The sequence below is a fragment of the Nelumbo nucifera genome, chromosome 3, assembly GCF_055504915.1.
Source record: "Nelumbo nucifera cultivar China Antique chromosome 3, China Antique-T2T, whole genome shotgun sequence".
Lineage (NCBI taxonomy): Eukaryota > Viridiplantae > Streptophyta > Magnoliopsida > Proteales > Nelumbonaceae > Nelumbo > Nelumbo nucifera.
The window spans coordinates 85,148,243-85,220,331 of NC_142651.1; the positions used below are offsets into that span (position 1 = coordinate 85,148,243).

Consider the following 72,089-nt stretch of genomic DNA (forward strand, 5'->3'; position numbering starts at 1 on the left):
CGAGCCTGCCTAGAGACCAGGAGGCCAGCCGGTCAAACACATCAACCGTGCCACAGTTCACCCAGGCTACACCCTTAGTGGCCGAGATCCTTGTTGAGCCCCGACCTAGGAACTTTAAGGCCCCAAATCTAGAGACCTATGATGGAATGATGGACCTAGTTGATCACATCGACAACTTCCTTGCCATCATGCAACTACACGGAGCGAACAAGGTGAGCTTGTGCCTCACCTCCCCAAATACCTTCTGCCAAGTGATTTAAATGTCGTATTTTGGCCGAGCCCGAGCTTCATCAAAACCTAGGACCAACTCGTTAACTTATTCACCACTAGAAGATGCCACCCGAAGACTACTGATCACCTTATGACAATCTACTAGAAATCCGGCAAGGACCTTAGAGAGTACGTGTGAAGGTTTAATCTGGAATCCCTACAAATCCAAAACCTTGACCCTATTGTATAGATGACGATAGCAATCCATGGCATTCGAGACCCTTTCTTAAGGAGGTCACTTATGAAGAACCCCCAAAGAACATGGGGGTGTTCCTCAAGTGAGATCAAAAGTACATGAAGGCTAAGGAGATGTTTCGTGCACAAGAGGAGCTCACCAGAGAGTCGACAAAAGGAAGGAACAGGACGATGACCAGGGTGAGAGTAGCAGTAAGCGCAACAGAAGAAACAATAGGTTACCAGATCATCACCTTGCCACTCTAGGTTGTCTCCCCATCGCTCTAAGTCGCTGGCCCGACACTCCATGACTCCCCTGTAAAGTACAAGAACTAAACTCTGTTGAACACAAGGAGGGGTGAAATCCTGATGGAGATCAAGTCAACTGACTACCTCAAGTGGCCACCTCGTATGAAGGGAAATCTGGCCAATATAAACCAAGACCAACATTGCCACTTCCACAAAGAGAAGGGGCATGACATTGAGAATTGTTGGAACTTGAAAGATTTGATCGAGGAGCTTATTTGGCGAGGATATCTCAAGAAGCTTGTCAAGGAGGATCGAATAGTTGAGAGACCCACTAAGCAACCAGCCCCAACCAAACGAACGACCACTTCGTGGGGTGATTAACATGATTACTGGTGGGTCAATAGTAGCGGGCTATCACTTGTTCGTAGGAAAAGCATCGATGTGTGACCTGAGCGTCAAGTAGGAGAACCCCCCCCCCCCCCTCCCAAAGAGACCAAGGATAGAAGAGGCGATTTCTTTCACTGAAGATGATATGAGAGGGATCCAATATCTCCATGATGACTCCCTCGTAGTTAAGTTGATCATCCACAACTACGAGGTAAAGTGCATCCTGGTCAACAACAACAGCAGCTCGTCGGACATTCTATTTACGGAAGCCTTTGACAGGATGTAGTTGTAGATAGGGGTGGCCACGAGCCGAGCTCTTCACGAGCTATTCGAGCTCGGCTCGGCTTGGTTTCAATCGGGCTTCGAGCCGAGCTCGAATCACTACATATAATAATAATAATAATAATAATAATAATAATAATAATAATAATAATAATAATAATAATAATAATAATAATAATAATAATAATAATAATAATAATAATAATAATAATAATAATAATAATATTAATATTAATATTAATATTAATAGTAATATTAATAACAAAATTATACAAAATAATAGATATAATAAAAATATTATATATATAATATTTTTATTTTTATATATAATAATAACTAATTATTATAATTTTTAATTTTTTTTAAATATCAAATAAAATATTTTTTATATATAATTTTTTTATTTTTATAAAACATTTTTCTCAATTCAAGTTTGAGCCAAGCCGAGCTCGAGCTTACAAGATTTTGACTTGAGCCGAGCATGAGCTCAAGGTTCTAGCTCGAAATGAGCTCTAACCTCATACTACGTTGCCAAGCTAAGGCCAAATAGCTAGCTATACGGCTCGGCTCAACTTTAATCCACCCCTAGTTGTAGAGGTCGGACCTCATCACTACTGACGTACCACTAGTCGATTTCAATGGAGAGGTTGTCCAACCTCTGGGAAGGATTAACTTATCGGTTACAGTGAGGTCTACATCATACAGGATCATGTTTAACCATAGTTTTCTAGTCATTGATACATCATCACCTTACAATGCCATTCTTGGTCGCCCCATTTTGCATACACTCTGAGCTATGGTATCCACATAACTCTTGGCCATGAAATTCCCCCACCAAGAACAGAGTTGGAGTAATGCGTGGGGACCGGTCAGAGTTGTGGAAGTGTTATGTGGCGGCCTTGAAAGGCAAGGCAAAGCAATCGCTAACGGTCAACCTAGAGCTGCTCCCAGTGTCCAGCGAGGATAGAGCTCGCCCTATAGAAGATGTCATCCTAGTGTTGGTTATAGATACTGAGCTCAAGAAGACAGTCTAGATCAGATCCTAGCTTGAGGAACCTCTACGCTTCGAATTGACCAATAAGGTAGAGAAAAAGGAACTTCAGCCCGGAGCAGTGGAGGACCATTGATGAAGAGGTCGAGAAGCTCCTCAATGCTGACTTCATCAAAGAAGTGAGTACCCAAGTTGGATAGAAAAAGTGGTGCTCGTAAAAAGAAGGCAAATAGGAAGTGGCGTATGTGCATCGACTATATCAACCTCAATCGAGCTTGCCCAAAGGATAGCTTCCTACTCCCCATAATAGATAGATTGGTAGGCACCACCTCGGGGTTTGAGCTGCTAAGCTTCATGGGCGCCTATTCTGATTACAACCAGATCCAGATGGATCCAACAAACCAAGAGAAAACAACTTTTGTAACTGAAACTGATTTATATTATTATAAGGTCATGCCTTTTGGGCCGAAGAATGTCGGGGTGACTTACCAGCATCTTGTGAACAAAATCTTTTCAAATTTGATTGAAAATAAAGTACAATTTTACATAGATGATGTGACTGCAAAAAGTAAAAACTCTAGTTCTCTTATCGCCGATTTAACCAATGTGTTAGTCATATTAGGAAAATACAATCTAAAGCTCAACCCGAACAAGTATGTCTTCAGAGCCACGTCAGGTAAGTTCATTAGCTATATAGTCACCCAACGTAACATTGAAGCAAGCCTCAAGAAAATTAAGGCAATAATAGACATGCAACATTCGAGGTCCATAAAAGAAGTCCAAAGGATAATAGGTTAGATAGCTGCCCTTAGCCGTTTCATGTCAAGGTCGGCAAGGCAGTGTCTTCCATTCTTTTAAGTCATAAAAATGGTAAAGGATTTTGAATGGACCGAGGAGTTCTAGCTCGCTTTCGATGAGCTTAAGTGGTACCTCAACTCGCCACTATTATTGATAAGGCTAGAGCTTGGAGACAAACTCTAATTATACTTCTTTGCTAGTGACAAGGTAGTTAGCTCGAGATTGGTTTCGAACGTTGATAAAGTGCAATGACCTGTTTACTATGTAAGCAAGGTCTTACATGTAGTCGAGACCAGATACCTGGAAATCAAGAAACTCGCCTTCGCGGTAATCATATAAGCTCATAAACTACTAGTGACAAGGTAGTTAGCTCGAGATTGGTTTCGAACGTTGATAAAGTGCAATGACCTGTTTACTATGTAATCAAGGTCTTACATGTAGTCGAGACCAGATACCTGGAAATCACGAAACTCGCCTTCGCAGTAATCATATAAGCTCATAAACTACGTCTTTACTTCCAAGCCCATACCATCATCATCTTCACCAATAGACCCCTTCGCTAGGGCTGTTCAAAAGAAGGTCCAACCCAACCAATCCGACCAACTCGGACTGACCCAACCCGAGTCGGTCGGGTTTTCATCAGCACTAGTCAGTTTCGGGGTGGGAAAATTCATAAACCGACCCGAACCGAACATAACCAATTAGTCTTCTAGTTCGGTAGTTCCTACTTAACTGGTCTTCTAGTTCCTACTTAACTAAATTGTATCTATCCTAGTTTCTAAAGTCTTTTACACCAAATAGGCAACCCATTAGGCAATTACAATTAGAATTAGGTGTCATTTTTTACCTAGATTAGAATTTAGAAAGTTTCTTGAAATATAAATATTTCAGCCTTCTTTCTATAAAACAATATGACTTTCTATTTTATTGTTAACTTTTATTGATAACTTTTGTCTTCTATTAGAATTAGGTGTCTTTTTTTACATACATTAGAATTTAGAAAGTTTCTTGAAATATAAATATTTCAGCCTTCTTGCTATAAAACAGTTTGACTTTCTATTTTATTGATAACTTTTGTCTTCTCTTCTAATCTCTAACTTGGTCCGCCCCCCTCAAGTCTTCAACTCAAGACATCATTTGATTTTTGAACTTGGCTCTCCCAACTCTCCCATCTTCTCAAATAAACTCCCTTCTAGTTCTAGCCTTCTCTGTCCTTTTTGTACAGGAGCAAAATCGAAACTGACCCAAACCGACTCAAACTGACTAGGTCGGTTTTGCCTATCAGTGGGTCGGTTTCGGTTTCCACCTCAAGTAACTTGACCAGGTCGGGTCGGTTGGGAAAACCCCAGTAAACTGATCCAACCCGACTCGTGAACAGCCCTACCCTTCGCCAAGTGTTGTAAAAGCCATAGGTCTCAGGAAGACTGACGAAGTAAGCCATTGATCTCAGCAAATATGACATCCAATTCAAGCCATTCCCAGCAATCAAGGCACAGGTCCTAGTAGACTTTGGGGCCAAATGTACCTTCAGCCTGCCAACCTTGGTACTGGATGAGCCCGCATCCATCACATAGGCATCCACTAGTGCAAAAGCATCCCTCAAGTATGATGAAGAACCTTGGATCCTCCATGTGGACATCTCATTGAACCGAAGAGGCATCAGAACTAGTCTGATTTTGCTAGGACTCGATGAGGTGAAGCTGGAGTATGCCTTGCGGTTTAGATTCCAGGCATCCAATAACAAGGCCCTCATTGCAGGCCTATCTCTTGTAAAGGAGGTTGGTGCAATGAACATGGAGGCATGCAGTGATTCCTAGTTTGTGGTGAACTAGGTGAACAGACACTAGGGAGCCCGTTAGTTGACAATGTTGAAGTACTTAGCAAAGGTGCATAAGCTAATCAGATAGTTCAATTCCTTCAGCATTCATCAGATATCGAGGTCTGAGAACGCTTAGGCCGATGCGCTTCCAATGTTGGCCAGCTCCACAGACAATACCAAGAGGGTGGTTTACGTAGAAGACCTGTCACACCCTAGAATAGAGAAAAAGGCAAATGAGGAGGCTACTCCTATGCAGGTTGTAGAGCCGAGCTGGATAAATCCGCTTCTCGAATACCTGCACCACAAAGCGTTGGCCTCAAATCGGATTGCAACTTGAAATTGAATGCAAGGCAGCTAATTACGTTATAATTGGCAAACAGTTGTACAAGAAGTTGTTTACCCTTCTTGCGATTTCTCAAACCTAGCGAAACCGAGTACATGCTCTGCGAGATCCATGAGACTTTGTGGTGAACACTTGGGGGGAAGGGTGCTTGTTCAGGAGGCCCTTTGATAGGGCTACTACTGGCTGATAATGAAGGTAGATGTAATCCAGTTTGTGCAGCATTATGATCGATGCCAGTGACACACCAACATACCTCGACAACCGGCAGCTGACTTGTAGTACCATACTAGCCAGTGGCATTTTGTCCAGTGGGGGATAGATGTCCTTGGTCCCTTCCCACTAGCAACAGGGTAGAGGAGGTACTTGGTCATGGCTATGGATTACTTTACCAAGTGGGTTGAGGCCGAGCTGCTAAAGGCCATCATGGCCTAGAACATCTAGAACTTCTAGATGGGAAGTAATTCAAGGACATCATGTTTTAAGATTAGTGTACCGAGTTGGGGATCAGACGGAATTTCACCTTGGTCGCCCACCCCCAGGCGAATGAGCAAGCTGATGTCACAAATAGGGTCATCTTGTGAGGCCTGAAAGCTCGGTTTGCCTGAGCTAAGGGCCTGTGGGTTGATGAGCTCCCCAACATCTTATGGGCATATCTGACGATGAGCAAAACAATAACTAGTGAAATTCCGTTCAACATCAAAGTCAAAAGGTGTTGCTTCCAAGAAGGCAGCCTCATGCTTAGGAAGGTCATGGTGCCCAATTCGGGTGCGGGAAAGCTCAATCCTAATTGGGAAACTCCCTACAAGGTGACTACAGTATTGGAACTGGGGACTTGCAAGCTCAAAACCCTCGAGTGGAGACAAGTCCCATGTATGTGGAATGCTGACAACCTAAAGAGGTATTACATTTGAAGTTCCGAGCTCTTAAGTCGAAACTAGGGAAAATTTAACTAAGTGTTGAAGGCAATAGCTCGGTGATTCCAAGCTACGACCTATGCGACCATCCGCTCATGCAACATGGTTCGACCGACCCACTCTTAGCATCTTGGTTCATTCAAAGCGGATCTCAACCTACTATAAGCACATCGATTCGCAAAATCTAAAGCCAACCTCTACTAAGCACATCGACATCTGTTAGTGTAGGGTATTTTTGCCCTTATGCTGAGGTTGCTAATCTGTAATATTATATTAGAACTAGTGTCCCTCACTTAAATAAGGGCACTTGTGTCTTTTCCATTATATTAGTAATATAAAACATGTCTGGCCGAATGGGAGAAGTAATTTTTTCCCTAATTCAAACCAGACTTTTCTTCTCTCATTTTCTCTTCCTTTCTCTCTCTCTTTCTTTCTTCTTTCTTCTTCTCTCTTCTTGGTTGTTATCAAACTAACAGAACTCAAAGGTAGGCCGAATTATAATATGGTATCAGAGCTCAACTAAGCAACTCGGATCTACCTAGATTTTTGTTTTCTGTGCACTCCATCTAGGGTTTTCTCTTGATTTCTCTACCATTGATTGGAGATAAGGGAAAGGGCTAAAAGGGAGTGGTCACCCTCTTCCCTTGGAGGTTTCTATGCCTTCAGTTGTATTGTTCATGGTCGGTTATTGTGGTCTCTAAGAAGCCCTCCCCTAATCGATGAAGTGAAGAGGGCTGATTCGTGCGGTGCAGTGGGTGTCTTGTGTGGACTGATTTTCTTCTTGTGTGGTTTGTTTTTCAGGTGATGAGGTAAGAGTTTTCTATGCATATTTTTGTTATGAATCAAATAGGAAGAATGTTTCAGATCTTATGATGGGATTTCAAACTATGTGTGCTAGGGTTTATGCTATTTTTTTTTTTGTGATTCGAAGGGGGAGTGATTCTCATATAGTGGTGAGATTTCAAGTAGTCGTAGGGTAGGGTTTGTGGTGTAAGGAGTACAACCTTCAACAATAACAAGTGCTGAAAAAAGTGTGATTAGTGTGATCAAGTAGTGTGTAGTGTGCTGAATTCAATAATAATAGAATTCAACAATGGGAGATAACAGTGATTGAAAATCTAATGTGATAATACCTGCTGACTACCTAAATGTTCAAATGACCTCCATTAAACCGAATGGAGAGAATTATGTACCTTGGGCTAAATCTGTAGAAGTTTTTCTGAAGGTAAAGAAGGTGAAACACATAAGGGAGGAGAAACCCTCCACTGATTCTCATGAGTATGAAGACTAGGAACAAGAGGATGCACAAATTATCACGTGGTTATGGAACAGTATGGAACCCAAGATTAGTGTAAATTTCATGTTTCTTGACACTACCAAAGATGTGTGGGACCATGCTAAGAAGTTGTATTCTGGTCAAGACAATACAACCAAAGTATATCAGCTGTATCAGGAATACTTTAATCTGCAAAAGGGCAATCAGAGTCTTGAGGAGTACTATGCTAGTATGAGAAACATTCGTAATGAGTTGGATGTTTATCACCCCCTCACTTCTGATGTCAAAATTCAGCAACAACAGAGAAAACAACTTGATGTGACTCGATTTTTGGTGGGGTGAAATCTGAGTATGAACCAGTGCGGGCTCAAATACTAGAAGGGTCAGCTCTCCCTTCCTTAGAAGAGGTGTTTGCTCAACTTCATATGACTTCCATTGGATCTACTGAGAACTCTAATGTCTCAGATAGATCAGCCTTTGTAGTGTCAAGGGGCCGTGGTGTTAGAGGTGGTAGCAGTGGTCCGGTATATGGCCAGAGTGGTGGTGGTGGACCTACATATAACCGTGGTGGTGGTCGTATTGGAGGTAGCGATTTAGGGGGAGCCCGTGGCAAAGGATGAGGCTCGGGTCCAAGGAGATGTACTCATTGTGGTATGGATGGACATACCATTAATTATTGCTATGACTTGCATGGTCCACCCTCAACTTGGGCCAATCATGCCATGACTAGTGACACTAGTTTCAGACAGGAGAATCATTCAGCTGATCAGATGCCTCCTACATCCACAAATGTTCTCGGGAAGGAGATGGTGAGTGTTCCCCATGATGAGTATGAGAGGTTTGTCCAATTCATATCTCAGCAGAACACGACTACTTTCGCTCATTCAGGTATGGCTTGTTTGGCATCCACGCCCAATCCCTGGATTATTGACTCTAGAGCCTCCGATCACATGACTAGAACTCCATGTGTGTTTTCTTCCCACTCATTGAAAGGATGAGAGATCCATCTTATGGATGGCTGAACCCTGCAAGAAGGTATGACAAAATTTCAAAAATTTCTCTCCCACCTGGGAATCACATTCCCTATTTTAGAAAATCTGCATTTTCAATGATCAATCTTGAACCAAGAACCGAACCAGATCTGAAACCAAAAGTTAGAGAGGGATATACCTGATACGAAGAAACAGTATCCTCCAATGAAGGTGTTCATGCCCAAAGAAGTCTCCAAAGACTGCTCCCACTAAAGATGATATAGTGTAGGGTGGAGCAGAATCAGTAGTGTTCTTCCCAAGAACCGAATCCTTCAGCAAGAATTTGATGGAGGCTGTGAGCACGACTTCAGATCAGCCTTTCTCCAAAGACTGATATCAAGAACTATTCTTGATCGCTCCTACAAAACTAGAGATTGAACTGGTAATAGGCGGCAACTGGAGGAGAACGCAGGGAGAAGATGGCGTAGTCACACTGTTGTTGTCTTTTCTCTGTGTGATCTGAAATCTTATCTCTGGGATTTGGGGGTGATCTGAATGGTTTGCCCCCTCCTTCTTTTATAGACTTAAAGAGATCAACTCCTAATCCCATTAGGAGTTTCCTGATTCAAATCCTTATTTGAATCTGGACTCTCTTTAAGTGATAAGGATAAGTTCTTATCTTATTTTCAAATTAGATTAGCTCTCTCCTAATCTCATTAGAAGGTTTCCATATCCAAATCTCTATTTGGATCTAGACTCTCTGAGTGGATAGGGTAAGACCCTATCCTATCTGCTGATCCAAATTCCATATCCGCCCCTCTTTAATTAGTTTAACTAACCAGTTCGAAATGGGCTTTAGGCCCAATAAGTCTTATGTGCTCAGTGGCTTTCCAAACTACTGTCCAGTTGGGCTTCTTTGTATGACGTGGGACCCAAACATTGATCTACACATCAACCACATGGGTATAACCTAGCCTCTGTTACAAGGCCTGACCAAATTCACTGTTATGGGCAGTGAACCCCTAAGTCCATTACATGGGCTCTTAATCGGCCCAACATTTACACTAAGTGGTCCCTGGGCCAAGCCACCTTATAAAAACCCAAGGACTGTGGGCAGATGCAAGATTAGCCCATCAGGTATTACCCTCAATGGTCTTACACTTAACATCTCAGCCCATAATGATCAAACACTACCCGACAAGAGATGATCTCTCCCTCAGCTGCAAGGAACAGTGTTGCACTCTCTACTCACATGGATCCTGGGAATTAAAACATTTTGCAAACAATTTGAATCCGTAATATATATGTATATCTTTATATAAATATATTTTGCAAAAACAATTTCCAACGATTGAAATCGCCTGCCGACAGTCTTGGTTTCCATCAGAGAGAGTGCATCCCCGATCATTACCTTTGTCCGACAAAGGGGTTAATCCTGTCACTATGATCACCCACTTAGATGAATTCTCAGACTGTCCCAACATACCTAGGTTTTGACCCCTTCTAATGATCTCACTGATTGGCATATCAAAGACAGCTCAATCCGACACCTAGTGCAGTATCATAATCGAGTCTATGGGCCAGGTGTAACTTTCCAGTTTTTCCCATCAATCTCCAAGGTTTAGGAAAATACTGGAAATCTGGTCTGATTCAAGGTTTCAAGTAAACCTACACTGTATGTACCTCGGGTCTCACCCTGGCAGTTGAGACAGGCCACCCCAACACTTGGCGGCACATCAGTGTTAGCCTTAGCAGGATAAATCTCCCCAGACTTATCCAACGGCTGTGAACATTCTAAACTAATACAAGTCTCATAAGTGTCCAGTTTAAGGGTATTACATAGAAACACACCACAATAACACGAATCAAATATGTACTTTATCCATTTACAATAAATGTCATAATGTACATCAATCTGATTGAGCTAAGGGCATACACTGTCTAACAGCTCCCACTTGCACTTAGGTCCAATCTAGTATAAGCCGGAGTCTCATGCTTTCCACGTGTTTCTCAAGTACTTTTTGTGTGAGTGGCTTATTCAACGGGTTTACTACATTCTCCGTTGACGCTACCTTCTGAATCAGGACGTCCCCTCTACCAACAATCTCCCGCAGTACATGGTACTTCCTCTCGATGTGCTTCAACTTCGAGTGTGCTCGTGGCTCCTTAGCTTGAGCTATAGCTCCATTGTTGTCACACAACAACGGGATGGGTGATGTGCTGGACAAAGCTACTCCCAATTCATGAATGGACTTTTTCATTCACACGACTTCTTTTCCATCTTCACTTGCGACAATGTATTCATCTTCGGTTGTAGAATCTGCCGTGACCCCTGTTTGCTATTTTTCCAGCAAACAGCACACGATCCTATCGTGAAAACATACCTAGATGTAGAATTTCTATCATCTGGATCCAACTGGAAATCGGCATCAGTATACCCCTAGATCTGTAGTGAGCTACCATCGAATACCACACAAAACTCTTTTGTCCTTCAAAGGTACTTAAGTATATTTTTTATAGCAGTCCAATGCTCCTGCCCTGGGTTAGCCTGAAATCTGCTTACCACACTCACTGCCTGAGCAATGTCAGGACGAGTGCACAACATGGCATACATGATGCTCCCTACGGTTGAGGCATAGGGAATGTCCTTCATGCCCTCAATCTCCTCAAAAGTCTTGGGAGACATCTTCTTGGAGAGAGTGACTCCATGCCTAAAAGGAACATTTCCCTTCTTGGAGTTCTCCATGCTGTATCTCTTGACTATTTTGTCAATGTAAGCAGATTGGGATAATCCTATTATCCGCTTCGATCTATTTCTATAGAGTCGAAGACCCAGTATATAGGGGGTTTCTCCAAGATATTTCATAGAGAATTGCTGTGAAAGCCATACTTTCACTGTAGTCAACATTCCTACATCATTCCCAATGAGCAGGATGTCGTCCACATACAGAACCAAGAACGTAACCTTGTCCCCACTGGACTTCCTGTAAACACAGGGCTTATCCGGATTATGCTCAAAGTCAAACTTTTTAACAGTAGAGTCAAACTGGATGTTTCAACTCCTAAAAACTTGCTTAAGTCCATATATGGATCTATTTAATTTACGTACCATGTGTTCTTGACCCGCAGCTATGAAACCTTGCGGTTGCTACATATAGATGTCTTCAGTAAGATCTCCATTCAAGAACGCAGTTTTGACATCCATTTGCCAAATCTCATAGTCATGGTATGCTGCTACATCTAACAGGATGCTAATGGATTTAAGCATGGCACCGGCGAAAAGGTTTCTCATAATCGATGCCCTCTTTCTGAGTATACCCTTTTGCCACCAGACGAGCCTTGTAGGTCTCAACCTTACCATCGGGGCCCTTCTTCCTCCTATAGATCCATTTGCGACCAATTGCTTTTACCCTAGGGGGTGGATCTATTAGAGTTCAAACTCCATTAGTCTCTATTGAGTCCATCTCATCTCTCATGGCATCTACCCACTTCAAGGAATCTATGTCCAACATAGCTCTTGTATAAGTCACGGGATCCTCCTCACAAGTCATAGTTTATACCAGGTAACTATCCTGGTCATAGCCAAAACGAACTAGAGGCCTGGATACCCGGGTAGATCTTCTAAGTTGGTCACTACCTAGAACTTGTGGGACACCTCCCACTACTCCTGAGCTCTCCTCATCAAGAACAACTTCCTAATGATGATTGTTCAGGATGTAATCATCCTTCAAGAAATGAGCATTCCGACTACATAACACATTCTGTTCTCCTAGGTCTTAGAATAGGTAACCCATAGAGCCCTTAGGGTAGCCTACGAATAGGCAACGCCTAGTTTTGGATTCCAATTTGTCCGCACTCATTCTTTTAATGTGCGCAGGACAACTCCAAACCTTCAAGTGTCTAACACTTGGTTTCTTTCCGATCTAAAGTTCATATGGAGTATTCGGAACTTATTTGGTTGGAACCCGATTCAACATGTATATCGCAGTCTCCAATACGAAACCCCAAAAGGATGTGGGCAACTCTGAGTGTACGAGAAGTGACCAGACCATATCCAATAAGGTCCTATTCCTCCTCTCTGAAACACCGTTAAGTTGTGGTATAGCAGGAGGAGCTAACTGTGATACTATCTCGTTGACCTTCAAGTAGTCATTGAATTCGTCAAAAAGATATTCACCACCTCAATCCGATCGAAGGGTCTTAATTTCTCTCCCTAACTGTTTATCAACCTCTTGTCTGAACTCCTTGAACTTTTCAAAGGATTCGAACTTGTGTCTCATTAGGTACACGTAACCATATCGAGAGAAATTATCGGTAAATGTAATGAAATACACGTGCTGGTTACGAGTCCTAACACTCAGGGGACTACATACATCAGTATGTATTAGGTCAAGCGTGCCTGTTCATCTTTCAGGCTTACCGTTAAATGGTCGTTTCGTCATCTTACCCTGAAGGCAAGGCTCACAAGTGGGAAGATCTTCTATAGTTAGAAAATCCAAAGGACCATCCTTTACCAACCTTGTGATACGATCAATACTGATATGGCCAAGTCGTTAATACCATAGGCACGTGGGATTAAATGTATCACATATTATTTTCTTGGGGATATCAATCGACGTAGTTTCGGCTATGTTAGTTTCTAGAGAAGGATGTAGAACATAGAGACCAATCTCAAGTTCTCCGTATGCAATGAATCTGTTATTTCTTTTAATAGTAATCATATTACTAAAGAAGACAGAATATCCATTCATACACAGTTTTGAAACAGAAATCAAATTTCTTCTCAAATTTTGTACATAAAGACAATCTTTCAGTACAATTGAACCTTCTCTAAAAATTAATTCTACGGTTCCTATGGCCGCAGCTGCAGCACTTGCAGAAGTCCCCAAGTAAAGAGTCACCTCTCCTTCACTTAGCCTACTGCTTACCTTGAACCCTTGCAGTGAATTACACGCATGATTTGAAGCCCCGGAGTCAATACACCAAAATGCAGAAGTTACTAACAAATTGATTTCTATGACACAGGATTCGAAATTACCTTTCTTGGATTCTAGGTATTGAGGACAGTTCCTCCCAGTGGCCGGTCTGCTTACAAAAATGACAAGCATCAGATGCCTTTTCTTTCCTCTGCTTCTTGGGTTTGGTGGCCTTCTTCTAGGGCTTTCTCTTTGCCCTCCTTTTCTTGTCCTTCTTGCCAGTTTCGACGAGCATGGCTAGGGGCTCATCCTTCTTGGTCAGTTCTTCAGCCCTCTGCAACATATTGTTGAGTTCCTGAATGCTGACATTCAGCTTATTCATGTTATAGTTCATGATGAACGAATTTAAGGATGGAGGAAAAGAGTTGAGAATGGCGTCTATCTGGGTCACATGATCCAGCCCGGATACAAGAGCCTCAAGATCATTGATGTAGCCCATCATCCAAAGACAATGGTCATGAACTTGCTGGCCCTTGGACATCTGTGCGATCATGAACTATTTCAAGACCTTTTGCCGAGTAGAATGATTTTGCTCTTCGTACATTGTCTTTAAACTATCCAATATGTCCTTGGCAAGTTCGATCTGATTAAATTGCCTCTGTATCGGATTGTCTAGGGAGGCAATGATGTAGCACCAGACGAGAGAGTTTTTCTCCTCCCATTCTTGATAGTCCCTTCTCTGGGCCTCTGAAGCCCTATCTCCCGGATGTTTCGGGGTAGGATTCTTAGCCACCTTATCCAATTTCTTAGAGGTCAAGACTAGCATTAGGTTATGGTACCAATCGGAATAGTTTGGGCCCTTAAGCTTATTGTCGTCCAAAAGCTTCGCAAATTGCCCGTTTGCCATTTTCTGATAAAAGAGCAAACATTAGGCCACAACCTAATTTGATTTATGTTATCTACATAAATATGACTTTTAATCTATGTTCCATTCTCATTTATTCATCTCTGAGATTTCCCTCCTATCTTAGTGATGGAGACTGCGAATTGTCTCTGGAAATGTGGGAAATTACATAGGGTGCATGAAGCCAACTGTTTCAGTTGCATAACCCCACCACCTTTCTGTGAATGATCATATCCACTCATCGTATGAGCTTTCCCTTTGGCCTCTATCAGACAAGGTTCATTGCTATTTTAGGTTAAACCTTTCTGTCCAGTGAATGCTCACCCATCATATTCGTGAATGCCAAGGTACCGTGAGAGAGTCTTCCATTTTCTGGTAAGCCCCTCCAACATCGGTCTATGACACCCTATCATCTTATGAAACACTCTGACAGATCCAACAGCAAATGGATAGCCCAATTTTATGGTGTGTTTCCTCATTACTGAAGGACCCATCTTCATGCTAATGATGGAAGGCCTTTAGCGAGTTCATCATATGAATCTCCCTATCACATGCACTCATATTTTAGGAGGGAACAAAAGTTATGCCCTATTTTAATTTAGGTCAAACCAAAGTGGCTCCCATTGGCTTTAATAAAGCCAGATTTAGGTGGGCCCTAAACGGTTAGGGTTCTGCACGGTTCCTCTTAGGGGAGGTGTGGGGCCCACCACGAAGGGAGATCATCCAATGATCTTTAAGGACACCATGGCAATGATGTGCATTCAGCCATGTTGTGCGCAAGAGCCACTATCGTATCTGCATGAGCCAAGTACTTATGGCCCATGTACGTAGCACATCACACATCCATACATCACATGCAGGGATAAAATTGATCCAATCAATTAATATCTATAAAGCCCATTATTAAAGCCCATTTTCATCCATAATATTATTGATTAATATTATCTAGGTATATGGGCTGAATAGCAGTTAGCAGTTCGGCCCATATAGCTTTTCTGCAATTGGTGGACTTTAGCAGTTTTAACTCCTTAAAACTGGGCCTTACAGGTGTGGGCTGAATTAAGTCTCACAATTAAACATCAATCCCTTCACCCAAAAGTGGGAAATTAGGGCTGAGAATAGCCCCCATTGAACCATAGATTCAGTCCAACCAGTTTGGTCTAATCTGGTTCGAATGGGTCTAGGGTTTGATTTTTAATTCAAGAAAATAATATGAAATTAAATTTACTGATTAAAGAATAAACAAGAATCAGTAACAGGGTTGTTCTCACATCTCAAACCTGCAAAACAATCGTTAGATCACAGTTTGCAGTTTCATAAACTGCAAATCGTAGATAGCGATTTCCCCATCTACGAATTCTCCTTCTCCAGTGCATGCAGCTTCGATCTTGAATAAAATAAAATACAAAAACCATAATTTTCTACTAATATTACATTAGATCGAATACCTATACATTCAGTCCAAAAAAATAAAAAAATAATTAATTACAGACCAGAATGTAAAAATCTGCAAATTACAGATATCCTACGCCAATAAAGATTTCGATCTCCTTTGTACGAACAACCCATAAATCAAGAAAATCATAAAGAACAATTCTAAATATATTCCAGATTTATAAAAATTAATTTCAGATCATTCGCCCTTTAACTGGGAACCGATTTCCCAGAAAAACCCTAAGCTGCGCAAATCGGGTAGAACGCCTTCTGCCCATTTGCGCAGGTTCAGATCTAGTCTATTTCGGTTCAAGATTTGAACCATGGCTCTGATATCACTGAAGGGATGAGAGATCCATCTTATGGATGGCCGAACCATGCAGGAAGGTAGGGCGAAATTTCAAAAATTTCTCTCTTTCACCTAGGAATCACATTCCCTGTTTTAGAAAATTTGCATTTTCAATGATCAATCTTGAACCAAGAACCGAACCAGATCTGAAACCAAAAGGTAGGAGAGGGATATACCTGATACGAAGAAACAGTATCCTCCAATGAAGGTGTTCACGCCCAAAAAAGTCTCCAAAGACTACTCTCACTGAAGATGATACAGTGTAGGGTGGAGCAGAATCAGCAATGTTCTTCCCATGAACCGAATCCTTCAACAAGAATTCGATGGAGGCTGTGAGCACGACTTCAGATCAGCCTTTCTCCAATGACTGATATCAAGAACTATTCTTGATCGCTCCTACAAAACTGGAGATCAAACTGGCAGTGGGCGGCAACTGGAGGAGAACGCAAGGAGAAGATGGCGCAGTCACACTGTCAATGTCTTCTCTCTATGTGATCTGAGATCTTATCTCTAGGATTTGGGGGTGATCTTAATGGCTCGCCCCCTCCTCCTTTTATAGACTTGAAGAGATCAACTCCTAATCCCATTAGGAGTTTCCTGATTCAAATCCTTATTTGAATTTGGACTCTCTTTAAGTGATAAGGATAAGTCCTTATCTTATCTGCAGATTAGATCAGCTCTCTCCTAATCTCATTAGAAGGTTTCCAGATCCAAATCTCTATTTGGATCTAGACTCTCTGAGTGGATAGGGTAAGACCCTATCCTATCTACTGATCCAAATCCCAGATCCACCCCTCTTTAATTAGTCTAACTAAACTAGTTCGAAATGGGCTTTAGGCCCAATAAGTCTTATGTGCTCAGTGGCTTTCCAAATTGCTGCCCAGTTGGGCTCCTTTGTATGGCATGGGTCCCAAACACTGATCTACACATCAGCCACATGGGTTCAACCTAGCCTCTGTTACAAGGCCTGGCCGAATTCACTATTATGGGCAGTGAACCCCTGAGTTCATCACATGGGCTCTTAATGGACCCCACATTTATACTAAGTGGTCCCTAGGCCAAGCCACCTTATAAAACACAGGGACTGTGGGCAGATGCAAGATTAGCTCATTAGGTATTACCCTCAGTGGTCTTACACTTAACCTCTCAGCCCATAATGATCAAATACTACCTGACAAGAGAGGACCTCTCCCTCGGCTGCAAGGAACAGTGTTAGACTCTCTACTCACATGGATCCCGGGAATTAAAACCTTTTGCAAACAATTTGAAACCGTAATATATATGTGTATCTTTATATAAATATATTTTGCAAAAACAAATTTCAACGATTGAATTCGCCTGTAGGCAGTCTTGGTTTCCATCAGAGAGAGTGCATCCCTGATCATTACCTTTGCCCGACAAAGGGGCTGATCTTGTCAATATGATCACCCACTCAGATGAATTTCTCAGACTGTCCCAACATACCCAGGTTTTGACCCCTCTAAGGATCTCACTGAATGGCATATCAAAGACAACCCAATCTGACACCTAGTGCGGTATCATAATCGTGTCTAGGGGTCAGGTGTAACTTTTCAGTTTTGCCCATCAATCTTCAAGGTCCAGGGCAATACTGGAAATCTAGTCCAGTTCAGGGTTTCAAGTAAACCTACACTGCATGTACCTCGGGTCTCACCCTGTCAACTGAGACAGGCCACCCCAACACTTGGCGGCACATCAGTGTCTGCCTTAGTAGGATAAATCTCCCCAGACTTATCCAATGGCTGTGAACATTCTAAACTAACACAAGTCTCATAAGTGTCCCGTTTAAGGGTGTTACATAGAAACACACCACAATAACACGAATCAAATATGTACTTTATCCATTTACAATAAATGTCATAATGTACATCAATCTGATTGGAGCTAAGGGCATACACTGTCTAACACTCAATTCTCAACATCACAATCTATTAATCTTGCTAATGGTTCCACATCCTCGATTTGTGGTGTTGGCAATGTTCACTTGACCCATTTATCTTTATCCTCAGTTTTGTATGTCCCTAAATTTTCATTTAACCTTATGTTTGTTAGTAAGCTGACCAAGTCACTTAATTGCTTTATTACTTTTTACCCTACTATGTGTATTTTTCACGATCTCAAGACGGAGATGAAGATTGGTGGAGGGCATGAAGCTGGTGGATTGTATTGTCTTGATGGTGGTGGAAGAACATCAACAACTCTCCAGTCATCTCTCTCTCCTCTCAAGTGGCACTGTCGATTTGGTAATCCTTCGCCGAAAGTTTTGAAATCTTTGGTTTCTTCATTGAGTCAATTTTCTATTTTAGATTGTGAGTCATGTCAGTTGGGGAAACATCATCATGTTCCCTTTAGTTCTATGGTTGATAACCATGTGTTGAGTTCTCTTTTTTTGGTTCATTTAGATGTTTGGGGTCCTTATAAAGTGATGTGATACAATGGATATAGATATTTTGTCATTTTTGTTGATTTTTCAATGATGACGTGACTATTTAATGAAAGAAATAAGTGAATTGTTTACCATATTCCAAAATTTTTATGCTGAGATTCGCAATCAATTTGGTGTTCACATTAAAATTTTTCATTCTAATAATGGCCGTGAATATTTATCTTCATCATTTCAAGAATATTTGGACCAACATGGCATTATACATCAGACCTCATGTACCTATACCCCACAACAAAATGGGGTGGCTGAGAGAAAGAATCGTCATCTTTTGAAAGCAGCACGATCCCTCATGCATCACATGAATGTTCCCAAACCCTTTTGGAGTGATGCAGTGCTTACTTCTTGCTTCTTGATTAATCGGATGCCCACGTCTATCCTTGATGGTCATTCCCCATTCACTACCTTGTTTCCTACATTGTCTCTGTTTCCTCTTTCTCATCAGGTTTTTAGGTGTGTCTGCTTCGTCCATAATCTGGGCCCCAGGACGGACAAGTTAGATGCATAATCCATTAAGTGCATCTTTCTTGGCTATTCTTGGACCCAGAAAGGGTACAAGTGTTACTATCCTAGTTCTCGACGTCCCTTTGTGTGTGCTGATGTTACCTTATTCGAGTCTACTCCGTTTTTCTTGGGGTCCGGTGATGCTTCTTCCTCCTCATCACCTCCCCCTCTTCCACTTCCAATTGCCGATTCTGTTCCCCTTGTTCCAGTCGTGACCAAGTCCTTGCCTCCAGTGCCACCACCTGTTGAACACCCACCTATCCATCAAGTGTATACACATCGCCTACATGTACCGGCTGCTACTCCTCCGGCTCCATCACCGTCAACAGATCCAACATTTGTCTCCACACCAGCCCCAGACCCAGTATTTGATCTTGATCTTCCCATTGCCTTGCGGAAAGGTAAACGCACTTGTACCCTTCATCCTATTTCTAATTATGTTTCACTCACTCACCTTTCTACTTCCCATTGCCAATTTATCTCTTTGTTATCCTCAGTTGTTGTCCCTAATGGTAGTGTTGAGCATTTGAAAGCTCGTTTGGTTGGAAAAGGGTACTCCCAAACCTATGGTATTGACTACACAGAAACTTTCTCCCCAGTTGCTAAGATAGGTTCGGTTCGTATTGTGATCTCTCTTGCAGCTATATATGATTGGCCCCTCTATCAGCTTGATATCAAGAATGCTTTTTTGCATGGTGATTTGCTCGAGGAGGTCTACATGGAGCAACCACCGGGGTTTGTTGCTCAGGGGGAGGATGGTAAGGTATGCAGACTAAAGAAGGCTATATATGGGCTTAAACAGTCTCCTCGAGCATGGTTTGGTAGGTTTAGTGAGGTGGTAAAGAAGTTTGGTATGAAATAGTGCCAAGTTGATCATTCCATCTTCAGTCATGACTCTCAGGCAGGAAAAATCCTATTGGTGGTGTATGTAGATGATATTGTTATTATAGGGAATGATAAAATGGGCATTGACAGGTTGAAGACTTTTCTACAAGAACATTTTCAAACAAAGGAGCTTGGTAAATTGAAATATTTCTTTGGGATAGAAGTAGCAAGATCTAAGCATGGTATTAATTTGTGTCAGAGGAAATATGTGTTTGATTTGCTGAAGGAAATAAGTTTGTTAGGTGCTAAACCAACTGAAACACCTATGGAAACAAAAACTAGGCTGAGCAGTGATATAGGTGAAGTGTTTGAAAACCCTGGCAGATACCGGCGACTTGTAGGTAAACTAAACTACCTAACCATTACTCGGCCAGATATTTCATTTTCGGTTAGTGTGGTAAGTCAGTTCATGCAGAAACCTCTGGTTCCTCATTGGGATGTGGTTCTAAGAATTGTGAGGTATTTAAAAGGGGCCCCTGATCGTGGTTTGATATACAAAAGTGGTGGAAAACTTGAAATAGAAGGGTATACTGATGCTGACTGGGCTGGTTCTATGTCTGATAGGAGGTCTACCACAGGCTATTGCACTTTTCTTGGGGGTAATCTGGTGACATGGAAAAGTTAGAAGCAGACAGTGTAGAGGCAGAGCTATGGCACATACTGCTTGTGAATTAGTGTGGCTAAGGAACCTTCTACAGGAGATAGGATACAATATTAACACTCCAATGAAACACTATTGTGACAGTCAGGCTACAATTCATATTTCTTCTAATCCGGTGTTTCAAGAAAGAACCAAGCACATAGAGGTTGACTGTCACTTTGTGATAGAGAAGGTGCTGAATGGAGTGATAGACACTGCATATGTTAACACAGGGAACCAGTGGGCAGACTTATATACAAAAGGGTTGAGTCGGGGAAGAGTGGACTACATATGTAACAAACTGGGATTATATGATATATATACTCACCAGCTTGAGGGGGAGTGTTAGTGTAGGGGTATTTCTATCTTTATACTTATGTTGAGGTTGTTGATCTGTAATATTATATTAGAACTAGTGTCCCTCACTTAAATAAGGGCACTTGTGTCTTTTCCATTATATTAGTAATATAAAACATGTCTGGCCGAATGGGAGAAGTAATTTTTTCCCTAATTCGAACTAGACTTTTCTTCTCTCCTTTTCTCTTCTTTTCTCTCTCTCTTTCTTTCTCCTTTCTTCTTCTCTCTTCTTGGTTGTTATCAGACTAACAGAACTCAAAGGCAGGCTGAATTATAATAACATCATTATGACTTAACTAAATTTGTGAAGTGTTTTATAACTTAGAAAAATTAAAGGTGCAAGAAAGGAAAGAACTTGGCACATCGGGCAAAAAAGTGAATTTCCATTACTTAGACTAAAAAGTACATCACTATTAAAACAAAAGAACAAAAACAACAAAAGTAGAAAACCGAGCTCGGAGGCTCGAGATACATGATGTATGTACGAGGGTCCAAGAAAAGAGGCAATAATCATTCATCATTTCGGGGCACGTTGTCACCCCGGTTTGCATCTCCTCAACATCAATAACTTCATCATCTCCGCCACCTTCTCCTTCTTTGTCCTCACAATCGGGCTCCCGGTTGACTTGGTCCATCATCTTGGTGGTGAAAACCGGGCTCTTCAATTTCTCTAAGTCAAACTTCAGGCTTAAAGGCACCACGAGCATTTGGCATAGTTTGAAGCCCTAATGGAAGGATACAATAAAGAAGCCCTCTTTCATCTGATGAATTTCCCAAGAAACCTAGTACTCAATGACGCCCTTGGCTTTGGCGACGTATATCTTCTTAGAGATCTTTGACCTTTGCTCCACGAGCTTAGTTTCCTTCTTATCGACCTTCTTCGCTAGCTTGGGTGCTTTCACTTTCTCCTCTGCTAGGTTGTTTTTAATTCAAAGACAAGTTTGGAGACCCATTCCAGGCAACCTCGAAACTCCTTCATGTCCTTCGTTAAGGCCTCTCACTACTAGTAATCCAACTTGGCTTGACCCATTAGGGTGTGTGCCAAGGAGTTCGCCTATTAAAAAAATGCCAAGAAGATTAGAAGAAAGGGAAAGGCACGTAATGAACATTAAGGCCTTATGAACACTTACCGCCATGAGGTGTGAAGTATCTTGCTGCCAACCTGAGCAAGTCGCCATGTAGCCTACGTCTCTACCTCCTCCGGGATGACGACAACCTTACTCATTTCTAGGGCTATCACCGGATCCGGGACTGAGCACCTTGCCCTAGAGCTAGTCTCCAAAGTTCTTGTCTCCTCAGCTCTGGGAGGCGGGTGACTCTCCTCGGGAGCTTAGATGCTATAGGATTCCGTAGTGGTAGCCTCCTACTGTTCATCCTCGACGAGGCCGACTATCTCAATAGAAACTTGCTTGGCCTACTCATTGGTGGTGACCTGAGGAGTCTCACTGGGGGCTACCTTCCTCTTCTTCCTTTTCATGGCTTGGAAGAGCCCTGAAGTAGGTACTCCCAATATGTCTCTTGCACAAGTGAATTTAAGTGAGCTGAATGCCAAAGTGAAAAACTAACAAAAAAAGTACCTAAGTTTGGCACAACAACCTACGCGGAGACTAAGCCCAACCTGGATCAGCTTCTCTTCGGCCAGAAACTCACTAACCTACAACCTCCTATTAACCAAGACCTATACTCTCACCTATAGATGCTTACTCAGAGTCTCCTCATTGACGTCCCTAATGGTCGTCTTCCACTCTGAGGTGAAGGGCCACCCGCTGTCAATGGCTAGGAAGAAGTATTTCCTCTTTTAGTTATGTACCTTGGAAGGGAAATCGCCTAGTAGCTTGCAGCTAGAGTGGTAGGATAAGTAGAAACTATATTTTTCTACAAGATTCCTCTTCAACTAGCAAAGGCCAGTGAAGTTTTGGATGGTCAAGGAGAATCTGACATTATGATAGAAGGAGATGGTGCCGACCAGGGTTTTTATGGAGTTCGGGTGAAGTTGAGCTAGGGAGATGTCATAATAGTTCATGACCTCAGGAATGAAGGGGTGAAGAGGGAACTTGAGTCCAGCCTTCAAAGCCTCATCAAAGACACATACCTCCTCCTTCTCATGCTCCCAAGGGTATTGGCCAAGAGGAAGGGAGTAGTTGAACTAGTTAGGGATCCTATAAATGAGTTTAGCGTGTTTTTGACGTTCGAAGAACCTAATTTTCCCATGGCATTTGTGCGTGCCCAAGACACGACCTGTTAGATGACTGAAACTGGGCAAACCAATTTGGTCTTAAACCACAACTTGGTGAAGAATCAACATCAGGAGTTAGGCCGTAATCACCCCGAACTGGGCTACTCCCTTTGCCGAGCTTGATACTTTAGTCTCGGGAGTGGGGGGCAATTGATGAGGGTTAATTTGGCTGACTAATCACAATGAAACATGTGGAGAATCCTAACTGTCTAAAGACACCTCGAAGTCACGTGGGGACTGACAGGTTGTCGAAGCCCTCAAAATTAATTCTAGTCCCACCTTACTGTAAACTTGTAGTAACAGTGGTACCAGGTCGAATCCCACAGGGAGCCAGTAATTAATTTTTCAGCCGAATGCGCAATATAAAGAGTGGGAAATTAAATTTCTAAAATAACTATTAACGCAAAATAGAAAATGACAATTACCAAGGAATAATTCAATCATACCAAACTCTGATCCAAGGGTTCGAATTGAGTCAATTGGTCATCAATCATAAGTAAACATCAGCAGTCTTGCAATTCAAGCATTTAACTTCGGATTTATTAGGATAACCATAATAAACCTCGTGTTTTCCTAAGTTTGTTGACCAAACCCAACATTCGATCAACACTTATCATTGACCGACTGGGCACAATAGCGTTCCATATCAATTAATAATAGCAATAACCTCTGTGAAAACAGTTAAACCAAAATAAAAATAATTGAGATAGCTGCAATTATCCAATCTTGTTCTGTTGATTCCCTTTAGGTTAAAACATGCCAATACATTGGTCAAAGGCTGTCACGAACAATTGACCCAAAAAGATATCAACCTAATTGCTACTTGTACCACTATTCGTGACAATTACGGATCATCGAATTATAGATAACAATAGGAAGATCAACATTAATTAATTTGTCAGACTAATCAACATTAACTTCCATAAGAACATGCACAAGAATCAACGAATACTTGAAATAAAAGCAAGAATTTAAATTAAACACATAACCTCACGATGACACAATCGAATCAACAATCCCCCTTGAATCAGAAAAGAAAAGCTTAGCCGCTCATAGTTGTCGTCTCCTTCTTGCTTTGCTTCCAAGATCGATGGACTGCTTGTTTGCTTGATTGCTTGGTTTCTTGATTGATTGATTGATTGATTGATTGATGCCTAAAGCTGGTCCCCCCCCCCCCTTTATATAGCTTTAGGAGGAGGGACTCTCTCCAACTCCTCTTAGGAGATTATCCTAAAAAATAGAAAGTCCTAATCAGCTTTGATCTAATCCTATCCTATCTCTTATCTAGTAATCTCAATCTTCTTATCCTTCTAGAATTACATTTGAAATTTAAATCTGATGGGACTCTTTATTCTTGAATTCGAGTTGGGCTTCTTCAATAAATTGGGCTGCTACAAGGCTCTTTTGCGAATTGGGCTTCAGCTGTGGGTTGGGCTTCTCTACGAATTTGCTCCGACTTTTGGCCCGATTTTGACCTCGATTTAAATTGAATCTGTCAAAACCCAGAACATGAAAGTTGTGGAGTTCTCCCTTATCTTTCTGGTTCATCTTGAATCATCTCAATCGGAGTCCGGTTTTGAGAGTTATGCCCAGATTACTTAATGGTGCCGAAATTGTGCAAAATTGTCCGATTAGCCTTGTTTTCCTCCTGTCGCCTTCTTGCTTGCCCTGAATCGAAATACAAGAGTAATGAGTGAAATTAAGTGCAAATTTAATGTAAAAGAATGAATATTTGGAGATAAAAATATGATACTTTTTATTCTCATCAAATCCCCCCACACTTAAACCTTGCCTGTCCTCGGGTAAGACAAAATTCAAGCAAAAACAATCTAACTACTTACTGATTTTTAAACTCAACTCTCCTTCATCTTTCTCCACAAACATTTTAGGTTAATTATTGCAAACTGTTAAATCAACACAACCAAGTCATACATGACTCATTCATCAGTCAATCCAATTTTTGCTACTACAAACCAGGTAGTAAATCAAGGAAAATCTCTCTTTTATTCTTTTTTCTCTCCTCTAAAGAAGTGAGTGCATTTTATGCTCCATCTCACTTTTGGATTACTTGGTCAGTAGGTGCATTTTATGCTCCATCCTATTGTTTGAATTGCTAGCTAGTGGGTGCATTTTATGCTCTATCCTACTATCAGATGACTTGACTGGTAGGTGTATTTTATGCTCCATCCTACCATCGGATTACTTGACCAGTAGGTGCATTTTATGCTCCATCCTACCAATTGTGGCAATGGTGAAGTATTTACCCTATTTACTTAAACCTGGATTTAGAAATAGCTTAACTAGAAAATGACTTCAGATAAGTCATGTACTCCTTGATCGTACCTCATTACTAGGTTCACAAGAAATTCCCTAGAACATTGTTTCAATTGATTTCAAAAGAGTTGAGATTTTTTTTCTTTTGAAAAGCAAATGCAGAAAAACACGACCTAAATCAAATTTTAAAATGCAACCTAAATCCCCTCCCCCACACTTAAAACTTACATTGTCCCCAATGTGAGGTGAAATACAGAGAAAGGGCAGAAAAACTAAACTTGAAATACAAAACAAAAAGAAAAAGGGAAAAACAACTTCCCAATCATGGATCCTCTAACTCTCGTGGCCGCAGCTTTCGGTGTACTCCTCTTTCATCCATCATGGGTGGGTTCAAATTTGAAATAGGGGCCTACAAAATAGATGGAAGGAGTTTTGTGTGAGTTGGAGGTAAACTAAGAGTTATAGTTTTAAAAGATTCCAACTCAAAAGTTGAATTTTGCAATTCGGGATTCAACACAAACTCCTTTTCTGCTTGTTGTAATTAATCAGGCCCATTGTTAAGTGCAACTTCCAGTGTGTCTTCATCATCTGGTTCCAAAGTTTGCTGCACTAAAGAGTCAGTAATATCTATAGAAAAAATGGAATGTGCACAGGACGAATCTAACTCTTCCTTTATATCCAATTGTACACTCAATTCGAGCTCCTCATTCATATCTTCTTCTTCAAAAATTTCCTTATTGGAACTCTCAGGTGGATCTTGTTCTTCCTCTTCTTTCTACTCTTCATCCACTTTCCTTGGCGAAGTAGGCTGTGACTGCAATTCCTTCCCACTTCCCAGCACCACTGCACTCGCATTCTCCTTAGGATTGACTACCGTCTGTGATGGTAGTTTTCCAAAGTTCTGCACCTCCAACTTGCTAATAGAAGTAGCAAGTTGACTGATTTGGTTCCCTAAGTTCTGAATGCTGGCCCTTGTTTCTTGTTGGAATTGTTGAGTGTTAGTCGCTAGAGCCTTAACTATCTCATCTAAAGACATACCTGAACTTGAGGGTTGATTTTGGGCTTGGGTAAGTGCTGGAATTGGAGGTTGTCTATTGAAAGCTTGAGGTTAGAATTTCTATGGCCCTCCTTGGTTTCCATAGCTCAGATTGGGATGATCCCTCCACCCAGGATTGTAATAGTTAGAATAGGGATCATATTTGCGTTAAGGTTGGCCATGAAATCCTCCTACGACATTGACTTGTTGCATTGAATCATCTCGCATGATGGGCACATGTCCGTAGGATGCCCAGGAATTGAGCATATGCCACAAACCGCAATCGTTTTTAATTGCCCTACAGCTAATTGATGAACCAAAGCAGTTACATCAGAAATTTGACTTTCCAAATTAGAATAGCTTACCTCATTAACACGTCTGATAGCTCCATCTGTTCTTGCTCCAAATTGTTGAGAGTTCTTAGCCATGTTAGAGATCAATTGCCAAGCCTCCTCAGGTGTTTTGTCTTCTCAATTTCAGGAATATATTCTACTTCACCTTTTTGAGAAGAACAAGTCTTAAAACAAAAGAGGTTAGCACAAACGGAAGGCACGAAGCTAAGAAATTAAAATAGCTCCCCAACAACGGCGCCAAAATTCTGACGGGTTGTTGAAGCCCTCAAAATTAATTCTAGTCCCACCTTACTATAAACTTGTAGTAACAGTGGTACCAGGTCGAATCCCATAGGGAGCCAGTAATTAATTTCTCAGCCGAATGCGCAATATAAAGAGTGGGAAATTAAATTTCTAAAATAACTATTAACGCAAAATAGCAAATGATAATTACCAAGGAATAATTCAATCTTACCAAACTCTGATCCAAGGGTTCGAATTGAGTCAATTGGTCATTGATCATAGGTAAACATCAACAGTCTTGCAATTCAAGCATTTAACTTCGGATTTATTAGGATAGCCATAATAAACATCATGTTTTCCTAAGTTAGTTGACCAAACCCAGCATTCGATCAATACTTATCATTGACCGACTGGGCACGATATCGTTCCATATCAATTAAGGATAGCAATAACCTCTGTGAAAACAATTAAACCAAAATAAAAATAATTGAGATAGCTGCAATTATCCAGTCTTGTTCCATTGATTCCCTTTAGGTTAAAACATGCCAATGCATTGGTCAAAGGCTGTCACGAACAATTGACCCAAAAAGATATTAACCTAATTGCTACTTGTACCACTATTCGTGACAATTACGAATCATCGAATTATTATGGATAGCAGTAGAAAGATCAACATTAATTAATTTGTCAGACTAATCAACATTAACTTCCATAAGAACATGCACAAGAATCAACGAATACTTGAATTAAAAGCAAGAATTTAAATTAAACACATAACCTCAAGATGACACAATCGAATCAACAATCCCCCTTGAATCAGAAAAGAAAAGCTTAGCTGCTCATAGTTGTCGTCTCCTTCTTGCTTTGCTTCCAAGATCGATGGACTATTTGCTTGCTTGATTGCTTGATTTCTTGATTGATTGATTGATTGATTGATGCCTAAAGCTGGTCCGCTCCCCCCCCCCCCCTTTATATGGCTTTAGGAGGTGGGGCTCTCTCCAACTCCTCTTAGGAGATTATTCTAAAAAATAGAAAGTCCTAATCAGTTTTGATCTAATCCTATCCTATCTCTTATCTAGTAATCTCAATCTTCTTATCCTTCTAGAATTACATTTGAAATTTAAATCTGATGGGACTCTTTATTCTTGAATTCGAGTTGGGCTTCTTCAATAAATTGGGCTGCTACAAGGCTCTTTTGCGAATTGGGCTTCAGCTGTGGGTTGGGCTTCTCTACGAATTTGCTCCAACTTTTGGCCCGATTTTGACCTTGATTCAGATCGAATCTGTCAAAACCCAGAACATGAAAGTTGTGGAGTTCTATCTTATCTTTCCGGTTCATCTTGAATCATCCCAATCGGAGTCCGGGTTTGAGAGTTATGCCTAGATTACTGAATGGTGCCGAAATTGTGCAAAATCGTTCGATTAGCCTTGTTTTCCTCCTGCCACCTTCTTGCTTGCCCTGAATCGAAATACAAGAGTAATGAGTGCAATTAAGTGCAAATTTAATGTAAAAGAATGAATATTTGGGGATAAAAATATGATATTTTTTATTACCATCAGGGACAAGTCGGATTGTGTCAGGTCAGCCTAAACCGACTATCCTAACCTGAATTTCAACCTAGGGAAGACTAGCAGGTCACTCCTCAGGTCACACCTCGATGCCACATGGGGACAGGTCGGATTGTGTCAAGTCAGCCTAAATCGACTAACCTAACCTGAATTTCAACCTAGGGAAGACCGGTAGGTCACCCCTCAAGGGATAGGTCGACTTGCATCCAGTTAGCACACCTATCGGTTTTGAAATCGATGGTGACATATTGCCCACCTGGCAGGGATGATCCTGATCCCTGAAGGATTCAGAGAGATCGGATGAGGATCATTGCTAGAACCTGTGTGGCATGCTCCGAGGATAATGGGCTGATAAGGCCTATTACTCTCGGATATCTTGGACAAAACTCTTGAACCCTGAGGCCTATAAATAGGCACCTTTGTACCTTCACAAGGTACGCACGATTAAATGCAATCAAACCTCTTGCTCTCACTCTCCTTTGCTTCCTACTTCCTAAGAAACTCTTATCAGCTCGGGTAACTTAAGCATCGGAATGCTCGCCCTATATCCAAATCCCCAGGTACTCTACCAATCGTCTGATCCGTCCTCTAATAGGGAAGTCGAGTGATTCGCACTTCATCACTTATTATTCCCACCATTTGCATCAATTTCCTCAAATTCCATATTTCACTCCGAAAATAGTATTAGAACTTACCTTTTAAAATACAATAACCTTCACTAGGTATCTGGTGAAGGCCATTTGTAACATGCTATAAACCAAACTAGGGGTCCATACATATATTGGACCCACACTAATAAGTACAGAATGCTGGCATATTCGTTCATGATTGGTTACATAACACTTTACACACAACCTGACAAACAATAAATGCGGGTTGACAAACTTCAAAACCATCCTTTCAGTCTTTTCTAGCCGTGCACTAAGAATATCTCCATACTTGTATGTTCTTTATTCATGGCCTACTTGACCAGGGTTCAAATCTTTGTATGTTTACGGGCAAGGTTTGTGAACCCATCCCTCCCCAAACCCGCATTGGTGGGAGCCTCCTGCATTGGACTAAACTATATAAGTGATACAAAACAAAAAAAAAAGATCAATATTTTCAATTATTTAATTAATACACACAAAAATACATAAACTATAAATTATTCCTCACATGAAATCCAAAACATTATATATATATATATGCCTTACAACAACGATATAACTATAAGCACTAAGGGTATTCTAATAAATTCAATACATGGGTTGAGGATGATCGGGTTTCGTCTATATTGTATCTTACTTGTAAAATCCCAAAAGCCGTCCTTGCCCCAAAATCCATTTTTCAAGCAAAAAACCTGCCCTGAAGGGCAAATACCCTCACCATCTAGAGTGGAAATTACGCCAAACAATTAAAAACATCCATGGAAAAGGAGTCAAAAAAATAATACAAAGTATAATTAAGTATCACTTTTTCTTTGGTGCATGAAACGAAAAATTTTCTCTTCCCATAATAAAAATCATGATGTTTGCCACAAAACACCAACTTTTCAAACATATTTAAGAGAGAGTTGGGCCTAAAATAAAAGGTTTTAGTTGTACGAGTTATGTAGGACATGTAGGGATCGTTGGTGGGTTTTGTGGGGTGATATGAAAGGAGATTTAGGTGATTAATGATGAAGAATAGAAGTAGAGAAGCAAGTAGGCTTCTTACTTCCACCAAACAATGAATAAGATTTTAGAAAGAAAAGGAACTGTTGCCCTTTGAGTAAACAACAAGGTGGTAGATCACTTAAAGACAAAGAAATAAGTAAGAGAGGAAGAAAAAAAATGAGAAAAATTCAATTCAACAACCAAATTTAACTAAACAATACTTTCATAAAATTAATTCTCCGAAATTGCAATTACAATGAATCTGTTTAAAGACTCACCACCACAACTCATAAACTAATTTGGACTACAAAGTTGAGTCAATTCAACTTTAACCGCTTTAGGGCTAAGACAAACCCAAAGGAAATCTATGGACTCCAATTCCTAAAACAACTTCATAACTCATTTTAACAGTCCTAATAAAAACTAACTTAATTTAGAGAAACTAGAAAAGTAGAAATGACTAAGAATAGTAAATCACAATTTTGCTACAAATAGGAATTTCAACTTATTAATAACAGTAATTTCTAGAAAACAGAAAACCCTATTCTTGAGGCTTTTTTAAAAGAGAATCAAAACAAGCACATGCTGACATGCTGTTGCATCAAGTAGTAAAAGAACACACCCAAAAGTGCTTCTTTAGAAGAGACTCATAACTTGATATGAAAGAAGAAAGCAGAGACTGATACAGATGTTTAAATAGTTGTCCATGAAAGTATAATGAACTTCTGAACACTTTGACAGAAACCCATAAATAATAAAATAAAGCTGTTTTATTAGATGGATTAACTATAAAAAGTAGGCAGGAGAGAGGAGAAAGAAGAAGAACAGATTTTTACATCCATAAAAGCATATATCAAACATATCTATAGCTGACTCTTACCTGAGAAGAAAAATCATATTGGAGAGATAGATCTACTGTTGAAGTGTTAAATTAAGGAAGAGTGGTTGGAAAGAAGAACTAGATGGACTATAAAACATTATTCAAAGCTAAAAAAATAGTTTTTCAATAACGAAGGAAACAGAAATAAGAACATTTTGCATACCTCTTTAGCAGGTCTCTGCAAGTGATAGCTGCTCAAGCTGCAGAATGAGTTGGAGGTGTTTCAGTTTCACCTTTTCACCCCGATCAAAAAAAATATATATATCTTAATTTTAATTGACGAGTAAGTTCTTTTTTTTTTTTTTTTGATCAAATTACTAATGGATTGGAATGATAATATCCAATCTGATGACTCTGATCCAATAAAAAAAAAATCAAATCTGCTATCTGTCATCCAATCTGGACTGATTAGATGTAATAGATATCCGCATCCATTCTAATTGGATTGGGTTCAGATTTAAATCCAATAATCCATTGATAACCCCACACCTAAGGAGGTCTCTCTGAAGCTGTGTGACATTATGCCTTTGTCATCTTTGCTTCCGGCATCCAACCTTTTCATTGTCAATCTATTAATCTTTATCATATTCAAGTTGATTTTTGAACCTTGTTTCTTTTGATTAGGAATGATGCTTCTTCATTGATTTGCATTGGCTTCTGACCTCAGAGAAGCATAGACGTCTATGTAATGGGATGCTTGTGGCCTGTACTACCAATATTTCATTGTCAATCTGTATGTAATGGTCTTCTTATAGGACTTGCTTATGGAGAAGAAAACAGGTTACTATTGGTTGATCCAGATCTCTTATCCTCTTCTTGATTATTTCCTTGTTCTTTGTTTCTCTTTTTAACACAGATCACAAAATACAGCAGTTCCCAACTATCATTACCTGTATATCTGACAGCTACAGAGACCAACCTTCCAAACACAAGCTAAATTCTATACTAAACCATAGATATGCCAAAATGAAACTGTATACAGAGGTCACCTTCCCTTGGCCTATAATATCCCTGTCTTCCTCCATGATTGGATGAAGGCATGTGGGACAAGCAGATGAACTGATTTGTTATAAGTAATCTGTTAATCAATTCCATGGGTCCAAGGGGCCTCTCCAAATTAAACTTGATTGGATAATGCCAAGCACCATACAATCAGAGTCGGTAAGAAGCAAGATGAAATTATTTAGTCATGAAAACATGCAAAAATGGCTCCTACGTATATTTCTTTAACTCATCTAGATTTCAAGTTTTTGAACTAGTTCTCCATTAGGTTCACCTGGGGTATGAGAAAAGCAATCATAAAATCCTGAACTGACTCCATCTTATATATACAGATATTAACAATTCATTCATTAAATTCTCTAACCACAATTGAATTGTTGAAATTAATTTGCAGATCATTTGCTGCAATCTACCATTACCCCGTGAATTTAGGGTTGAAATTTAGCGTTGAAGAATGCTTCTATTCTGGCTGGCTATACTAGTTTGCTGCAGACCAACTGATTTGTCCATAAGTCTGAAACACTGAGTGTGTTATGTGGGTTAGGTCTGTTTAAGATTCAATTATAGTGCTTTACATTTTTGGGATTGTTTGAAGTTCAGTGCTGTCTTCCAGAAAATTTATTGGCAGTTCTAAGGAGTTGGCAGCTGAAAGGTCTTTCTAAAGAAGGCAAGGCTATTTGGGGAGTAGGACCAGCTTTAGTGGTTTGGACAATTTGGACGGAAAGGAACAAACTACTGTTTGAAAACAAGTTCATAACAGAAGAAAGTTTACTGAAAGGATTTTGCAGTAGGTTGTATTCTTGGGTAGGAAGCACACAGATTGTTCAGGAATAGGCCTTATAGCTCCTTTTTCTTTTTTGACTCTTGGAGCTCTTTTTGTATCTATGCACACAGAATATACAGATTAGAAGATGTATAGATATCTTTGGGAACTGCACAGCTCCTTCTGCGGATTTGGCTTGTTTTTTGAGTAATTCAATACTTTACCTTTTCCCTGAAAAAAAAAATATATTGCTTTACATTACCAACACAAAAGTTCAGTTGAAGCTCATCAAATGTATTCATGGATGATCTTTTTATCAACTAACAACATTAGTTTCAAAGTGATACATAATGGGAATTAGAGCAATAAAAAATTTCTCAGAAAAAAAGTGTAATTTCATTTTATGTAACAAGTATGACCTCATTTGTAAAGCACAACACAATAAAAAAAAAAAATGAATCTAATTTCATGTGTTCTACCTCCTTTCAGGCTTTTAGAAAGAAATTGAAATGAGAAATTTCTTTACAATTATCCTCCAAAATCCAGCACTGCATCCTGGAGTTGATCCATGGCAGCAATGTGCAGTCACCTGCATCATCAGCCTCATGTTCAAGAGATGCTAAACATCAGCACATCTCATGGGTGCAAAGCCCAGTCTGGACTTCTTTGTGTCATACATGATGTGGAAGTTCTGCTGCTGATAGTTCCCTATTATCGAAAGAGAAGATCGAGGCGTACCCAAGATCGCCAAACAAACAACATCTTCAGGATCAAGTCTGATGAAGTAGTTTTCAGCAGGGAAAGTCCAGACTGCTCCATCTTCAAACAGAATTGCAAAGTCAGGCAACTCTACTTTCTCCACCCCCGACACATTATAACAAGGATCCAATATAGGGAAGTCTTTTACTACAGGATAGCCCTTCACCTTCTTGACGAAAGCCTCTTTAATTATCTGATATGCAGGGTCTGCAAAATAACTAAGAGTTGTACCAGAATCAATGATAGTTCCCCCAGCGCCCTCTGCTGTCAATTGCCAAGTTTCTTGTGGAATGTTCAGCACCTCTCCTCCAACCATGATTGATTTTATCTGAACATAGTAGAATGTATCAACTGGGTTTTCTTTTCCGGCCACCAGAGAAGTGAAATTCAACCGGGGATGGCTCAGGAGACTCTTGTCTTCCCCAAAGATCAGCTTGCTGCTTACACTGATGTTACTATTCCTATCCACAAGACAGTAAGAGAAAGTGTGCCCATAGAGAGATTGGAGCTGAGAAGAGAAGGAAAGGGGGCCCCTCCCCAGTCCCAGCAATCCGGCAGCCCCATGGAAGAGGCCTCTGTTCCAGTGCCCACATCCGAACATGACATTCTCAACTTTCCGGAATTCTGATTTTCCGATTGGTGATGTCAGGTTCACTGTGAAGGTCTCCAGGGCAAAATCTCCGGTCGTGTTCGACCGATCACCGTACCAGTAGAAGTAGGGGCATGATTGGTTATCGGCCTTGCAAGGTTGTGGGGGATCAGGGGAGGAGACCAGCTGACAGCGAGGATCACGGCAGGTGACATTCCGGAAGGACGACGATTCCTGCGGATTGTATGGGGGGCCATTCTGCTCGAAGCAGTCATGGCAGGGAAGACATTGCATCCAGTTGAGATCGCTACCAGTATCAAGAATCAGAGAGAAATGCTTGGGAGGAGTACCCACAAAAACGTCCATGAAGTACTCGCCTGACCCGAGGCTGACACCGGATTCCAGAGTTGCCACAAGTCTTCCGGCTGACCCACTTGTGTCAGATTCCGGTGCCGCTGCCGGTGCAACCACAGGCTTCAGCCCTGCCGGCTTCTTCTCTGTTAACCTTGAAACCGTGTTCTGGTTCATCCTCTCTGTAATCCTTCTGTAAAGGGTCTGGATTCTGGTCAAGTCTCTGTGGGTGGATTGACGTACTGACTCCTTTTTCCCAGCTTCATCTCCATGAGTCATCGATCTGTGCTTGACGTGGAGCTTTACCGTTGGTTTACTGGATGGAGCTCCTACTATCTTATCTCCGTCGTCATCACCATCTTCTTCCTCTAGAATGGTTGCTTCTGTTGGTTTTTGCGAAGAAGTTTTCGTCTTTGTGAGACGGCACCCTGTATTTTCCGAAGCAGTGACTGAATTAAAGCTTAGGTGATGGGGGAGTTCAATACCCGCAAGAATAGAAGAACCATTGGACTTAAGTCCATGTTGGCTAGAAACGGCGACAGCGGCACTGAAACAAACGATAACCAGGATGAAGAAAATCTTGAAAAACACCATGCTCTCTTCTTCTTCGTTTACAGAGCTCCTCCTATATGAAAAGCTTCAAGGGGAAAAAAAAGTAGAACTGGTAATTAAAACGTAAAATTAATCGAATTCCAATTCAAAGCAGATATTTTTGCAGAGGAAGAAGAAGAAGAACAGGAAGAGATGTATCAGTTTATCGAGATTCAATTAGTTTTTTTATACAGAGATGAAAATGATACACCTAGAAATCGAAAGAAGAGGAAAAACTATTCTATTGTCGAAAGCAGATGAAAAAAAAGGGGATGAAATACTGGTACCCAGAAAGAAAAACTCGAATTGAAGCTCGAGAAACTTCAATTGGAACCGAGAAACAGGGAAAGAAGATACCCCAGAAAAATTCAAAAACAGTGGGTAAATCAGTGACAAATACGAGCGGTTTCTGATGAAGAAATGTATCTTTCGAAGAACCCAGGTTACTTTTTAAAGAAAGAAGTTAAGAAAAAATGAAGAAGAAATGGAAGAGGAGAAGAAAAAAATGCTGGGACTTGAAACAGAACGTAAAAGTATGGTCGGTCTTGGTCTTCTTTCCATAACTCGTATTTAGGCGACTTTGAATCCCGATTTCGGAAAGACGCTGTTTGAAACGCGGTTTCGGAAGGAAGAAAAAAAGAAGACAGCAAGCCAAGGAGGCTGTCTGTGTTTATTAGTTTGGTGGTGGATTTATTTATTTATTGTTTCTTCTTTTACCTGGTCTTCTTGCTGCGGATCTTCCTTACTCTTTCCTCCATCCCATTTTAATTTCACCTCTCTCTCTCTCTCCACAAACTCTTTCACCTTAGCTTTAACAGTTACGTCAATGGCACCTCCTCAGAGCTCAGGGATGCAATGGAGACTGGAGAATTTAAAGAGACGATTCCATTTTAATTCACCTCCTCCCTCTCTGTTTCTCTCTCTCTCTCTCTCTCTCTCTCTCTCTCTCTCTGAGAAAAATAAGGTTTTTTGGGTAAATACAAGAAATACAAGAAACTAAGGCTAATAACGTGTGAAAAAAACTTTCTTTGTCAGCGCTGTGTGGAACCAGATCGCCATTGGTCAAACGTTGACTTGTTTTGTTACAGAACAACTACAAAAACAACTGTGTTGGTAGGGTCTAGTTCTGGACCATTGGATTGGAATCCGGATTTTCTCTTCAAAGAGAGCTCCTTACAGAACATTGAAGCCGTGCATCGGGAATATCATGATAAAATACATGCACGGGAGATATTATGTGGCATAAACGTGAAGTTGGTGCGAGTCCGGTCTCGTTGAATGGATAGGTTTGAAAGATCAAGGGCCGTCTAGCCGTCTAGGGCCACATTAATTTGCCACGTGTTTCTTGATTACCGTTTTGGAGCATTGAAACGTACTATAAGCTGGTCCCACCAAAGGAATTTCTTCTGGCTTCAGAGTTCGCCATTTCAAAAAGTCAACTTATACATGTCAATGTGTCATCACATCACATTTTAGTGTTTCACAGATCATCACAGATTTTAATTTATTTTATTGTACTTCGTAGGCGTTGCCGACGGATCAGATATATACTAAAGTAACCACCAGGATCCGCACCCGAATGATATATTGCGAGTGGCGATGGCAGTGGACTGGTGGAGTGGATTATCGGGATACCCGCTTGCCCGCAAGGGATGATTTGGAGCCATAATGTGTCGGATCTGTCCCAGGACATAGTGGAACCGGTCCTTACTCCCATTATACACAAGACTCAAAACCAACTCTATCGTATGCAGGGTGTTTACGGTTCAGTTTGGAGGAGAAAAGTAAATTGTTGTCTTAGAAATTTTCAGACCAAATCAAACTATCAAACCATTTTGACAATAAAATCAAACAAAATCAAACCATTTTATTACCGTTTGGTGCAATTTATAATAAGGTTTGGACCATTTTATGATTTTATTGAGCTTAATTCAATTAAAAAGTTTAAATAATACCCCTACCCTCTCCAAATTTTCTTTTCTTTTTATTTTAATGTGTTTGTATTTTCATACCGACATCTTGAGAGGTTAGAAAGAAAGAGAGATTTAAAAGTTAACGGTTAAACTTAAAATTTTTATTTTATTATAAAATAAAAGAGTTTATTATATAGATATTATATATATAGTACTTTATAATATATTTTATTTTGATTTATGGTTTATGATTTTATAAACTAAATTATTACTGCCAAATATGAGGTCAAGGGCAACAAGGGGATTTCGCTAGTGTTCGTGGGCGACGGGTCTGACCTGTAAATAGGAGAAGAGTACATGTCAGAGGCATCAAGTGTTATCCTAGGGGCGGAGACTCTAACAATCAAGTTAGCTCAATGATTAGGAGGGGTCGGACCAGGCTAGAGACAAGGGCTCAGAGCTTAGTCCTTAATAACCAAGGATAATTCTCATGGGATTCTGAATGCAAGAGAGTAAATGTCTTTACCTTGAGATGAGCACACCCTTTTATAACTGACCTTGCCTTGGAGTGGATGGAGGCAGTTGGTGATGTGCGGCAAGGATTTGATGCTGATGCCACGTGGCACAATCCGAGGCCTATCAAGTATACCTACATCACTTGCCCCCCACTCTCAAGGCTGTAGTGGTCGAGGTCGGATGGCATGTTAAGAGGAGACCTCAACTTCGACCAAAGAGAGTACCATGTAGTTGTGTGGAGGCATCGAATGGTGTGTTGGGCGGAAACCTCAACTTCGGCCAAAGAGAGTACCATGTAGTTGCATGGAGGTGTCAGCGTGATTGCTTCCCTATTTTCTCCCGCCTTATTAGAGGATCATGATGGGCCGAGAATACGTGGTCGTGGTCGGGTCTGACCTGAGGTTGAGGGCAACAAGGGGAATTAGCTGGTGTCCAAGGCCGATGGGTCAGACTTGTAAAAAGGAGAAGAGTACATGTTAGAGGCATCAGGGGTTATCCTAGGGGTGGAGACACTAACGGTCAAGTTAGATGAATGCTTAAAAGGGGTCGGACCAGGCTAGAGACAAGGGCTTAGAGCTTAGCCCTTAATAGCCAAGGATGATTCTCTTGGGATTCTGAATGCAAGAGAGTAAGTGTCTTTACCTTGAGATGAACACCCCCCTTTTATAGCTAACCTTGGCTTGGAGTGATTGGAGGCAGTTGGTGATGTGTGGTTAGGATTTGATGTTGATGCTACATGGCACAATCTGAGGCCTATCAAGTATACCTACATCACTTGCCCTCCACTCTCGAGGCCATAGTGGTCAAGGTCGGATGGCATGCTGAGTGGAGACCTCGACTTCGGCTGAAGAGAGTACCATGTAGTTGCGTGGAGGCATCGAATGGTGTATTGGGTGGAGACCTCAGCTTCGGCCAAAGAGAGTACTATGTAGTTGCGTGGAGGTGTCAGCCGCAGTTATAGAGGACTCTTCTTGGTGACTGTGTGGCGATTGCTTCCCTATTTTCACCCGCCTTATTAAAGGATCGTGATGGGCTGAGAACACGTGGTCGTGGTCGGCATGGGTGTGGGATGTTTGTGTTCGTTGGCCGTGCTCCGTATGGGTGTCGACGTCATCCAGCGCGAGTCTATGTACTGGACGGGCGTCGGTGCTGATTGGTTGAAGCCATGTGCAAGATGGTGCGGAGGGGTGTCCGGTTTAGGTCTTCTTGACCAAGAGTTGATAGGCGAACCAGTTCGTTCCTTCAGTGTCATTTCATCTTCTCGAGGTCGATGCCACATGTAATGGGTCGGTTCAGGCTATCAAATTGGCTAGTCCATGACTGTTGGATTAAAGAGATCTGAGCCACACGTTTTCCTTTAAATAGGGACGCTAGTTGAGTAAGTCTTCACCGTTTGCTTAATCCTTGAGTCTTTGATAACTCTGCATTTTGATGCCTTAAAGGCAATAATTCAGGGGTATTTTCGGCCTTAGAATAATCAAGATGTGCCCTTTTCCCAGTTAAATGCAATGTTGTGGCCTCTAAGGGTCTCTGTGCAAATTCTAGGGAAAAGTAGGAAGTTTTCATGGCTGAAATGTAGATTTTGGGAAACTGGTGTGAAGTCCAACTGAGAGAGGGGGTGTTTTGTGAAAAACTAAAAGCAAGAGGGCGCCTCCTATCTGCTAAACCTAGTTTGGCGCCCCTCCTACTATATTAGCATATTCTCCTCTCCTTAGAAAACCCTAAGGCGCCTCTCCACCATCCAACTACTAAATCATCTGCTAAACCTAGTTTGTTCATCCTTAACAAACCATTGCCACCCCTAACTACTAAATCATCACCTTCCATCCCTTCTAATCTCCACCATCCAATCTAGGGCACTCTCTTTTAAGCATTCTAACCTTAGGGAGCCACCTAACTTCTAATCTTCACCATTCAACATTTAGCCATTAAATCTTAGCCTACATAATATTGGATGCCCTCTCCTTTTATTTTCAGCCTTAGGATCACCTTAGACAATCCTAACCCTCCATTCTAAACCCTAGGGTGCCCATATTTTTGCAAAAAAACCCAGCTGTCACCCCCCTCTTTCTCTCTAATCCTAGTTTTATCCACCATTCTCTATAAAAAGGACCCTAAGGGCCCTGAAGAAGGGGTTGGTCAATTCACCCTGTTACAAGGCTAAGGTTTCTTGAAGAGTTCAAGGGTTGTAGAAGGGGATGACACCCAGTTCTTGTTAGGAGGCTTCCTACAAGCTGTTCAACCAATCTGCAACTACCGCCACTTGATCTAATCAACCATTATTTTCTTTTCTGTTATTTTTATTTCTGTAATCTTTTAGATTTAATTTTGTTTGTTTCTCTGTTTTGCAGATTTGAATTTGTTCGGTTTGAGGCTAAGGTGTTTCGAGGGGTTCGAGGGTTGTAGAAAGGACGGACGCCCGATTCTTGTCAAGAGGGATTTCTACAAGTTGTCTGGCTGATCTGTAGCTACCGCCACCGGAACCGGATTCTGGATCATTTTTTATTTATTTCTTTTATTTCCTTTGTTGATTCCCATACTTTATTATATTCTGATATTTATTTATTGTCTTGTTTAAATTCGAAACATTTAATTTCAGCAATAATAGATTTTATTTTCGTATTTTCTGCCATTCCCGATTGCATTCTCTTGTCTGGACCTAAGTAAATATTAATTTTTCACTTGCTTCCCTGTGGATACCCTGTTCTCACCCATTTACTACGTTAGTAGTTGTTTAAGAAATAGTAAAAATTATAAATGTTTAAACTGGTGTTCCAGGGTGTTTAACAATACGCTTCCGGACACACCAAGTTTTTGGCGCCATTGTCGGGAAAGCAACGGAGAAAATTTTTTATTTACTTTTTCTAGATCTGTTTCACTATTTTTTCTTTTTTGTTTTATTACTTGATCCGTTATCTCAATTTAATTCTTGTTTCTCTTTGATTTTGCAGGACGTAATAGCAAAAGGTGAGGTACCGGAGCATTGTGGGACTACGGGACGGAAGAGAAGAGAAGAGAAATTGGATTGCATTGCAGGTGTAGTCATTCCATTTTATTTTTAATTTTCTTATTTTTGTATTCAAACTCGTTTTTATAGAATAGTGATTTTTAAATTTTTAATTAAATTTCTTTAGAAAAAAACCGATTTATTTTTTTAGTATTATTTTTTTGTCGTTTTGTTTCTAGATTTATTTTTCTTCCTTTATTTTAATTTCTTGTTCGAATTTATATCTTATTAGGTTTGTGTTTTTCTTTTATTTCAAAAAAAATTTGTTTATTTTATTTTATTTTATTTATAGCCGCTAATTTTCTTTTGTTTATTTTATTTTCGGTTTAATTTTTTGGAATTGCGATTTTCTTGATAGAATTTATTTTGGTAGTAGTTAATTTTGTTTTTAAACATAATTATTTCTTTTATTTTCTGTTTGTTATAATTAATTTTTGCTTTATTTAATTTCTTGTTTTAGTTATTTAATTGAATAATTAATCGTTAAATAGGAAATTATTTAAATTTTCGAATTTGAGTTTAAATTTCGAATTTGAATTTAAATTTAAATTCAAATCTGAATTTTAATTTGAATTTGAATTTCAAATTTCAAAATTTAAATTTGAAATTTCGAATTTAAAAAAGTTAAAAATAAATAAATAAAATTGAAAAAAAATAAAAAAATATATTTTAAAAGTTTTGCATTTGCATTCCAACATTTAGGGTTTCATATTCTGGAGCATGCATCATATAGGTTTATTTAATTGCTGAAATTATTTTGTTTGTTGTGAATGAGCTAGGTTTCTTTATATTTTAATTGCTTCTTGTGCTTAGTTTATTTTATTCTTTTATATTATATTGCTTAATTGCACTTTAGAAATAATTGTTCTTGCATTGTAATTAGTTGCTTTCATTTTGTATTTATTTTATCTTTCCGTTAATCCATTTTAAGGGCATTTAACTTAAATAAGATAAGGTGGGATTTCATCACCCTTACTTGGCCCAAAAATCACCACCTTTAACGTGCGGTTCACCCTAACCCTAATTTAAAATTTGGGTAGCAAGATCCTTTAGGGAAGCCTCACACTTGGTTCAAAGGTGTGCTGAATTTTAGGAAAGCTTGTAATTACTTTCTATAGCTGGCGGTTGGTGTCTAAGGAAAGAGGTTAAACCGCTACGCCTAAGCGGGTTTGTGGTTAGTTAATTAGGTCTTTGTGAGAGCAAGGGGAGCCTCCCACATCCCCACCTCTTACCTGGCCAACCAAAGGAAGTGGTGTAATTCCAAGTGAACCTAAAAGGATTCACATTGGTTGAACCACTAGTTTAGGAAACCTTAGGTCAGCCCTAGGTCGTGTGGTTGATTTACTTGCATTTTTTTTTAATTTTAAAAATTAAAATTTGTATTTAAATTTCAGGAATTTAAATTTCAAAATTTGAATTTGAATTTAAATTACAAAAATTTAAATTTTGAATTAAAAAAGAAAGAGAAAATTTTAAAAAATAAAAATTAAAAACACAAAAAAAGAAAAAAAATATAAATTGAGTTTAAATTAAAGAATTTAAATTTCAAAATCCAAATTTCAAATTAACATTCAAAATTTAAATTTCAAATTTCAAAAAGAAGAAAAAGGGGGGTCAAAACAAAATAAGAAAAAATGAATTCAATGGCTGGAGTTTGTGGAATGAGAAACTACTTCCAACCTGGGCCACAGATAGATTGGAACCATGTGTCTCGACAACTGGACAAGATTAATGGGATGGCCCAGAGAATTGACCAAGTCCTTGCGTATCGTCAACAAAGTGGCCCATACCCAACCTTGTCATGCTATCCATCATGTTCCATCAGTGCAAGCCTAGCCTGTCATGTTAGCTAGTGCCCTGTGGCGGGCCCATGTCAACCAATTAGTCCAAACCAAGTACATGCAGCCAACAAATTTTTCCAACCCAATGCTAACCCATTCTTTAATCCATATAACCCTAGGTGGGAAAATCAACCCAACTTCACTTATAGGGCCCAAGCCCAAGAAACCCCCCTGTTAGATGTGTTATCTCAATGGTCTGAAGCTCAAATTCACTAGGACTACAATGATTATCCTTGGACTCAATCAGCTCAACCATGTCAAACCTATACACAGTCCCAACAGTACCAACCATCTAACTCCATATAACCCTAGGTGGGAAAATCAGCCCAACTTCACTTATAGGGCCCAAGCCCAAGAAACCCCCCTATTAGATGTGCACTCTCAATGGTCTGAAGCTCAGATTCACTAGGACTACAATGATTATCCTTGGACACAAACGGCTTAACCATGTCAAACCTATACACAGCCCCAGCAGTACCAACCATCTAACTCCATGGCTTAGAAATTTCAGAGACCACAAGGGCAGAGCCAATTCTAGCAGATGTATCCTAGGAACCAATTGGCCCAAGCTTATCAGGCTTGCCTACAACCTCCTTAGACCCATATAGTAGACAACCAATTCATGCAACTTTAGCAGCTAATCCTAAATCAGTAGCAGTCCATCGATAGATTAGAGAGTCGAATAAAACAGCTAGCCGAATCCAAGAAGAGGAGAGAAGTAGGACAACTACCAAGTCAACCGATTTTGAATCCTAGAAATCAGCCACCGGGTTTTCCTCCACAACAAATTCAACCACCTCCTAAGAACCCTTAGTCTGAAAATATCAAGACTATTACAACCTCAAGGAGTGGGAGGATTTTAGAGGACCCATGTGAGAAAAGGAGAGTTAGTGAAAATGAGCAAGAAGACCTTAAGTTGGGGGGAGAAGAAGGAAAAGAAAATTTAGAAGATGAGCCTATAGTGAACCAACCTATACTTGCCTTTCCAACTGCACTCACAACTGGGCCAATGCGAAAGAAGAAAGAGACTCACAACGAGGAGAGCAAGGAAGTCCATATTAACTTCCTTCTCCTCGACGCGATCCAACATGTCCCGGCCTATGCCAAGTTCTTGAAAGAGTTGTGTACTCAAATGATGGAACCATGATCGGCCCCACAAGAAATGATGCTCTCGGCAGATGTTAGTGCATTTCTCCTAAACCAACTTCCCCGAAAAATGAAAGACCCTGGTGCTCCGCTCATAAGTTGTGTCATCTCTGGAATCACCTTCGATTGGGCCCTATTGGATCTTGGGGCCAGTATAAATCTGCTTCCGTCCATTTATGACAAGTTCAGGATTGGCGAGTTAAAACCTACCCCAATAATTCTACAACTCGTTGATTGGTCAGTCAAGACTCCTCGAAGTGTTATTGAGGACGTCATTGTCAGGATAGAGGGTTGTCAATTCCCATTGGATTTTATCATCCTAGACATGACCCCAACCGAGGAACTAAACCATATCCCAATAATTTTAAGATGTCTGTTTCTAGCAACGACCAATGCTAATACAAACTGTAAATCAGGAGAAATGGACATTTTATTAGGGGAGCAGATAGTCCGGTTAAACGTTTTTAGTTCCTCTAAGTATCCAAACCTAGGGGAAGATGAGTGCAAGGTGGATATAGTGGACAATCTTTTAGATCCCCTGCCTACCCTGTGGTTAGCCTAATCTGAACCCTGTCTATCGGAATATGAAAGTGAGTCAGAGAGTTTAGATGAAGAAAGTGCGTGAATGTTTCTCGTTGAAGACGTTAAACTTAGTGCTGGTTTGGAGGCAACCGAATGTAGTTTTTAGTGTTTTTGCTTTTAGGATTTGTTTTTCTTTTCTTGATTCGAGACCAGGTGGTAGACCTTGAACCCCTCAGAAAAACCCTATTCATTGCTCCCTTTGGCCCATATCCTTTTTGCATCATTCTAGTCATGCCATTAGGGACAATGGCATTTAAGTTGGGGGTGAGGAAAGAAAGAGAAAAATGAAAAAAAAAATTGCGAAACTAAGCTTTTAAATATGTAGAATTAAAATTCCACTGAACATTTAAAAAATTTTTTCCATTAAAAGAAATTCCTAAACAGAAAAAGTTGAGGAAACTGATAAAAGAAAGTTGAATTTTGTAGAAATTGGTAGCAAGTGATAGGAGTCAAAATTGGTCTCATTTGAATATTGTCGAAATTGTTTAGAAATTGGAAAGTACTCCCAAGTTTGCCCTTGCCAAGATAAGAAGAGAAAGATTGAGAAATTAGACATTTCAAATTGTTAGAAACAGTGGACTGTCCTGAACAGTGTTGCAAGAAAAAAAGAATAAAAGGTCAATGGACACCCTAGACTTAGTAACTGGGTCTCTTCACCTAAGTCAAGTGTCGAGATTCACGTCAAACGAAAAAGGGAATGCCAAAGACGCTTACGTAACACTTAGTAACCGGGTCTCTTCACCTAAGGCAAGTGTCAAGATTCGTATCAAACGGTGGAAGGTAACAATAGAAATAAGTGTACACATCAAGTTCAGGGGTAGAAATCCACCTATAAAAAATTGATAAGAAGAATATATGTCTAATTTTAAAATCAATCTCAGATGATTTTACCCCTTAAGCCCAATACCGATCTATATAGAGTTTGAGAATGCTAGAATGAGGATGCTTGATTAATTCTGTCTGGAAGGATCTTGAGATGGGAAAGATCTCTATGACCAGTGTAATTTTAAGGCTGTATTGCTAAGGGACTAGAAATGTTTAAGTTAGGGGGTGTGATAACTCTGGATTTTGATGCCTTAAGGGCATCAAGTCAAGGGTATTTTCGGCCTTAGAATAGTCAAGATGTGCCATTTTCCCAGTTAAATGCAATGTTGTGGCCTCTAAGGGTCTCTATGCATATTCTAGAGAACATTGGGAAGTTTTCATGGCTGAAATGCAGATTTTGGGAAGCTGGGGTGTAGTCCAACTGAGAGAGGGGGTGTTTTGTGAAAAAAGTGAAAGCAGGAGGGCGCCTCGTAGCTACTAAACCCAGTTTGGCGCCCCTCTTACTTTATTAGCATACTCCCCTCTCCTTAGAAAACCCTAGGACACCTCTCCACTCATTCTTTTCATCCTTAACAAACCATAGCCACCCTAACTGCTAAATCCTCACCTTCCATCCCTTCTAATCTCCACCATCCATTCTAGGGCACTCTCTTTTAAGCATTCTAACCTTAGGGAGCCACCTAACTTCTAAGCTTCACCATTCAGCCTTTAGCCATTAAATCTCACCCCTACATAATATTAGGTGCCCTCTTGTTTAATTTTCAGCCTTAGGATCACCTTAGAACAATCCTAACCCTCCATTCTAAACCCTAGGGTGCCCATATTTTTGCAAAAAAATCAACTGCCACCCCCTTTTTCTCTCTAATCCTAATTTGATCCACCCTTTTCCATAAAAAGGACCCTAAGGGCCCTGAAGAAGGGGTTGGTCAATTCACCCTGTTACAAGGCTAAGGTTTCTTGAGGAGTTCAAGGGTTGTAGAAGGGGATGACGCCTAGTTCTTGTTAAGTGGGGTTCTTGCAAGCTGTTCAACCAATCTGCAACTACCGTCACTAGATCTGATCAACCATTCTTTTATTTTCTTTATTTTATTTTCTGTTATTTTTATTTCTACAATCTTTTAGAGTTAATTTTTGTTTGTTTCTTTGTTTTACAGATCTGAATTCGTTTGGTTCAATGCTATGGTGTCTCGAGGGGTTCGAGGGTTGTAGAAATGATGGACGTCCGGTTCTTGTCAAGAGGGGTTTCTGCAAGATGTTTGGTCGATTTGCAGCTACCGCCACCAAAACCAGATTTTGGATTGTTTTTTTTTATTTATTCTTTTTATTTCCTTTGTTGATTCTTGTATTTTATTATATTCTGATTTTTATTTATTGTCTTGTTTAAATTTGGAACATTTAATTTCAGCAATAATAGATTTTATCTTTGTATTTTCTACCATTCCTGGTTGCATTCTCTTGTCTGGACCTAAGTATATATTAATTTTTCACTTGCTTCCCTGTGAGTACGACTCGTTCTCACCTATTTACTACATTAGTAGCTGTTTGAGAAACGGTAAAAATTATAAATGTTTAAACTAGTGTTCTGGGGTGTTCAACAATGCGCTTCTGAACACACCAGTCTTCGCTTGTGATCTCAGAGACCTCGACTACCAATCAGCCGATTCCCTAAGCCTTCTATTTTCCCTGGTGTTCTGTGTATGAGCACTACCTCCACTTCGACCTCTGTTTTCCCTTCCCTCCTCTCGTCCCTAAAATCCTTAATTGTTACAACATTTCCCCCAGTCATCTTGCTCTGAATGCTGTTAGGACCATAGTGGCTATGTTGGTGATGGCTCACCTCCGAGGTGTGTCCATGACCCTGAAAGTCTTCTGGGATCTGTTCGCCTTGAGGAAGCATCTCGATGGGGATGATTTGTGCTACTTCCAAGGCCGACGGGGTAGGGTAGTGGACAACCCATCCTCCGTCCACAACTGGAAGAAGTTTTTCTTTGTTCGTTGTTCATAGGGGTGGTCCTTCTAGTCTGACTGGGGAACGTCGAACTTGTTGGCCGAGAGGATTAGGCCATACAACAGCGAGGAGGAGTCAACCATGATGAATATGATATGGCTGACTGGGATGATTCACACCGGACCCTTAATAACAGAGGAAGCCTTGGTGTGAGCTGGCCTTCGCCTTGCCGCCCTCGGTATGGGCACTCTTGTTGTCGGATAGTTGTGTCATTTGCTTAACCTTCATTGTCTTTCTTCTAACATTGACTATCTTTCTTTATTGCAGAAATGGATGACGACTTGAAGGAGAGGCTTCTGCGGGTGACAATGGCTAAGTCCAGGAAGGGCCCAACCGAGGGGCCTTCGAGAAGGCCAAGTGAGAAGGAACTGCCTCGAGCAAAGAGAGCTGCCGAGGCCGAGAAAAGGAGGGTAGCCACACCTAAGCGGTTGGGCGATGCCCCTCAAGTGTAGAGAGCGAAGGTGGCAGTGAGGGACCACCGTGCCGAGGATATTGTTGGAGGTTCTCGGCAGTCAGGGCCTCATTCCTCGGACCCACGCAACGACATCCTGCTAGCGATGTGTCGATCATTCCACCCTAGCTAGAACGTCAGGGAGGGTGACTCTCTCAATAACCCTGGTGTTGGTCGTGCCTTGACCACTGGTCTTCGCAGGTCTCCACCCAGGTTGTTCAAGACACGCTGCTCAATAAGCTGGCCGAGGTAAGGCTTAATTTTCCCTTGCTTGCTGCTATTCTCCTGCTACTTAGGTTTTTTCAACTGATGAGGGTTCCTTGTGTCTTCATAGACGCTTCTTGCACTATCGGCCTCTGTGATAAAATGGAGGTGATGCTGTAGTAGCTCTGAACGTCGCAAGAGGAGAATGAGCAGCTGAAGTGCTAGCTGGCTGAGGAGCAGTCAAGCCAATAGGCCATCACCGAGGTGGCTCGTAGGGAGCACAAGCGTCACAAGAAGCTCAAGGCCGAGGTGGCAGCTAAAAGGGAGCAATTGAGGACTGCGAGGGCCTCCTTGGACGAGGTAGAGCAAAACTTTAGGAGGCATTCGTTTAAGCCGTGGAGGAGTAAAAGGCCTTCGAGGCCCACAAGGAAGAGTTGGCCGAGTTCAGTGCCTCTTCTTGGTGGGGATTGAAGACACTAAGGGTCTGTTTGGTTTGTAGCCGAAACCGAATTCAGAATCGAAATCCTCCGGAATCGGAATCAGAATGGTTCATTCCCATGGTCTGTTTGGTTTAAACAGGAATGGGAATGGGAATTGAAATCAGTAGGAATGGGTTTCATTCCCAAGGAAGGGGCAGGGAATGGCCATTCCCTCAAATGGGGGAATGCCATTCCAACAGGAAAGGGAATGGGATTCTGATTCCGCCCAAACAAACAGTTGGAATCAGAATAGCTCGTTTTGATTCCGATTCTAGACCCCTATTCCCACAAACCGAACGGGGCCTAAGTCACAAGTGCAGGCACTCCTTCCGGATTTTGACGTTAGCCAGCTAGGCCCTCGTCTTCCAAGTCAGCAAGCGACCGAGGTGGCAGGGCTAGGGTGATGTTGAGTAGCCTGCGCAACAAGAGGCAGCCGTCGAGCACGTTGACATTGATAGGGGTGTAAACAGATCGAATTCGAATCGGATCTGGCAATATCCAAAATCAAATCCAATTTAAAAATTTGACATCCAACGGATATCAAAAATTAATATTCAAATTCAAATCCGATTAAATATTCAAATATTCGATTCAAATTTGACTAATTAATTATTTTAGGTAATTAATAAATATATAAAATAAATAATTTATTTATATAAAGTATATAAATATATAAATTATTTATATAATTTAATTATTATATATATAAATTATTTAAAACATTTAAAAATTTTATATATTATATATAATAATTATATAATCGGTCGAATTTGGATGTTTATTGAACCGAATCAGGTCATATCCGAATTCGACCGATTAGATATTCGAATTATCCGAATTCGATTTGATTATATATCAAATCTTGAATTCGAAATTGGATTTTTGAATACCGTTGACACCCCTAGATATTGAGGCTGAGTGAAGAAGCTCGCGTAGGATCGAGGCTCCTTGCTCCTTTTGTGATAGTTCTTTTACTTTGCTTTCTTCCATCTTGTCTTGTTATACTTTTTTTGTAAGAGGCTCGGCCTCCCCCGTTAAAGGCCTCTTTTTGTAAAGACTGAGTGAACATTGAATGAACATATTGAATATACTGAGTCCTTGTCAAAATTGTGCATTTTTCTTTCTTTTTCTTCGCTTTTTTCTTTTCTTTTACACAAGGGGTCGATGCCTCCCCTGAAGAGGCATAATTTGCAAGGAAACTCATAATTTTCTACTTAGCTACTCACGAAGGATTTTCCCACTAAGGTAGTTAAGTTGAGGCCGACCTTTGTCGCCGAGATCTTGGGACCCTCTTCCTTAGCGAAAAGGAACGGAGGTGATTGATTTAGCCTACCTGGCGTATTCTTCCTTGGGGGGCTTAGAGACCGGACTCGCATGTGGCCGAGGCCCAATGATTGGTTTACGACTGAGGTTGTAGAGTGCCTTTGCCTTACTAGGGTAGCGTTACTTGTTTAGTGTGTTTTTCCATTGTATTTTGCGTTAAGTGATGGGCCAATGTCAGCTCTTTTGGCCTATGCAAAGACTCGCTTCTTTTGAGGGTCTTTGAGGCCGAGGCCGATGTCATAGGTCGTTCATTAACAATGGCCAAGGTCCCAAAAGTTCTTGCCTTAGCTCAAAAGGCGAATAGGTGTATGACTCTCCAAGAGTCGTGTGCCTTGGGTCGTTGTCTGGTCCAAGCATATAACCTTAGTAAAGGTTGTGTGCTATGGCTGGTTGTTCAGTTGAGGAGTCCTGGCGATTGGATGAAGCGAGAACATTTACACTAAAACTTGAGTCGAGGTGAGAGGAACTTGCACACTTTATTCACAAAGTTTCCCCTAGCCATTTTTACATCATTGATAATACATCCAGATGTTCTCAGAGTTCCAAAGGTACTGGTCTTCCACTCATGTACTCCAGCCAAAAGGTGTCAGGGCTGACCACTTACTTGACTCTATAGGGCCCTTCCTAGTTAGGGCCAAGTTTTTCGATGACGGGCTCAGGTACCATGAGATGAGATCACCTTCCTTGAAGTGACACTCTCTGACCAGGGATTTGTAGTATCTAGTAACTCTTTGCTGATAGGTCGCGATCTTGATTTGAGCTTTCTCTCGGATGCCCTCCAATAGGTCGAGATTGTTTCTTTACTCTTTATCGTTCTGAGCCTCTTTGTACACCTCGGTTCAAATTGTTGGCTAGCCGATCTCTACTAGGATGACAACTTCGGTTCCATATATCAAGTTGAATGCAGTCTCACCCTTGGCTGATCTCTACTTGGCTCTGTCTAGTCTTGCCATCAATCCATCTAGGATGGTTCTGTTGGTGACCTTGGCTAGCCGACTGAGGTGTACTGCTATCTTATCCCCATACCCGCACTTCATTCTCTGAACCTTGTGTCATCGAACTGTCGGCCGTTGTCTATGATGAGCATGTGGGGGATGCCAAAATGACAATTGATACTCTTCCAAATGAAACTTTGGATCGTCATAGCCATGATGGTTGCCAAGGGATCAACTTCAACACACTTGGTGAAGTAGTCTACTACGACGACGATGTATTCCTATTCCTAGTGGCTGGAGGGAATGGTTCAAGAAAGTCCATTCCCCACTTTGCAAAGGGCCATGGGTTATTGAGGGCCGAAAGGGTCGTGGCAGGCCGATGGGGGATGTTAGAATGCCTCTGGCATTGGTCACACTTTTGTACTAGTTCTACAACATCCTTTTGTATGGTTCGCTAAAAGTATCCTTGCCTTAGTGCCTTTTGTGCTAGAACCCTGTCTCCTAGATGGTTGTCGTAGATGCCTTCGTGGATCTCTCGGAGTACGTACTCGCCCTCCTCTCGGTGGAGGCATCTGAGGTAAGGCAAAGTAAATGATCTTTTGTGTAGCTTGCCTTCGAGCAGGGCACAGCGGGCTGACTACCGTTGAACCTTCCTTGCTTCATTCTTGTTGGAGGGCAGCTGCTCACGTTGTAGATAGGCAAGGATGGGGTCCATCCAATAGGGCTTGGCTTGGACAGGGAACAACTATTTCTCCAATTCTGGGTCGTGCAAGGTTCTCAATGTGTATTGTGTGGTTAAGGTCCGGCCCTGAACAGCTTGCAGGTTTAGACAAGGCATTAGATCTAGTGTTCTCGTTCCATGGGACCTGGTGCAGGGTGACATGTTGAAAGTGGTTAACTAGTTCTCAGACTTTGACCATGTATTTAGCCATATTTGGTTCCCTAGATTTATACTCCCCGTTCACTTGGTTCACAACTAGTTATGAGTTACTAAAAACCTCAATGTGCTTGGCTCTGAGGTCCTTGGCGAGACGTAGGCCGGCGAGCAGGGCCTCATACTTAGCTTCATTATTGGAAGTAGGGAAGTTGAACCGCAGTGTATACTCCACATCATTGTCATCTGGAGCAATAAGTATGAGGTCTGCTCCGCTTCCTTTGGCATTGGTGGATCCATCCACAAACAAAGTCTAGGTGGGTTGTGGCCTCTCATCCTCTTCGGGGGCTCAACTAAGGGCGTTGTTGAAAGTGCATTCTACCAAAAAGTCCGCCAATGCTTGTGCTTTAATTGCGGGCCTCAAGTAGTGTAAGTCAAATTCTAACAGCTCGATGGCCCATTTGGTCAACCGACCCGAGGTCTCTGGTTTGGAGAGTATTGGATTGAGGGGCTGGCTGGTCACTACCTTAATGCTATGAGCCTGGAAGTAGGGCCTTAGTTTCCTAGCTGAGACCACCAGAGTGAAGGATAGCTTCTCCACCTCTGGGTACCTGGTCTCGGTGTCATAGAGGACCTTATTGGAATAGTAGACCGACCTCTGAATTCCTTCATCTTCACGTACTAGAATTGAGCTGGCGGCCTCGTCCCCAACCGAGAGGTACAAGAGTAAGGTCTCTCCTAGAAGAGGTCGCGTGAGTAGAGGAGGCAACGCAAGGTAGGACTTCAATTCTTCAAAGGGTTTCTAGCACTCTTCAGTCCATTAGAAGTCCTTCAACTTCTTGATAGCTAGAAAGAAAGGTATGTAGCGGTCAATTGACTTCGACATGAATTGGCTTAAAGATGCAACTCAGCTAGTGAGTCTCTGAGTTTCCTTGATGGACCGAGGGGGCTCCATGTCAAGTATGGCCTATATCTTTTATGGGTTGGCCTCTATGCTTCATTGAGTAACTATGAAGCCCAAAACTTACTTGAGGTGATATCGAAGGCGCATTTGCTGGGGTTCAACTTCATGTTGTATTTTCTTAGCTCCTCAAAGGTCTCGTTGAGGTCTGAGGTATGCTAGCTAGCTTTTAGGCTCTTTACCACCATGTCATCAACGTAGGCCTCGATGTTCCTCCCCATCTGGTCTTTGAATATCTTGTTCACCAGTCGTTGGTAGGTGGCTCTGACGTTCTTCAGTCCAAACGGTATCACCTTGTAGTAGTAGGTGCCATGATCGGTGATGAATGAGGTCTTCTCTTCATCACTGAGGTGCATCTTGGTCTAGTTGCACATAGAGAAAGCATCCATGAAGCTTAACAACTCGTACCCTGTGGTGGTGTTGATGAGGTGATCAATCCTCAGCAAAGGAAAGCTGTCTTTGGGGCAGACCTTGTTGAAATATGTGAAGTCAATGCATATGCGCCATTTCCCATTAGCTTTCTTGACCATGACCACGTTAGACAACCATTTAGGGTAGTGTACCTCTCAGATGAAGCTGACATTGAGTATCTTATCTACCTCCCTTCCAATGGTTTTTTAATGCTCCAGTGCAAAGTTCCTCTTCTTTTGCCAAATTGGCCTATAGCCCCGGTCTGTGCTTAGCTTGTAACTAATGACCAAGGGGTCAATTCCTGGAATGTCAGTGGCAGACCAAGCAAAGACGTCTACATTAGTTTTGAGAAAGCTTACTAGTTCGAAAAATGTGTCTTGAGGGAGGTGTGACTTGACTCGTATTGTCTTCTCGGGCTCGACCTCGTCTAGGGGACCTAGATGAGGTCCTCGGTCAGCTAGCTTTAGCTCGTTGGTTCATCCCTGAGGTCGAGCCCCTCCAATAGCAAAGCTTCTTTATTCTTGCCTTTTAGTGTTGCCACATAGCACTGTCTGGCTGCTTGTTGGTTCCCCCTGACTACTCCCATGCCATGCTTAGTGGGAAACTTCATGGCAAGGTGATAGGATAAGATGGCCACCTTAAGTGCGTGAAGGGTCAGCCTCCCAATGATGGCATTGTATGGGGAGCCTATTGTTATGACTAAGAATTTGGTCATCCTAGTGACTTGCCGAGGCTCGGTCCCTACTATCACTAGTAGGGTGATCTTTCCTTCTAGATTGACAACTATCCCAGAGAAGCCGACTAATGGCACATCAATAGGCTACAATTGATTTGGTGTTTGTTGTATCTTCTCAAATGTGTTGTAGAACAGATGTCGGTCAAGGAGTCATTGTCTATGAGGATTCTCTTCACCATGTTGTTGGCGATGGTCATCGACACCACCAACGCATTGTCGTGGGGCAATGAAACCCCTTGTAGGTCATCGTCGGAGGAGATGATATCTTCCAGCCTCGACCTTTTAGGCGTTCGGCTTTGTATGTTGTACTGCCTGGCGTATGCCTTCCGGGTCGAGGTTGATGCTTTGCTTGAGGTTGAGCCCCTAGCGATGACGTCAATGACTCCAACTAGGGGGTGATGGGCATGGGGCTTGACCTTTGCTGTTACTATGAGGACTAGGTGCCAGCGTCCTCCCCGACGTAGTCCTTCAAGTGCTTGCGGTGGATGAGGGACTCGATCTCATTCTTGAGTTCATGGCAGTCCCCGGTTTCATGGCCGGTGCTGGAGTGATACTTACAGTATTTCTTAGGGTTACCCCTTTTGGGGTTCCTCTTCAATTTGGTCGGTCACTTCATGTATTCCTCCTTCCCTACTTGCATGTATACTTGTTGAAGGAAGGGGCCATCAACTTCTTTTTATTGTCTTTGTTGGTGTAGTCGTGACCGTGGCCTTCCCTTTCCTTCCTCTTCTTGTCTGTGGCCCCTTGGTTGGGCTTGGCCTCTGGTTTCTAGAGGCACTTGCTAGCCTCGGCCTGCTTGGCAGTGATGTATTTTTGTGCCTTTTTCAAGTCAGCCTTGTTCTTTGGCGGAATCTTGGAGATGGACCATTTGAGGGGTCCGGGCTAGAGGCCGTTAATGGTCACATGCATGGAAACTAAGGGTCAAGATCCCTTACTTTGAGCTCTTCCCACTTGAACTGATCTATGTATGCCCGAAGGCTTTCCTCGCTCTTCTGCTTGATTGACATTAGAGAGACAACGGTCTTTTGACACCATCGGCTACTGACAAAGTGGGAGAGTAAGAGATCGACAAACTGGTCCTAGGTGTTGACGAACTGAGGGTGGAGTGTGGAGAACCATCCATGCGGCTCCCTTGAAGGTGGCTTGGAAGAGGAGCATGAGTGCCTGTAGAGGAGCATGAGTGCCCTTAAGCTTTCCAAGTGGTCATCTAGATCCGTGCTCCCATTATAAGTCTCCAAAGTGGGAGCCTTGAAGTTAGGTGGGCGCAGCTCTAAGGTGATGGAGTCAGTGAAGGCGTCGATTTGGGTGGATGAGGTGTTCTGATTGGTGGAGGCATCACCTCGGCCCTCCTCACTTGTCGAATTTGATCTTGGATGGTGCCTATTTGTGCTTGAAAGACACTAAGGTGTCGGTCGATGGGGGCTTAGACCTCGTCTAGGTTCTCTTTTACGTAGGACAGATTGGCCATGTTCTTGGAGTGCTCGAATGTCGGTACATCCTAAGCCTTGCGAGCTTAATGATCGTTAAAGAGATTGTGAAGATCAGATATTGGTGGAGGAGAGGCATAGCGTCGGCCTCCAGCCCTCGGAGGAGGACTGTAGTGGACAGAGTGCCCGCCATTGTCCTGGTTGCTCTCTGCGTGGCAATGATGGCAATCGTGGTCCTTGTGGTTGTTGTGGGACCCCATTGGTTCGCCTCTCCGATTGGGGAAACAAAGGGTCTTTGACGGGGGCTTGCTGGCTTGTCGACTATTGCTATTGGACATTGAGGGCTCGGCCTTCTCTAGATCGATCAGGCATTGGCCCAGTGGCGCATGGGTGGATCTTCCACTGTATTGTCCCTAGCTTCCCATGGGACAGCCTCTTGTTGGATGCCCCACCTCGTCCAATCTCTAGGCTAGGTTGTCTAGTCTATCAAGGACCAGCTTGAATTGGTCCATTGTGACTAGGTTTTGAGCATTTTGAGTGTGGTCTTGCTGATCAGCCATGTCGGAAACTTGATTAATTAAGTTAAGTTGTTTCTTAAAGGGAAGTCTTGAAAACATTCCCACAGACGATGCCAATTGTTGCTACCAAATATGAGGCTGAGGGAAACAAGGGGATTTCGCTGGTGTTTGAGGCTGACGAGTCTGACTTGTAAACAGGAGAAGAGTACATGTCAGAGGCCCCAGGTGTTATCCCAGGGGTGGAGACTTCGACGATCAAGTTAGCTGAGTGCTTAAGAGGGGTTGGACCATGTTAGAGACGAGGGATCAGAGCTTAGTCCTTAATAGCCAAGGATGATTCTCTTAAGATTCTGAATGCAAGAGAGTAAGTGTCTTTACCTTGAGATGAGCACCCCCTTTTATAGCTAACCTTGCCTTGGAGTGGTTGGAGGCAGTTGATGATGTGCAGCCAAGATTTGGTCTGGCCAATGCCATGTAGCACGATTTGAGGCTTGTCAAGTATCCCTACATCACAAACCAAATTGTAAATTGTAATTTAAGAAACCACCAAATTGTTTTAAAGTCTAAATCAAACCAAACTACAAATTCGATTTGGTTTGGTTTGATTTTGCGATTTAGATCGTACAATCAACATCCCTACCACTAAGAACTTATCTTATACTATTGGTCCCAAGTTTAACACTTTGGCTCAGTTTGAAAGAGTACAAATTATGTACAGTACAAATACATACAAAATATTACAAAATGCATGGTTTTGCACTCTATACATTTGTATTTGTACTCCTTCCAAACTGATCCTTTATGTGAAATTCTTATGATGACATAAAACCTAAAACCAGAACTGGGCCAATTATTAATCAAAGAATCGGATTTGACCATATTATATTTAACATCTATAATTACGTATAATATGACATCTTAGAAGTTATAATTTCATTTTTGATAATATAACCTTAATAAAAATGACAATAAAAGGTATATTTTTACATGTTGATAAAACAAGTGTTTTTAACTAAAATTTGCACTAATAAACATAAAATATAACAAAAATTATGAAACCTTCATATATTATAAACTACATCTAGTTTGGAATAACAAAAACTGGTCTCAACTCAATTATAATCGGGATACAAGACTTAGAATCATGACAGATGTATTCTGTTATTGTATTGTATCTTTGGGGTATTGATACACAAGATATTTTTAAAAACATTGGTTTTTAATAATTAAATAAAATAATATAAAAAAGATTGTCAAAGAAAAGATTATAAAATTATAAAAAAAATTGAAAATTATAAAAAGAAAAGATTATCAAAGTGTGAAACACCCCTTCTTACATATTGGGGCTTTTTTACTCAATTAAAAATTTAAATTATTGATACACACGATACAAAAAAAATGTGTATTGTACATCTCAAATGGGCAATATAATTAGATAAAAAATATAATTTACTCCGGCAATTGGGCCAGAAATTCATGTATTAAGGCCCCATTTAGTTGTGGGAACAGTCTGGAATCGAAATTGGAATGGGCTATTTTGATTCCAACTGTTTGGTTGGATGGAATCAGAATTCTATTCCCATTCCTGTTGGCCATTCCCTGCCCCTTTTTTGGGAATAAAATTTTATTCTTGTTGATTCAATTTTTATTTCCATTCACATCTGAACCAAACAGATTATGGGAATGGACCATTCTGATTCTAATTCCGACTACAAGCTAAACGGATCCTAATAGTTTAAAATGGCCATATGTCCAAGCTTCATGTATCTAACGTTTTGGTGACCCAAGATACAATAATTTGAAACCTTGGTTCGGTAGATCCGACCCATTGACATATATATGATTCTAATCGGATTAGGATAAGATCAACCCATATATATATATATATACCCGAACCAGAATTGTATTTAAGGATGGGTTTGCTGGTCCGGTCGTTTAATGAAGTTTAAATTTAAACAACCCAAAATTGTTCCAATAAAAATCCCTCTAATGGGTTTTTTTTTCCTTAAGACTGCATTTGTTTGAGGTGTAAATTCAAATTTTACATCTATGGAAAAAAATGAACTGATTTAGTGATCGGTGGAAATTAAAACCGGTTCATTTTAAAAATTTACACCTACCTTATTTGGTTGTCAAGGTGTAAATTCATTGAGATGGTGCAGAGGAGAAGACAATCTATAGAGGAGGAGGGAAATTGGGGAAGAAGAAGAAGAAGAAAAAGGAGGAGGAAGAGAGAGAGAGAGAGAACGAACAATTGCTCCTCTCCGGCTGGTTGCAGTGGAGATCTGCCTTGTTGGGTTCAGATCTACCTTTGGAGTTGGGTTGCAATTGCTCCTCTCCGGTTCTCCCTTTGGAGGTGGGTTCAGACCTGCCGCTGCAACTGGTTGCAGTGGAAAGAGAAAAAAAGGGGGGAGGGGGGGGGGGGGGGGGAAGAAGAAGAGAGAAGGAGAAGAGAGAGAGAGAGATGTATTTATTACATCGATAATCAATGTAAATAAAGTTCAAAATGAAATTTAATTGGAATGAGTCATCCGATTCATTCTGATTTCAATTATTTGATTGTATAGAATTGGAATCCTGCTTTCATTCTTGGTGGAATGGCATTCAAACCTCTCTCTTTTTTGGGAATAAAATCCCATTCTAGCTGATTTCAATTCTGATTCTGTTTCCTGTGTTTGGACCAAATAAATTATGGAAATAGAAAAATCTCATTCTGATTTTCAGGGAGTTTGATTCCAATTCTAATTTCGATTCCAACTAAGGTTTTTAAAATCGAACCAGACAATGAACCGGTCAGGGGTTCGGTTCCTGGGTCAAATGGTTCGACTGTTTGAATTGAACGAACGGTTCGTTTTGACAAAAAAATTAAAAAAAATGACCAAATTGTTGAATGGTTCAAATGCCCGGGTCAGCGGTTTGTTGACCAAATCAACAGTTTTTTTCGGGAAATAACGGTTATGGGGTAAAACAGACTGGTTCCAATTTTTCCGGTCCGACCGTCTGGTCTAGTCCGGTTTTAAAAACCATGATTCCAACTATAAACCAAACGAAGCATTAAAACATTAACGGACCGGTTCCCAATTTTTCCGGTCCGACCGTTCGGTCCAGTCCGGTTTTAAAAACCATGATTCCAACTATAAACCAAACGGAGCATTAAAACGTTAATGGTTTCACTATAGCACGTGTCAAAAGGCTTTCAGAATCCAGAGATTGATTTCCAATTACAACGGTTCAACCATTTGAATTGTGATGTGATCATCATCGATGCGTGTTTGTTTGCGTGCAAACGCAATTCCTCCTTTCAATGTAACTTCTTTTATCTCAAACCCAAAGAAAAATGGGCGGCCTCGTACGTTAAGTCCGACTCGAGATCGAGTCGGCTTGTTCGGCGTTCAATACGCGTGCGTTGACATGTCAAAAGTTTACACAATAGGGAATTTCTAATTCCCGTCATTTGGTCCCACCGTCTCAGCGTCTTCCCACCCAGAAGAAGCCAAGCCCATTATGGCTGTATGCACGGCATCGGCACGGTGCTAGACTCTTTACTTAGGTTGAGCTTTTTTTTGAAAGAAGGGAATGTTGGTGCTACGGTGAGCTTCTTCGGGTTTGGGGAGACAGCACCCGTAAATAAGTCTGGGATGCCATAATGGGCCCACTTGTGGAATCAGGGCCCACCATTAGAAGCCTAGCACAATAGCAATGAGTGTGGAAAAAATTGTAGAACCCCTCGTTTACCGCTTGTTTTATATATCCGAAGGACCACAATACACTCATTTCAGGTTAAGTTTGGGAGTGCTTATTTGGAAAATAAGTGATTATTTTAATAAGTGTTTTTAGTGAAAAAGCACTTATTCCAAACAAAAATAGTCTAGGTATTTTTAAAATGACTGTGATGAGTCAAGGTGGGCCAGAAAGGAAATAAACACTTGAATAAGTGTTCATTGGTGTAGTTCCGGCCCAAAATAAGTACTTATTCAAACGAACACTTATTTTTAAGCACTCACAAACTTAACCTTAATACCAACTGAATAGACCTGTTCATAGGCCGGGCTCTGCTTCTTTACCAACAGAAAATGTACAGGCCCAAGCCCAAGCCCGGTCCGACCATCGTGCCTAGATCTTAAGCCCGAACCCAAACTCGAAGTCCGACTTTTACACAAAATATCTTATTTTTAATGTACTTTTTTATAAATTAATGTTATATTAATTTAGTAATAATTTAATAAATTAATAAACTAATTTATATTTTCTAATAATAAATTAATATTTATTAATAATTTAAGAATTAAATATATATTATATATAAATATATAACATAAATGTTTTTTTATTATATGTAATAGTATTACGTCGGATTCAAGCCCGGACTGGATTTATTTAAGAAAACCCGAGCCCAAATCCGCTGACTTAAAATTTTGTCCAAAGAAAATAACAGTCCGGGCTATCGGGCTACCGTCTACAACTGAGGGGAGCCTCGGTATGATAGCTGACTTTTAGCATCTGATTATATAATACAATTACTTCCACCATATATATACACATATACATATCAAAATCATATATGTATCAGCGGAATTTTTGCTCAATTAATCTCCAGTTCTTCACTACTATGAAAGCCAACTAACTCAATAATGCAGCTAGAAACCTATGCTTTTTTCCAAAGAATATATTTCTTCTCTTGTAGTTCTTATGTGAGAGTTGAGGGTGAGTTGGTGACTTTACAAAACTGTTGAGGCCAAAATTAGCATAGTATCTTTATTATACTCATCAGGATGGTTGTTTTTCAGAGTTGGCTGCAAATTATTGATGCATGCATTTTGTTTTCTTTTAACAATGGATAATGGAAAAACTAGCTAACCCCATATAGTTTTGATAAGGCTTGAATGATGATAATGATGTCTTGTTTTCTTGAATAACCTGTCTAAGGGGCACATGTAGTGGTAGGTCTATCTATAAGGATAGGTCTTAGGACCTTTTAGCGGCGATGAACGCGACATATGTCATGACTCATGGATGGTGATTAAGAATTAAGCCCCAAGTTCAAGACTTTTGGCTTAATATCATTGACAGTTCAATATCTATAAATCTTCCAATTTTATAGGAAAGCCTTAGTTATCAACTGTACTCAAATAGTTCTAATTTTGACAAAGAAAACCACAGATGCAAGGGAATGAGTTTGGTAGTCAAGTTGTTCAAGTGTTCAGTGAACTTCACTGATGAACCCAAGAATCTGCTAATGACAACTTTATCCATGGCTAAAATGGAGTCCCTACTTCCTTCTTCCCACCCTTTGTTCATGAAAAAGAAAAATGAAATTCAGCCCATATGATTCCTCTACATGGCCAAAATAGGTGGAGTTGTACTAGGAAATTCTCTACTTAATAAAAAGAAATCAGATTAGTTTTGAATGTGATGGCTGTCTTAGAGGCTGTCCAACCATTACTATTGCCCCACTTTAGCCCTAAAGTGTATATGCCCTACAATTACTCAATCTCTCGCTTTTGAGTGTGAATGGCTGATGTGGGACATTATTATTCGTTATACGGTTCCAAATACAACAACCATCACATTCAATTAATCCGAGATTTAATGGAATCTGGATTAAATTCAATGTATAGGGTTATAGGGTTTTTAAATTCAAGGTCTAGGGTTATAGGGTTCAAAATCTCCCCCAACTTTCCTAATCAAACCATCTGGCAATCTCCTAAAAAATTGGAATTTGATATAACATCTGAAGCTTATATATATGCTTAAATACAATAAATTAAAAAAAAAAAACTAGTGGGTTTTGCATTATTTGACTAATTTAATTCATTTAAAGAATATGTTTGGTAACCATTAAAAGATTTAAAGAATATGAATTGATGCACGAAGGAACTTGAATGTATTTAAGTCATAAAGAATTAATGAAGCATCAATCTTTTTGAAGTTATTTCCTTACAAATTCTAATGTTAAATAATTAAGGGTCCATTTGGTTTATAACTGGAGTTGGAATTACAATCTCTCAAAATTAAGGGTCTATTCTCATAGTCTGTTTGGTTCAGATAAGAATTGAAATAGATATTGAAATAAATTGGAGTAGGATTTCATTCCCAAAAAAGGGGGAGGAAATGATCATTCCCTTAAATAGAAAAATGCCATCCCACTAAGAATGAGAATGGGATTCTGATTCTATCCAATCAAAAAATTAGAATTAGAATAACCCATTTCAATTCCGATTCCAAGCCCCTATTCCTACAAACCAAACGGGCCATGACATGTGAAAGAGGAAAAATTAGAAAAGAAGAGAAGTCTTTTGATAATAAGCAAATGGTTAAGTGGGTTGATAAGAGCTTCCATTTTGGAAAAGATCGAATCAATGTTTTGCTATTATTAGAATTAATGTTATTATTTATGTTTTTTTTCTGAGGCATCTGTATATGGATGTGCACTAGTATGAAAAGACCATGTATGTGGTTGACCTCTACATTTAAAAATGGAGACTTCATTTTTTGAATGGGTCATTCTTATATCTATTAATTGAATCTCTCTCTCGGACTCTGATTGATTGATCGATGGTTAGAAAGTTAGACTTCTGAATTGACAAGAGAGAGACTATAAGAAAATACCAGTAAAGAACGATTTTTTATGCAACAAGCTAATCCAGCAAGAAAGCATTGAGAGTAAATGCATCAAGAGCTATCAAATGATCAAGAGAGAAAAGAAATGGCAGTGATGAAATGCTGGCGAGTAGCTCAGCTGGCCCCACCATCCATCCAGGCCCGTCGCGTGGCTCGTGGCCAATGAAAAAACTGCCTTCATTATCATGGCTCCACCATATATACTGTTGCAGATTCACCGGTCCTGAAGTTATGGAAGAGATGAACTGATGATCATGATATAGCTCTCTTAGTTAACATACTTGACAAAACAATAGAGAAGCAATCAAGCATTCGAGACTAACTGATGAAGGAAGATTTGGCCCGCAAATTACGTTACGTGGCAGAAAACAAGTAGCTCGGCGCTTAAAACAGCGTACTGAGGGTACAAACACCAAAGGGAAGACCAACGGTCCGAACTCCCTACGAGGAAGACCGAACTCCCTATGAGGGAGACCGAACTCCCTACAAGGTGCCCGAACTCCCTACTTAGAGCTTGAACTCCCTACGAGGAGCCCGAACTCTCCCTTTGGCCCCGAGTCACACAAAGCAGAGACCCGAACTGGCCCGTCTTAGGACAGTTCGGGACCCCCCCCCTATTCGAACTCAAGGTTTCGCCTCACGCACCACTCCAGGCACTTCGCTTCCAAAGCATTGAACTGGACGAACCACACCGTACCTGACACCGAAGGAGTCCGTATCCAGGGGCGGCGCACCTGACTGACTTGGGATCTGACGCTTGACGGCCACTTGCCACCGTCACCTGCCACCGCCACCTCCAGTTACAGAGACGGCTCCGACAAAAAGAGCAGTGACGGTTCTGCCCCAGCAAAGGCGATGACGCCCGAACTGGCAGAAGCACGGAAATAATCATTCCCGACCTGACAAAAGTCTAGGAGTGAGTGCGCGAGGTGGTTATAAAAGGCTCTCCACTCCCCCAAAGATGAGGTATGCAAACTTTGCACTATTTGGTTTTATCTTGCCTTTGAAGGATTCTAACTTAAGCTTCGGAGCCTTTACACCAGGTTCTCCCCGGAGCTTCCTCACCTCCTCCATTTCAGGTTCCCTGCTACTCAGTTCAGAGGCAAGGTTGTTGACAACTAAGACCGGCCGGATTGCGCATCATCAATTGGCGTCGTATGTGGGAATAGCTTCAAAAAGCCTCCCTCCAAACTCTCATAACCCCTTTTCTTCAAAAAACCCAACACTCATGGCCTCCTTCAGCAACGCCAGACGTGACACGGAGACAAACACCACCGGGGAACAACTTCAAGTCCCCGTGGTGTGCGTTGGACAGTTCACCATCCCCCTTTCGGTGGATGGGATCCCCAGCTTGAATGCGCCACAAGCAGTGGCGCCCATAAACCTTCCTGCCACAAGCATCCCCTTTCCTCCCCCTATTGAGGCAACCTTTACCGAACCAACTGCCATCCCCCTGGCAGCCAGCCAAAACCGGTTGGACGACCTGATGTAGTGCATGCGGGCAATGCAAGCCCAAATGCAACAATTCCAGCAACACCAGCTTCACCAGCACCAAGTGCTGCACAACATCTCCCACTATCACTATCAACAACAGTTTCCCCAACTGCCACTGAACCAACCACTACTTCCACCTCGCCACCCTGCTCCGAGGCCGGTCAAGGCCTCCCCACAGGATGGACGCCCCCACCAAGGAAAGGCCTCCCAGCCCCAGAACCCCCCTAACAGCCAGGCCTCGTCCCCAGGCCGAAGAGAGAAAAAAATCATCCCCGCCTCACAGCTCGCAGGTGGGTCGGGAACCTCTCCCGCGAGATCGGCACCTCAGTGCTCCAAGCCCAAATTCCCGCTCACGAAAAACCGATTCGGCGCCCTGGCGGCAGACTACCAGCATTCTGGGCCCATCGAGCTCGGCAACACGGAGGCCAGCAGCGCCAGTACAAGGCCCACTCAACAACGAAGGCGCCGGCGAAGTCGCCGAACCGCCACCCGTGTCTTGTCAGAGCTTAGAGGCAAAGAAGAGACGAGCTCGGACGAGGTAGGAGCTGCCCCAATTCTCTCGGTTCCTTCCCCCCTTGCATCAGAACTCCTGGCGGTCCCCTTGCCCAGAGATTTCAAGCTCCCACCTCTGGACAAGTACGACGAGTCCTTCGACCCCAACGACCACGTTGACGCTTTCCAGTCCCAAATGCACCTCGCCAGGGCTAGCGAATCATGCATGTGCGTGGCCTTCACCACCACCTTCAGGGGGGTAGCCCGCACTTGGTACAGGAACCTGGCCCCCGGGTCGATAAAGTGCTGGGCCCAGTTCGTGCAGGTCTTCACCGCACACTTTGTCACCAGCAAACGGTGCCCCAGAACAGAGGAAAGCATCTTCGGAGTAGTCCAAAGGGAAGGAGAATCCATTTGGGGCTACATTAAGCGATTCAATGAAGCATACTTGCAGATACTGCGGTTGGACCCTGCGGTGCAGCTCGCGGCGGCCAAAAGAGGGGTAACGCACAAAGAATTCAAATGGCACATGGTAGCTAACCAGCCCGCAACTGTGGCCGAATTCCTCAAGCTCGCGGACAAGTTCATGAGGATAGAGGAAGAAATCAACCAACGAACCGAGGGCGGGAATGAGAAAAGAAAGAAGGAAGGCGAGCCCTCCAACCCAGTCGATAGGAAAAACCCGGCCCGGGAGCCGAAGCCGAACCAGTCGTTCCGAGCTCCCCTAGCAGTTCGGACGGATTACACACCGTTAAACACAAGGCGGACCGAGATCTTAATGACGATCAAGGACGTTCCATACATGAAGTGGCCACCTCGCCTAAAGGGAAATCCGAACGAGAGAAATAAGAATTTGTATTGTAGTTTCCATAGAGACCATGGTCATAGTACCGAGCAGTGTAATAATCTCCGGGACGAGATAGAGGGGCTCATCCGTCGCAGATACTTGAGAAATTTTGTACAGCACAACAATAATAACAATAAGGCAGGTCGGCAAGGGGAGCATGAAAAGGATGCCCCCGAATCTAGCAGCAGACCTGCCGAACTGTTGCAGCGATAGCCTCCGGAAGAGAGGCCAGTTCGGGGAACCATCCATGTAATTGTGGGAGGTTCGGTGGTAGCAGGGTGTACCTCGGGAGCAGCCCGGACTTCAGTTCGCGAAGCGGCTCTCGGGGAACGGAACCCCCCAAAAAGACCAAAAACTGAAGAACCAATCTTCTTCACGGAGGACGACGCGCGAGGGATCCACTACCCCCACGATGACGCGCTTGTCATTAAATTAAGGATCAGCAACTTCGAGGTCAGACGCGTACTCGTAGATTCGGGCAGCTCAGCGGACATCCTCTTTAAATCAGCATTTGACCAGCTACAGTTACAGATGAGCGAGCTGAAGCCCGCGAACACTCCCCTGGTGGGTTTCAGCGGAGAGGAAGTCAGACCCCTCGGAAAAATAATAGTACCTGTGGAAGTCGGCACATGGCCTTGTGCGATCAGACTCAACCATGATTTCCTGGTGGTCGCGACCCCCTCCCCATACAATGCCATAATAGGGCGGCCGATCACGCATATCCTACGGGCGGTGGTCTTCACCTACTATTTGGCCATGAAGTTCCCTACGGACTTCGGTGTGGGGGTAGCGCGGGGCGACCGGCTTGAGTACCGCAAGTGTTATGTTGTCGCCCTGAAGGGAAAAACCAAGGCGGCCAACGACCTCGAACTGGAGCGGCCTGCGGAGCAAGGCAAGGAACGAGCTTCGCCCACAGAGGAAACGGTCGCAGTCCCGACTTCGGCTACAGACCCAGCTCGCACACTTCAGATCGGTGCTTCCGTCGAGGAACCCCTACGAACCAAACTATCAGACCCGTTAGACAGAAGAAGTGCAACTTAGCCCCAGAATGCTGGAGGGCGGTCGACGAGGAGGTCGAGAAGCTCCTCGCAGCAGGCTTCATAAGGGAAGTCCATTACCCGAGCTGGGTGGCCAACCCAGTGCTGGTAGAAAAGGCGAACGGCAAGTGAAGCATGTGCGTCGACTACACCGACCTGAACCGAGCTTGCCCGAAAGATTGCTTCCCCCGCCCCAGAATTGACCGCCTAGTGGACGCAACCTCAGGACATGAGTTGCTAAGCTTCTTGGACGCCTACTCGGGCTACAACCAAATCCGGATGGACCAGTCCGATGAAGAAAAAACCAGCTTCATAACCGAGTTTAGCCTGTACTGCTACAAGGTCATGCCCTTCGGATTAAAAAATGCCGGGGCGACCTTCCAAAGACTTGTAAATAGGCTGTTTCGGCCCCTGATTGGCACGAATATAGAGTGTTATGTAGACGACATGGTCATCAAGACACAGTTTTCACAAGAATTAATACAAGATTTAGATTCTGTCTTCCAAATCCTGCGTCAGTTTAGCATGAAATTGAACCCCAACAAATGTGTCTTCGACGTCACCTTGGGCAAGTTCCTAGGCTACATTGTCAATCGGCGCGGTATTGAGGCCAACCCGGACAAGATAAAAGCCATCCTAGATATGAGACCACCTTGGAAAGTAAAAGAAGTTCAGAGGCTAAACGGCCGCATAGCCGCTCTAAGCCGCTTCATGTCCAAATCAGCAGACCGCTGCCTACCTTTCTTCAAAGTAATCAAAGGCAAAGGGTTCGAGTGGACCCAAGACTGCCAGCTCGCGTTTGACGAGCTAAAAGGTTACCTCGCTAGTGTGCCAACCTTAGCCCGGCCCGAGGAGGGCGAGGTCTTAGAACTGTACCTCTCGGCAAGCGACAAGGTGGTCAATTCGGTACTAATAAAAGAAACAGACCGGGTCCAGCGACCCATCTATTATGTTAGTAAAATTTTGCAGGGAGTAGAGACAAGGTACCCGCAGATAGAAAAGCTAGCATACGCACTGGTGATAGTAGCTCGGAAACTCCACCCGTACTTCCAGGCTCACACCGTCATCGTCCTGACTGACAAACCTCTGAGACAAGTTTTACTAAAACCTGAGGTTTCCGGTCGACTGACAAAATGGGCCATCGAACTCAGCGAGTACGACCTCCAGTACAAGCCAAGAACTGCTATTAAGACCCAAGCCCTAGCATATTTTATCGCCGAGTGCATGTTTAGCCTCGAAGCCCCTGAGCCGATCGAGCCCGAGATCCCCAGTTCGGGCGAGCTCAGAGCTCCCAAGCCAATAGAGTCTGAACCCGTGAAGTAGCAGCCAGTGTAGCATCTCTCTTGGTTAGACCAAACGCGAACTAGGATGAGGAGCCCTGGATCCTTCACGTAGATGGATCCTCGAACCAGCAGGGCAGCGGGGCTGGAATAGTGCTACGCGGCCCGAGCGGAACAAAGTTGGAATACGCACTACGCTTTTTCGCGGCATCCAATAACGAGGTGGAGTATGAGGCACTGATAGCCGGGCTGAACCTAGCGCACAAGGTCGGAGCAAAGCACGTAGTTATCTGCAGTGGTTCCCAGCTCGTGGTCAACCAAGTTACAGGCGAGTACGAAACACGCGAGCTCACTATGATTGCATACTTGACAAAAGTAAAGGAGGCTCTGCTCAACTTTCAGTCACACTTCATCAGGCAAATCCCGAGGTCAGAGAACACTGAGGCCGACGCCCTGTCCCGACTAGCTAGCACGAGTCACAACGCCATGAGAACCGTGTACATAGAGGACTTACCTCGGCCCAGCACTCTCGATGGGGCAGAAGAGGTCGCTCCCGTCTTTGAAGCAGAACTGAGCTGGATCGACCCACTCGCGAGCTTCCTGCTAAATGGAACCCTCCCTGCGGACCGCAATGCAGCCAAGAAGGGGCAGCGCCACGCAACCAAATACGTCATAATAGACGAAAGATTGTACCGACGATCCTACACGCTCCCCTACCTGCGATGCTTGTGACCGGCGAAAGCTGAGCTCGTACTCCACGACACTCATGAAGGCTTGTGCGGCGGACACCTGGGGGGCAGAGCCCTCGCTCAAAAGGCACTTCGACAAGGATACTACTGGCCAACGATGAAGACAGAAGTTGTCGAGCTTGTCAGAAAATGTGACAAGTGTCAGAAGCATGCCAATATCCACCATCAGCCTGCTGCCGACCTCAAGTACCTCACCAGTCCATAGCCTTTTGCACAATGGTGCATTGACCTTCTGGGGCCATTCCCGCCAGCGACAGGTGGGAGAAAATTCCTAGTGGTGGCAGTAGATTACTTCACAAAGTGGATAGAAGCTGAACCTCTGGCAACAGTTACAGCCCGAAACATACAGAACTTCTTTTGGAAGAACATAGTATGTCGCTTCAGGCTACCTCGGGTACTGATCTCCGACAACGACAAACAGTTTGAGGATTTCAAGTTTCAAAAATGGTGCCAAAGTATGGGAATTAGTCAGAACTTCACGTCGGTCGCACACCCGCAGGCAAACGGTCAAACAGAAGTAATGAATAGAGCCATCCTCCGCGGACTGAAAGCACGACTAGACCGAGCTAAAGGGTTGTGGGCGAACGAGCTACCAAGTGTTCTATGGGCTCACCGAACCACGGAAAAAACCGCCACAGGAGAGACCCTCTTTAACCTCACCTACGGCACTGAAGCGGTAATCCCGGCGGAAATCGAAGTACCTACGCTACGACTAGAAGCATACGACGAGCAGACAAACGAAGACGAGTTACGCACCAACCTCGACCTACTGGACGAGGTGAGAGACCTCGCGCACATCCGAACTGCGGCCTACCAGCAAAAGGTAGCTCGGTACTATAACGCCAGAGTAAAGAAGAGGAACTTCCGCATCGGCGACCTGGTTCTCCGTAAGATCATGGTACCCGAACTCGGCGTAGGAAAACTCGGACCAAATTGGGAAGGACCCTACAGAGTAAAGAAAGCACTCGGGGGGGGGGCATACGAGCTCGAAACCCTAGAGGGAAAACAAGTACCCCGAGCATGGAACATTGTCAACCTAAGGTGATACTACCTATAGACCGCCAAGCAAAGTGGATAAAATCACCACCAAAGCCTACAGGCTAGGATGCTGAGCTAACGAAGGAACCTCGGCACAGGCAAGCAAAGAAAAGTCAGCCAAAGGCGAAATGGAGACAACGAACTAATAGGGACATCGGTAACCCGGGCAGAAAACAGACCGGACGTATGGTCAGTTCGGCAAAAACGTTCACTTCGGCAAATATGCTCAGTTCGGGAGAAAGAATAACCAGCACTTAAACAAAAGTCATTCCATTTCAAAAGTAAGGTAGTACAAAAAAAAAAAAAATTCACAAGCCTGGAGCTATTTCTTCATCATCAGAAGGCACTTCAACAAAACCCGAAGGCCCCGCCTCGCCCTCGGAGTCTGGCTTGGCGTCAGCAACATTAGCCATCTCCTGAGTTATGCGCGAAATGGATATGGCGCTAACATCGAGCTCGGGGTACGTATTCCGGATCATCCACCGGCTTAGTTTAAAACTCCTCCTATATGAATCCACCATCAGATCATCAAAGCCCAGTGAAGCAATGTACTCATCGACGGCCTTCTTCTTGGCATCTTCGATACCTTGAGAAAAGATCTGCGTCCTCTCCCTGATGTCCTCTTGAAGGTACTCGACCTGATGCTGCAGATCCAGCCTCAAGTCCGCCATGTGCTTCACTACCACTCCCATGGCCTCGGCATCTCTCTGAGACCTTGCCTGCCTGATCTGTGAAAAATGAGCAGTCTCTTTGGCAGCACGAACAGCCTCCTCGGCAGCACAAGCAGCCTCCTCAGCAGCACAATGAGCCTCTTCGGCAGCTCGCGCCTGCCTCGAGCTCCTCTCCACCTGAGCCGCCAAGGCGTGAATAGAAGAATTCACCTACCAAAAAAGACTGAGTGATCAAAAGAACCAACAAAACAAAAGCCAAAGAGCTCTAGAAAAGGGAGAACACTTACCACCATGGTGTGGGTAACGGCACGGTAGGCCACTTGATGCAGAGGGAGATCAGTCCACGCCGCGACCTCCTCGGGGAAGATAGCCTCCTTACTCTTCTGAAGAGCATGGGTCGGCGTCAGCACACTCCTGAAATCCCCCAGGGGCCCCGAGCCCGTGGGCCCAGCTCGCGTATGAGTAGACCCGGAGTAAGCAGGAGTACCGAAGTATGTAGGAGCCCCTGTGTATGTAGTCTCAGCATAAGGGCCCCTTGCCGGCTCCTGCATCGGAGGGACCACCTCGGGCTCCCTAGGCAGACCTTCTGGCTGATAGTCCGGCATCTCGGGCTCCGCACCCTAGGGCATCTCGGCGCGAGTTCGCTTGGCAACCTGCTTTCTCCTCTTCATACCTTGAAACAAGTACCCGCCCCGGGTCCCTTGCGAATCCATAACACCCGCGAAAAGAAGTTTGCCATCAGTAAAAAGCAAGAAAGACAGCAAGATAAGAGTCTCTAAGTGAAGAACCTACCCGAACTCAGGCCGGCCGCAATGAGCTTGGCCTCCGTCAAATACTGTTGACACTTCAGCCCAAGCCGCGCCCATTGCCAGAGGCCCTTCGCCGTCTCTTTGTCAAGCGTGACCCTGGAGTCAAGAGCGGCCATCCCCCACCCGGTCTGAAACGGCCACCCCAGCACACTTTGCACCCCGAAATAGTCCCGCTTCCATGCTAGGACCTTGTTGGGGAGCTCGTGTAAAAGCTTAAAGCCCGGGCGAGGAGACAGGTAGTAAGCCCGCCTACGCCCGGGGAGGGGACCCGCTTGCTTCTTAAGCATCAAGATTGAAGAAAAAATCTCCAAGTCCAACGGAAAGCTCTCGTCGCAAAATAAGGAGATTGTCCCCACCAAGTTTCGAATGGAATTCGGGTGAAGCTGGCCGACCGTCACGCCGAAGTGATTCAAGACTTCGACAAAGAGGGGATGGAAAGGCAATCGCAGCCCCGCGGCGAGCTACTCCCGGAATATCACGATCTCATCAGGACCTTGTTCCCAAGAAAAGCTACCCGAAGGTATGAAATAAGCGTACTCCCCGGGCAAGTTATAGTAAGTAATGAGGGATTGGAGCCCCTCAGGCGTCATGGTCGAAGGGCCAAACTTGTCTAACATCCGACCCCGACGAGAGGTGGACACCAAACTACCTGAAGCACCGCGGCCTACAAGCTTGAACTCTTCCTCGAGCTCTACCTCCGGCTCGCTAGGGCTATCGGGGAATGCAACTCGGTTCGTAGAACCTGCATCAGACCCGCTGAAAGGACTATCTGAGCCATCCGAGCTAGACATCGGGAGTGATGAGATCCAGGAAAGTACTCACTCGGACAAAAGCTGCAGACCACAGGAGCTCGGACGAGCGGAAGACCTTGAGCGCGAACTGAAAAAACTTGGATGCGAGCTGAAACTCAGACGCGAGCTCGAGAGAAATACAGAAGTGACAACAACTGGGGTCCCCCCCCCGCTATTTATACTCATAGTGACCAAAAGGCAACGACTTAGATCAAAGCAATCCGACGGCCTACAGCCGCACTGACCGCACGTCCCCCGAGACCGAGACGTGATTGGCGCACGTCTTCCTGAAACTGACAGCGCTGGCGCACATCTTTTCGAAACTCACGGAATGCCAGCGCACGTCTCCTCAGAAAAAACGGCAGCAGCACGTCTTTTTCAAATTTGAAAAGACGCCCGCTATCGTGCCCCCCCAAGTGGCATTTTTTTTGAAATTTCGAAATAAAGCGCGCGCCGCCACATCTATCACCATTTAGGCAGGCCGGCGCGCTTCCCGCCTAATGGACGCTCGAAAGAAGCCCAAGAAACCCTGACAACGCACTTCGCGCCGGCAGAAACCAAGAATCAAAGTGCAGGGCAAATCTACCTGACACCTTGCGAACTCTCCGCGCCAGGGCAAGACCCTTAGCACGAGGAGTGGGGGGGCAATTGATGAAGGAAGATTTGGCCCGACCTCGCAAATCACGCCACGTGGCAGAAAACAAGTAGCTCGGCGCTTAAAACAACGTACCGAGGGTACAAACACCAAAGGGAAGAGACCAGCGGTCCGAACTCCCTACGAGGAGACCGAACTCCCTACAAGGTGCCCGAACTCCCTACTTAGAGCTCGAACTCCCTACGAGGAGCCCGAACTCTCTCTTTGGCCCCGAGTCACACAAAACAGAAACCCAAACTGGCCCGTCTTAGGACAGTTCGGG

At 42.6% G+C, this 72,089-nt stretch overlaps 1 protein-coding gene across 8 annotated transcripts; it reads right to left on the reverse strand.

The window, feature by feature from the left end:
- Positions 1-24,810: 24,810 nt before the first annotated feature.
- Positions 24,811-36,133, reverse strand: LOC104585934 (aspartyl protease family protein 2-like). Of its 8 annotated transcripts, XR_016084328.1 has the most exons (4): positions 35,904-36,087; positions 33,376-35,232; positions 31,295-31,331; positions 28,559-29,662 (listed from the first exon to the last, which is right to left on the reverse strand). XR_016084328.1 is itself a non-coding variant. In XM_010242979.3 (2 exons), exons 1-2 carry the CDS (start codon positions 35,942-35,944, stop codon positions 33,516-33,518), a joined length of 1,758 nt encoding a protein of 585 aa, XP_010241281.1. In that variant the 5' UTR covers positions 35,945-36,133; the 3' UTR covers positions 33,170-33,515. The 8 variants fall into 8 exon arrangements, 2 of the variants coding, with proteins under 2 accessions (XP_010241281.1, XP_010241283.1); XR_016084329.1 differs by lacking the exons at positions 28,559-29,662; positions 31,295-31,331 and adding an exon at positions 24,811-24,828; XR_016084326.1 differs by lacking the exons at positions 28,559-29,662; positions 31,295-31,331 and adding an exon at positions 27,802-28,504.
- Positions 36,134-72,089: the final 35,956 nt, after the last annotated feature.

What these genes read in the sequence shown, in the direction of transcription:
- LOC104585934 (XM_010242979.3), bottom strand. Translation starts at nt 35,944, where the DNA reads ATGGAGGAAAGAGTAAGGAAGATCCGCAGCAAGAAGACCAG. An exon ending in ATCCGCAGCAAGAAGACCAG is followed by an intron (nt 35,233 to 35,903) that starts GTAAAAGAAGAA and finishes TTCCCCTTGAAG; the next exon opens with CTTTTCATATAGGAGGAGCT.